We start from the raw sequence: 72,089 nt of genomic DNA on the forward strand, positions 1-72,089 counted from the left end.
TTAAAATTGGTGTTTCCATTAAGGGGAATTTATTTTTGTAATTCTAATTCGCACAATTTTGAGGTCAATAGAAATGTAGCTACGGAGCATTTCAGTTATTCTTTGCCACAGCTAACTCCAGCTAGCTATAAGCTAGCTAGCTACAATATTCTGGTTACATTAACTTTAGTTATGTTTGGAAAAATATTTACTTTTAGGAGTATTTTTACTATTGTGTACTTGAGTAACTTTGTAATGAAGTACTCTTACCGGAGTAAAATGTGTGTGTCTTCTACCCCCTGAGTGACTTCACTGAATGAAGAACAAGCTTGTTTTAGCTAAAAATTCACCTGACACAGCTGCAGTTTCTGGTTAAAGTTGCCTAAGTTTTCTATTGAAAGAAATTGATTTGGAAAAAAAAAAAATTCTTTTGTCTGATTTTGTAATTGTGTTATTTCTATAAGTTATTTTCATTTCGGTATTTAAAATACCAAAACTTGCACATAACTTTGTATCTTGGTCCATTGAATGATTGATGTTTTTTCGATCAGTCTTTTCTCGAGAACCAAATACTCTTTTGAACGGCTATTTTTTACTTTTAAGTAAAAATGTGTTGAAGTACTGCTACTCTACCCACCTCTGTTCTTTGCCATAATAATCTATTTAAACTGCTAACTTGCCCTTATTATGTAGTTTGTTTTTTTTCTTCCCAACAGTGAACTGGGTGCAACCATCAAACACAAAGTATCATAAGTTTATGAGATTCATGGTGGGTCCTAAAAACTAACGCGGTCATCCAGAAGTAAGCCCTTCTGTTCGGCTGTGTTTACAACATACTAAGTTTGCTGAAAATAAATCAGTTAAATGCTCTGGGTGGAGGGTGGGGGAGAAATCTAACCACCAAATAAACAGATGTGTTTCCATAGAAAAGTAAAAGCGGGAGTTTATTCCCAAGTTTATCAGTGCATTAAATTCAAAGCAAACAGAAATCTAAATCAGAGCGTCTAAGATGAAAGTTGCATTATTTTTTTTTACAATGCTGGATCAAAGAGGATTTTATTAGCTTTTTATTTATTTTATTTTATTTACTCTGTAGTCAACGAAACAAACAAATAAACAAGACATGTCTGTTTCAGATTAAACGCTTTGAATTTATTTCCAGGCCAAAGTTTCTGATCCAAAAAGAGCAACTTCTCTTTGCGTTAATATAAGTTCGTTTGAAGTTGCGAGAAGAACTAGCTTGTGTTGTCCAGTTAGTTCACCTTTATGTCTGCAGCGTTTGTGATACGGTTTATGGGCAGCGGCCCAGGGCGGTACTGAAAATGGGGGCACCTTCCTCAAATAATAGTCTAAGTAGTTTCTTTTCCACAAGTGAATTTTTTTTTTTTTTTTTGCCTAAATCATCTTTAGGCAAAAAATAACTTATAGACTATTGTTGATATGAGACGATATAAGAACATATAGCTTATCTCTCAGGTACAAATTGTCAAAATTCACTACTTCTTTCATGCGGGTGTCAACAGGGTGTTTTATCATCCCCAGAGGTTTGATGAGTTGCTTTACTTGCTAAGACGCTATTCGTACTATAATTGCCGCTGCTGTTTTGTGTCTTTTTATCACGCAATCAAGCGACTGCTACCTTCAGTTGTCGGCCTCCTTCAAAGCCCTAAAACAGCACAAATAAAACAGAAATGATAAATGATTGTTAGAAAAGATAAAGACACATATTTTTAACCTTTAACAACATCTGTTTGTTGTAGACCCAAATTCCAGAAAACAGCCTTCATGTCCTCTTGTTCCACTAAAACGACACAAAAGGCAATAATTTAAACATGTCCGAAGGCAAATTATAAGTTCTAGGAAAGTAATTTCTGAATTCTTAAAAAAAAAAAAAGAAAACCTGCAGATTTCAGAAAGTAACCTAAAAGCTTCAAACTATTCCTTGTACCTCCCAGCATAGAAACTTGTATATCTCAATAAATTAATCTATAAATTCTAGAAAAGTAATCTGTGAATTTCAGAAATTTAGATTTATGTTCAGTAAAAGCAAAGTGTACATTTCAGGAAGTAACTTGTATTTTCTGAGAAAGTAGCTTGTAAATTCCTAGAAAGTAACTCATACGTTTCGGGAAATCGCCTGGAAGTTCCAGGTCGGGCGCCTGTGAAAGTAACCTGTAAATACCAAGGGAGTAAATTCTCTAAAAGCAATCTGTTAAACTCAGAAAGTGGCTTGTAGTTTCCAGGAAAGCACTGCAAGTCTCAGAAAGTAAGTCATACTTTCTAACGAGTTCCTGTTAAGCTTCATATTAGTCTGTTGAATTCCAGTCCAAACCGTCGGACTAACAGTACAAAAGCAAAAAATCAGCAGTGCTCCCCACCGTTTTTATACGTTTATTTAGTTTCTTACTCTGCTGGTCATTCAAAGTTTAAAGAAAACCTTTGGTTTTCGAGGTCAGAGTGAAAGACGATGTAGCGCTTCTGTCCAAAATGTGACGCTGTCGACCCACAGTGCAGATATAATCCGTTGTTTCTTGGGGGATAAGAGAGACTGAGTAAGTCATGGAGCTCAGTGGGGGATTTTAAGGCTTTTCTGACCGACTGACCTTTCCTTTAGTGTCACTACGAGGCTGAGATTTGCTGCTTTGAGCTCAAAGCACGAAATGAATTCCCATGAAATTTGAGACAGATGTCTGTTTCCCCCTCCAGGACAAATAACAAGACAGCGTCGAAAAATTTCTAAACCTTTCATTTTAACACTGCAATACGGTAATACATCTCAGAACAGTGAAAATATTTTAGATGTCCCTTAGGCAGGGACCTCAAATACGGATAGATATGTTGGTAAATACTGGACGTCCCCTTTTCTGCAGCTAACAAAAAAATTATTAAATTTGCTTACTTTTCTGTTTTTTTTTCTTGTTCAGTTTGTCCTCTTCAGACTACTTCATGAGGATTTGTGAAGTTGAAGTTTCAGAGTCGAGATTGAAGAATCAACCCTCGTTTGAAAAGACGTTCTTGAATTCTCCTTCAGCTGTGAATTCAGTAGCTCTGAAAAGCATCCAAACCATCTTTGAATTTTCCTTTTTTTCTTTTCCATTTTGTTATTTGGGGCTGCACAGCGGTGCAGTTGGTAGAGTTGTTGCCTTGCAGCAAGAAGGTCCTGGGTTCGATTCCCAGCCCGGGGTCTTTCTGCATGGAGTTTGCATGTTCTCCCTGTGCATGGTGGGTTCTCTCCGGGTTCTCCGGCTTCCTCCCACAGTCCAAAAACATGACTGTCAGGTTAATTGGTCTCTCTAAATTCTCCCTAGGTGTGAGTGTGTGTGTGAATGGTTGTGTGTCTTGTATGTCTCTGTGTTGCCCTGCGACAGACTGGTGACCTGTCCAGGGTGAACCCGCCTCTCGCCAGGAACGTTAGCTGGAGATTGGAACCAGCAACCCTCCTGACCCCATTAAGGACAAAGGTGAACAGAAAATGTATGGATGGATTTTGTTATATTACAAGGGCAATTTTTAATGTATGTTTGGGAGACCGTGGAGTTAAAAGGGACATCACACCATTGAACGGAAATGCTGACCAGAAAATGACCACTGAAGAGTTCTGTCTTTTAGTTTGGAGAAAATTTTCAAAGCAGTTTTCTTTCCGCCTCTTTCTTTTTTGCTTCCTTTCTTTGTCTTTGTGTCTGGTTTTCTGTCTCTTTCTGTCCTTCTTTATTGTTTTTTGTCTCGTTTTCTTTCCGTCTGGTTTTTTTCTTTTTGTCTTCTTTTTCTTTCTTTTTTCTGTCTTTCTCTCTTGCTGTCTTCCTTCTCAGTGAAGCTAGATACAAAAGATGGATTATGAGAATGCCCCCATTCAGTCCACTGAATGTGCCGCCACTTAAAGCTGAAAAATAGGAAGAAAAAAAACAAAACTTGCTAATGTAAAGTCAGAAAATTCTCAAGAAAAAGTTCTGGGTGTGAATACTTTTCCAATGTGCTTCGTTTTGCAGGCGCTTCTCGTGTTTCTCCACCTTCTTGCAATGCAAACTGACAAAGCTACTTAGCTCGTGTGTGCCATCAGCCTAATCTGGATTTATTCCATGCCCGCTTTCCTCTTTCCCTCAGATTTGTCGTTTCAGATTTTCTTTTCTACATTTTGCGTGGAGAAAGCAGCAAAAATGACAGTTCCCAACGTTATCTCTCGGAGAGGCCTTGTTTACGGTCAGAGTTTGTATAAATAGCAGATAAAATGTAGATGGGAGCGCATTTACTTCTAGTCATAACCTAACTCTCACGGCTGAATCGACTCCCTCGTCCTTTAGGGATAAACTAAACGCAGGAGCGTCGTCTGTTTGCACCAACTGAGCTTCAAAAAAAGTGATATCATTACAGACCGTGGAACAGCTTGCTTTTTTTATTTTTATTTTCCAGGAACCGACACGGCCGGGGTTGTTCAACGTAAAGAATGCGTCCTCTCTCCGCTCAGCCCATCTGGTAAATTCACATGTGTCCATGAGAAAGAAAAAGGAAAGTGTCCGAGCGAGGGGGGGGGGGAATGCTTCCTTGAGGAGCTAGAGATTGATTTCAGTCTGTCAGTGATTTATCAGATTAAACCGAAACAGTGCAACCAGGAGGAGGCTCACTACATAATTAGAGGATGAACTTTAGCTTCACCTTCTGTGAGAGAGCTGCTGTCTTTTTGGCAGGATAAAAAGTCTACATCTCCCTTTAATTGGTGTAAATAAACAGGAACACACATAAAAAAAAAAGACTAAGCTTAATAATTTCAGAACTTTTTGCTTGTTTTTTGAATGCATTTTTTATTTTTATTTTCTTTGAAACATGCATGTGTAAAGAAAGTAATGGTGAAGGAAGAGCGAACATGGATGGCAGGGGTGTCCAAAGGGTGGTCCGGGGGCCATTTGTGACCCTTGGACTGATTTTTGTGGCTGTGATTCAAAAATGCTGAGAATTTGCCTCATCCATCACAGGTTGTTGAAGCAAATGGAGCCTTTTTTAAAAATTTATAATCAGAGTAAAACTGTTACCGACATAATTTATAATAATCGGAACTGACGGATGTGATTTCCTTACAATGTAAATTAAGTGCAACACAAACTGTCTTCTTTACAACCTGGACGAACAGAACCATGTTTGTCCAGAGACATTGCTGCAATCAAATCAGATTTTCATTCAATTCGGATAAATATTGTGAGCATTTTGAGAGAAATCCCGTTTTTATAGCTGCAAATAAATTCCAACTGTTCAACTGAGGCCCAAACAATTTGAAAGATGGATGCCTTTCTTTTACTACGGCGTATGTGTAAAATCCTTTTTAAGTTTTGGATCTACGATGAATATTATCCCTGTTCTACAAAATAGCATAAAAAGGGGGGGAAATAATCGCACTGCTTCATGTGCTTGATTTTAGTTCTTTCAACTTTCCCTTAAGTTGGTGATTTTGGTCCACAAGTGTGACATATGGTATCGGTTTGGTCGTCAGAAAGCAGGTGGTTTTTGCTATCGGCGCTGTGTATCGCCAACCTGAAGGTAAACGGTTTGTGTCCAGCATGTGTGGGGTCTGCAGAGACGTCAGTTCCTCTTTTTCCTGACCCCAGATCTGTTCAAGTCCTGGACGGAGGGCAGATAAACTCCCTCTTTCCAGACATGACTGCTCATTGCCGTCCGGCCCTTCCTGTTTCGTGGATGAGCCAAACCACACAGTCACAGATGAGCGCAGAGCAGACTGAGTAATGGCCGTGTAGAACATGACCAGCATTTCCTGTGACAGGTTGCTGTACTTCTTGAGTTGTCGTACTTCTCCAGGCTGTCGTCGTCGTCTTCTTCTTCTTTTTGTAGTTTGCTTCAGTGGCAACATCCGCATGTTGATCACATGACTCCCGAGGACTAAAGAAGTTTTTCATTTACAGTTTTGTGAAATAAACCAATTTGTCTAGTCCCACAAAACGCCTCATCCTCGCACCAACGTCCTTTTCATTTTTTTTCGAAATTGCAGAGCAAATTTATTTTCGGAATTTCAAATGGCGCAGTTATGTGGTGAATGGAAACGCAGCTGGCGATCCACGGTGGAAGGAGGGTTATTGAGAATGACGTGAGGAGGCAGAGTGGCAGGTACACGACAAAAGGACTACACTTCTGCCAGACATCTCAGAAAATTTGAGAACAATTGCAGTAATTTCTGGAAAAAAAAAAAAATTGGGAATTTCTTAAAGTCAAGAATAGTCTTGAAAAGTTTTCGACTTGTCAAACTCAGAAATGTTCAATTTCTTTCCTGAAAAATCTCTGAGATAACCATAAAAAATTTATTTACATCTGATTTGGGGGTGTTTTTAAAATTTACTCCTTTTCTTCTGTGTTCAATGGTCCTAATTCACCGTTGTACCGCGGTATTCTCAGCAACTCGAAAGGCAAAAATCTTTAAGAAACAAAGAGATGAAGAGATTTCGACTTGTTTTTGAGCTTCAGTTAAACGTAAGAAAAGGTCATTTTGGTTCTCTTACGTCATTAAAACCCTGCAGATTTGAGCTTCTTATTCGCTGCAGCTCTTCAGCGAAGACAACAACGGTTTCAGTAAACTTCACAAACTCTTCACTGCTTTAATCATGAAGTCAGACAATCCCTCATCATTATAACAAAAATCGCCTGAAGGTAGACGTCTGCCATGCTGTCTGCAGCCTTTCCTCGACTTTCCTCTCATTTTGCTCTCCTTTCACCCCGCCTCTAATTTTCCTACACAACCACAAGGTCCACTCTTTTCCTGTCATGACTCCCGGTAACAGTGGCATCTCATTTAGAGGCAGCAGGCCAGCTCTGCATCCATTAGCTGCAGCGGAGGGAGACGGAGAGGGAAGGACAGGGTGGCAAAAAAAAAAACCCAGCAGGAAGGGAGGGAGAATGACGGCTATTTAAGGGGGCTGGAGTTTAAAAAGCAATGAGTGTCTGACCTAAGCACTCCTGAGCCTTTAAAAGACATTTCCTCCCACACCAATTCTCCCTCTCTCTCTCTCTCTCTCTGCTTTTCTTTTCTTCTCCTTTTTTTTTTTCTTTGGCTCGCTCTCCCTGTCAGAATCGGAGCTGAGCCCCAGCCTGAGCTGTGAGCGCTGAGGGAAGATAAGGAGCTCTGGCTGAGGGAGGATTGACGGAGCTGTCTGCCACCTTGCTCGGAGCAACAACGGAAGACGGAGCGAAGCATCCTCCTTTCTTCTTCTTCTTCTTCTCCTCTTTTTCCCTCCAGCCAGCCGAGCTGAATTAGGAAGGAATCTGGAGGAGCTCCAAGTGTTGAATGCAGAAAATCTGATCTGATTTGATCTGATCACACCAAACACAGGTAAGAAGACACATTCATAATACATAAGAGCAAAAAAAAAAAAAAGCTTGCTATTGTTTCGGATGTTGCAGATGTGCAGAAGTGATCTTTGTTTTCCAGTTTTTGCTCCTGTTGTGTGCACAAGTTGTCAAGTTGGACTTCAGTTCCAGGAAAGATCAAATAAAATCAGCGCATGCCGCATCTGCTGAGATTTTGCAGCCTCATTATTCACCAAATCCAGTTTTTCTTTTTTTTCCCACCACAAAGCTGAAATGAAATGAAATAAAAAGTGGGCAGCAATCAGAGAGGGGGGCGTCCATTTTAGTTGAGCTTAATTGAAGTCCAAATGTGGTTGATCTGAGATTTTTTTAAACTTTTTATTTATTTATTTTTTTTGGTGGAAAGTTTGAGTCACATGTTCCAGTTCATGCTCAGCGGATGTGAATCGTAACCCTTCCTCCTTTTAAGTCCTGTCCATTAGCGTGGATTTCTGTCTCCCACTGAGGAGTCGGAGGGGCTTTTTGGTGTGAGCCTGGATCCCTGGGATGTGAGCTCACCCCAAACCCCCCAAACCCCTCAGATGGACAGCTGGGTTTCAGCTCCTCAACACATTCCAGACACCCAGGGGGCATCGGGGGGCCTGATCGTAACTCACCTTGTTTTTCCTGTTGAAGGTGTTTAGATTATTCTTCAGCTTCTGGTTAGGAGTGACTGCAACAGGCTGCAAAAAGGTGAATAAGGGTCTGCTTGTTTTTTTTTAAGTGTATCTGTTTCGTTTTAGAGGCACTCTTAACAGAGCGTTGTGTTATGTAATACCAGTCTCTGTTTCAGCACATGACCTTCAGCTCTTGAAGGATTTCTTCTGAAATTTTAGTGGAATCACGTTTTAGTCCAAGAAAATTATTTTCCACTTGCATGGTTTTCTATGATTCTTAAAAAGAGAAATCAGGAGTATTTCCAATTCAACTGAGTTGAGCCCCCTTTACTCTGATGCACTTAATGAAGTCGAGTGCAGTTTGCAAATGGACAGCTCTGTGAGGGTTGGTTAGAGCAGTGCTCCCCAACCTTTTTAGTACAGTACGATGCTTTTGTTTCTTACTCATTCTGCTGCATGTTGGCGGCGCAAGACGTAACCGACAGCATCCGGTTTAGGATTTTCAAAATAAAAGCTCGTCCAGACTCAATACATAGAACGGACATATTTAATTATTTCTTGCGCGGCCCGGTACCAATTGGTCCGCAGCCCGGTGGTTGGGGACCGCTGGGTTAGAGAACAGCAGTCATGAAACAGTTTGATGAAGGGAAACAGCAGACGGATCAGGGAGAAAGTGATCGTACACATTATTTTTGCCCCAGAGTCATGATGGCAAATTTTACTGGACGATAAATTATACCAGTAATTATTGCGATAAACAATAATATCGTTGTCTTGAGATGATTTTCAAGCAATACAGTCAGGGCCGTGATTAGAAGGATGAGGGCTCTGGGTACACAGCTGGTTTTTGTGCCAAACAAAAAAAAAAAAAAGCTATTCACTCATAAAAAAAACCCCAGTGCATTAATAAATAGGTCTATATGTCAGCAGGTTTAGAAAGTCCCATCTAAGATGGGCTGTAAGTTAAGAATTTTCAAATATTTGAGTATTGTATTCATTTGTCGAAATGTAACATTAAAAAAACAAACTTTATATGACAGTTTTGTATTAGGTACAATATAAAACATGCCTTCATTACAAAAACATTCCAAATCTTTGGAGCGCCCCAAAGCTAAACGCCCTGGACTACTGCCCCTGTTAGCCCTTTTGTAAAGTCTGGCCCAGAATATATTGATAGTGGCATAATACTGCAAGTGTGTGGTCTAATTTCAATTAAAAAAACAAAACAAAACACTGGAACCAAAAGGTATTTTAAATATCTAATAAAAAAACAATAAAAAATAAACAAAGAGACCAAAAAAGGCTAAAGAAAAAGCACACACAACCAAAACCATAAAGGAAATGGATTATGAAATCTGGAAACAAAAATATAAATTATCAGAATAAAAATGACCTAGCTCCTTTTTAATGTATCATGTGATAAATTGATGTATTGCTTATTGCTACAGGTTTGTCCCAGAGTCAAATTCTTGTCTGCAAGAAGAATAAATCTGCAGCCAACTGTGAACACACCATCCGTACTGTGAAACATAGTAGTAGCTGGAATATGCTCTGTGGATTATTTTTGCTCAGTTGGGACAGGGAAGCTAATTGTACGACCGTCGGAGCTAAACAAGCTCAAATTTTGAGGTGTCGTAGGATTCAAATGCAAACAGGATACAGGCAGGTGAACGGCGAAAATGAGGCCTGATAAGAAAAAGTAAAACACATCAGAGAGAAGGGAAAACGGCAGGAATCGCAGGAACAATGATGAATGAGCACAGTATCAGGTGGGGTGATAATTATCAACATGGGAACCAATGTGAGTACGATAAACGGAGCAAACCGCTGGTGAAGAGGACTGAGGAAACTAAGGGAGGAACGTGACCAGACTGGACGAAATTGAGCGCAAGGGAAACAGAAAAATATCACAGCACAGGAAAAACAAAAAACTGAACCTAATTAAACACTCGGAAAGTTTGAGTAGAACAATAAACCGTGTGGGGATCATTACACGCATCAAAGTCCCACACAGCACGACAAATACAGGGCGATTTGAGACTGGTAAAAAGAGCTGGTACTTGGGCGGAGGTTCACCTTCCCTTGGCAAAACGGCCATAAACATGCAGTTAGAGGTATCATCAAATGCTTCAAGTCAAAGCCAAGTTACTCGTTTGAGTGATCCGGAAAACTCCAGGCTGAAATTCGTTTCAGAAACTGCGGGTGAATCAAGAATGGCATTTTTTTTTTTTGTACATGATTTTAGATTAAAGTCGTTTGCGAAAAAGATTTGGCAACTTTTAGACGCGAGGTAAACACTGATCAAGAAGGATTTAAACTTGAGGTGTTGAACTCGTACAAAAAATAGTTTTTTAACATATTTGTTAAGATTGTCACCAGTAAGTCATAAAAAAGAACTTTTTTTATAACAGAAAAAACAACCAATCAGAGCCAGTGGGAGGGTCTCAGTGCTGTCAATCAAGCTTGTCTACATGCTGCCAAATGTGCTAATGGTGGAAACGCTACTTGCAAGTTTACCAGAACTGTTTATCCGCCGTCGTCAGTGGCCATGCTAACTAGCCTTAGCATTCATGGCAGGCTAGCTGTCAGAGAACAACGGGGTCAAGTGCGCATACGAAGGTGATTGACAGCGCTAAGACCCGCCTCCTGGCTCTGATTGGTTGTTTCTAGTTAGCACTGGGAGCAATGGATTGTGGGAAAGATTACGTGCTGATTTATCACGTAAAATCGCAGCAAAATCCAATGAAGTATGCGGTTGTGATGTGACAAAAGTGTGAAAAAGGCTCAAAAGGAATGAATCGTTTAGCAAAGTAGCTGCTACGATTGAAAAGGCGTTAGCCATCAAGTTTGTAGACAGTTTTCCAAAAACGGCTAAAAACTTCTCACCTCCTCTGGGGATGTTTGGCATTCAGGCGTGCCCGGTTGAAACTTATCAGGTAATCAGCTGCCGCATTGTTTTCTGTCGCTACATCAGCCGCAGCGACTGCTCCAGCTAAGCGGCGCGAGGTCGCTTCCAGCTGTGCCAGATGTTAAAAGGATGTGGATTTCCAAATGCATGGAAACTAAAGATATGCACACAAACAAACCCACAGAAAACCAAGCGGAGCACTTGTTTTCTGCTGGCCACCGGGTCCCCGACACTCAGTGTTTCCAACGAGGAGGGTGTTGGGCCGGGAGCGCCCCGCGGGGTGTGTGTCAGCGCTGCGTCACTCATCGGAACCGATTGTGCAGACGTGACCGAAGCAGACCGTGCGGTTTGTAATTTGAGATTAACCTACTCTTCTTTGTCTGGATACATGACGAGCACCTTCATGGAGTTTTTTTTTTTCTTTTTCTCTCCTTGACTTTGCAAAACAGATGTCGTCAGTCCACGGCCAAAATTCCCAATATTTTTTTTATTTTATTTTTTCCACGTGGGAAAGTTTTCCTGATCCTGCCAACGTGGGGGGAAAAAGGCACTGAAGCTACGGCGAATGGATTATAGCTTAATGCTCAAGTTATATTAGAGTTTCAGGTTTTTCTCCCTAAAATTGTCTTCCCATGTCTGAGAGTCACAGAAGACGTCCTTGGTTCACCCGGGTCCTGCTCTGAATGATGCATTCTGGGGATTTTTACTGTAACAAACCAAAGCCTGCACACACTGTCCAGAAACGTTACATAAACACAGTGTCTGCGTGTCTCTGAAAAGTGGCAGTCACTTCATAAAACAACCAAGCAGTTCCCTTAAATTTGGATTATAGCAATATCCTTGTGTGTGTGTCTACAAACTCTAAACATGGAGGATGTTTTAAAAATGTGTTAAGGCTGTAAGCTAAGAAGAATTGTTGTGAAAACCAGACAGCCGAAGAGGCTGCGATTACTCTCTGTCATGCTGTTCTAATTACGCTACAGGTTAAATGGATGGAAACAGGATTTCTACATATGTGTTGTGGTCAGTTTGGCTTTCCGCCTGGTGTGTATGCTACATGAGCTGCAGGAACTTCACCAAGGAGCCAGAGCCACAGTCATGGGAGAAATAAACTTCCCATGACTGACATAGGAAGAACTTCATAAGTGGTAAATGGAGCACAATAATGATGCGCTGGGAGGAAGTGAAGGAGATCCATCGTTTCACAGATTAACTGTCTCATATTAAACTGTCACACAACATGATGACAGTTTTAGCAAAGATGTAAAAATTATATATATATAGTAAATGTCTCATACTGCAGCTTTAATGGTAGAATAATGAGTGATGAATTTTACATGCACTAATTCTACTGACCCAATGTCCCTTAATCACACCAGGCGCCACGATGGACGTCAGAAGTGAGGGATGGGAGTATTGAGCAGAGCAACTTAAATTGTTTTCCAAAGCTGTTATTGCCAGTTTAGTCATGGCCCCTACGTGTTCCAGTCTAGCTAAGTTGTCTGTGAACGTAACAGACCGGGTTGAGGCTCATAGACGGCTATATTTACAAAAGTCGGAATTAACTAGCTAAGAAACCGAGCCAAACCTTCTCCCTCCTGACATGCTGATCAAATTGCAAGCTTTGCCTGAATCACACCATGGAGTTCTGGAGAGTGTGACCATGTGCAAAAGGTCAATACTTTTTTTTTATTAGCAAAAGCCCACCTCTGGTGTAATGGCTTTGTTAGCTTGAGATAGTTTTCTTAATTGGGGTCACACCTGCAGCTGTGTTACGGCATCACCTCAAAAACACTGCTTCCTTAAATGAACTTCCTCAAGGCTAGTTCATCTGATACAATTTCAAGATGCTTAGAGGTGCCACCTTCATCTGTTGGAGCATTCATATGTTAGCATAAAGAAACGACTCTTGAAACATGAGCTAAAAGACCATTTAGAGGAGAAGAAGAAGAAGCTAATACTCTAAAGGCAATATGAAAAGCCAGGCTAGCAAATACAAGCTTACAACATGTCTTATGATTATTGTTTAGCCACAATGTTTGCTAGCTAGCTGGCTTGCTTCGCTCTATCTAGCTAACTACCCATCTATCTTCATTGTAGCTAGCTCTGTTAGATTTAGTGGTTAGGGTTATCTAGCTTTGCTTTAGCTATCTATCTAGCTAACTCTGTAGGTCTGTCTATTACAAAGACAGCTATGTTTTTTAGAAAGTCAGCTAAGAACTACTTATGGATGGTTTTCTGACTTACAAAGTTAATATTTTGCTTGTTTATATATTATTTATTACCTCATTCCTATTACATAACTTTGCCTTCCACTTGGATACCTTCACAACTCGTATGAAAGCTCTTCAGAAGAAAATTTACTTCCATCATGTGTGCCACACCATAAATATTCAGCGGTGCACGCAAGACATTTGTGAATATTTTCCTCATCTTATATTTGGCCAAAAAAGCTAATAAAACATGTTTTTGGGTTATGCAAGCAAAGTCCAAAATCAGGAATGAACTGCATCCAAACTCATGGAATGGGAGCCCTCCTGGGGACTTTATGGGATCTGCTCTGTACCTTGAGGACCACAAATTATCTTTGTTGCGGTAACGTTTTTTTCTAGAAGCGGATCAAAAAAAATGTATACTCCAGAACCAAGTTTTTAGATTTGCAGCTTTCAGTTACATCCCGGCCCACTCACCAGATGTGTGAGAAATTGTAAAACTCCAATTCAGTTTTATATATATATATATATATATATATATATATATATATATATATTATATATATATATATCTGTTTTTAAATGTAAAGATTAGCAGAAATACTGGCAATGGTGTCAGGGAGGTGACACCAAAGGAGAGTACAGTACAAAAATAAGTTGACTGAGAAGAGGTTTTTATAGGCACCATGTTGCGATGGGAAAGGAAGTGGTTTCATTCTTTTCTTGTCACTGTGTGATCAGTTTACAAGACACAAGGTAAGTTCAAAGATCTCCAGGGCCTGAAATTCTTCTCCCTCTGCTGTATTGTCTTTCCTCGACAGTAAATCTTTTGGCGGTCCTTGCAGAAAAATTCAGCACAACCCATTTTCCTCACATTTTGGAAGAAATAGATTCATATTTGATTGTGAGATTAAGGGGTCAGGGGAAACTCTGGTACTGGGATGAGCTTTTTATTGGTAAACTAATACAGAGATGTGCAGATTTATTTGAAATTTATGAGGCTTTTTTTTCATTTCATTGTTTAAATATTTATAGCTTATGGATTTTTACTTGGTCTAAATCCGCATTTCCTTCTGAAATGTAAAGCCTAGGGGATGGCATGGTTTTGGCTTTTTGGGGTTTCTTGTAAAAAGGATGTGGATAAGACTTAATTTATTTTTTTATTTTTTTATTCATGAGGAACTGTTTGGACTTTTTGTATCCCTGTGGTATACTAATGTCCTTTTAAATTTAGAAGAGGCAAGACATACAAGTTTACTGTCATGGCAATGGAGATGCAACAAACGTTCAGTAAAATCGTCTGAAGATGTTTTTCTTTGTTGAAGTTCCCGATTGTACTCACACGAATCGATCTCAACCCAGGTGCATATCATGATTCTTTTTACTTTTATTTATTTATTCATTTATTTTATAAAAGTGCAGGTAATGGTCCTCTGTCTACAAGGTTTTGTTTTTTTTTAGCTCTTCTGAACAGATGCTATTAATAAGAGAAAAGACATGACATGATCCTTAAGCTCTGCCAATATGCAGCTTGCTGTAAACGGGTAACATGTCTTCCAGACAAAACAGCAGACTGTAAGAACCGGTCTCAATGACATTTGCAGGCAGATTGAGGATAAAATGCTTCACATGGCATCATCGTCGGTTGTCATGTAACCTAAAAAAAAAAAAACTGAGGGAAGCTGTTTCCAGTCACGAGGAAGAGGTCATTCATCACATCAGGCTTCTCTATCCATTTTCAGTCATCTGTCATCACTCAACTGCTGAAGAGACTCATTACAAGGTTTTCCCACGCTGCGGCAGGAGCTTGTTGCTCCAAATCAGGGTGTTGTCGTTGTCCAGGTGTTAGAAGATGCAAAAAAAAAAAACTTGTGGGTGCATCAGTGAATGGAGTGAACTAGGATTTTGTTTTATTAATTTTTTAATTTTTTTATTTATTTTTCCCCTCCTGTAATTGTAAGTTCTGCTGAATCAAAACAGCTGAGATTTCTCCACACTAGCGTGAAATCCATAAAAGACGCTGACGTGCCAGCACAGCTGTGGATTCTTTTGTCTTGAGACATTTTTAGGGATGCGTAGCATTTTCCAGAAAAAAAAAACCCAAAACCTTTTTCTTGAAAGGTATTTTTTATTATGTGTTTGTGGTTTGTTTTGACATTGATCGCCCCAAATATCGTTCACTGTAGTCTGTAGATGAACACAACCTGTGTAGACATAGTAGAAATCTAATGATTCACTCTGAACAACATCTGTGAGAAGAAATTACCATGTGGACAATCCAGATAAAAATCTTTTCCTTCCTAACTTATTTGTCTGTCACTTGTTGCAAAATTAAATCTCATTAAAACGTAGCTCGGCGTCTTGAGTTGCTTTACATACTGTCATACTGTTTGAACGTCTTTCATTTTCTTTTTTGCTTTGACTTCTGAAAATTAGCCGGCGACAATTCAGAAATGTTGTTTAGAGATATGTTTGTCAAGCTGAACATAATTTTTTTCAAGCATTTGTCAGTGAAAACGACTTGCTCCTTCAGTGTAGTTTTTGAAAATGGCAAAAGAGGGAGACTTTTGTCTTTTGGAAAGATTTCAATTCTGCTTTTTTCAATTGCTTCGGTGTATTTCTCTGATCAGAATTGAAATTGTCATCAGTGCTACTTCAACCTCTGCTATTCGACAATAGACTGGTACCACGTCAATCAGCTTACTCATTAATAAATGCTGAATAGTCATTCCCTATATAACAAAAAGGCAATAATTTATAATTGTAGTGTGCCTGTAGGATTAGCAAAGCCGTTCATTCAGTCCTTGTTGGTCACGCTTCCAGATATTGAGTCAACATGAACAGCCGCCTCGATGAGTTTGATGCATCTCTGTTCGCAGTGGGGGATAGTTGATTAAAGCGCAGGCAAATTCTCATTAGCTTCATAGCGTCAAACTCAATAGCTGAGTGTCTAGAACCTCTGTACAAAGCAAAGCGCAGAACAAGGGGCTGGTTTTTTACCAGACTATTGTTTCTATTATTCTCTACTGTGCAGTTATAATGCTTTTATTGTACTGACAAATTAACTTAATTGCACTTTCCCTTTGGTCTTTTCAGACTGTCCTCGTGGATTGCCCCTCAAGCCAGAGGTCCATACAGATATTCTTTTTCATCCGTACCTTGCCTACCTTGCCCATCTATCATGGGCTCACAAAGTCTTCTGGGCTGCCTTCTTCTGTTTACTTTGATGAGTTTATCAACTGCTGGGCTTGTCAGGAAAGTCCTCCGCCATCGACGACAGACTCTTTCTCCCCATACAGAACACAATGCCACCCTTCCCAGTGTAGGCCACCCAATGGTTTTCAGCCATGTTTATAACATCAACGTTCCTGCAAGTTCCCTGTGCTCGGTGGACCTGGAGGCATCAGAGGGCACACAAGTCCATCCCAAAGACGTAACGCCGGTCCCTCCAGGCCATCATGTCACCGAACATACGCTTAATGGGGAAAACCAGATTGTGTTCACCCATCGCATTAACATACCTCGGCAGGCCTGCGGTTGCACGGATGACTTTCCAGGCCTGAAGGACCTCGTGAGCCGCCTGGAGATGCTTGAAGGAGAGGTTTCAGCTTTGAGGGATCAATGCAGCAGTGAGCAGCTCACAGGTAGGAGTGTCACCCAGCAAAGAAATAGACTCCTGTATTTGTTGAAACTTCACACTGAAAACAGCTTTTCAAATATATCACGTAATCCCCTAGGTCTCCCCCAGTATGAAATACATCTGTTTGATTCATCTGTTTGGAGTGGTTTAGGTTTTATTGTGGGAGTGTAACTCTGTCTCTAAAGTACAGCCCAGCATCTCATGAATTACATTTTAATAAACCTTGTGGTGAAATGTTGTGCCAATGTGATGAGATACTCTGCAAATCATTGATTTCTTCATCCTTTTTTTCTGTATAGGTGAGTTGGGAACAAAACCATACTGCAATGGCCATGGAAACTACAGCGCTGAAACATGTGGTTGCATATGTGATCCTGGCTGGAGGGGACCCAACTGCACTGAGGCCGAGTGTCCTGGGAGATGCCAGGACCGTGGTCGCTGTGTGGACGGAAAATGTGTTTGCTATAAGGGCTTCGACGGACAAGATTGTGCCCTCGAGATCTGCCCTGAGGTGTGTGGAGCCCACGGCCACTGTGTGGGAGGTGTTTGTGTCTGTTCCGACGGTTTCTTTGGCGAAGACTGCTCTCAGAGCCGGTGCTTGAACAACTGCCTGGGCCGCGGTCGCTGTGAGGAGGGAGACTGCGTGTGTGACGAACCTTGGACTGGCTTTGACTGCTCCGAACTCATCTGTCCCAAAGACTGCTACGACCGCGGACGCTGCGTGAACGGCACCTGCCACTGCGATGAGGGCTTCAGCGGAGAGGACTGCGGAGAACACTCTTGCCCCAACAACTGCCGCGGCAATGGGTTTTGTGTTGACGGCAAATGTATTTGCACTGCCGGGTACAGTGGTGAAGATTGCTCTCAGCTCACCTGCCTGAATGACTGTAATGGCAGAGGAATGTGCTTCAATGGACTTTGCATCTGTGACTCTGGGTATCAAGGTGAGGACTGCAGCCAGCTTGCGTGTCTGAATAACTGCAACAACAGAGGTCAGTGCATCAATGGACGGTGTTCTTGTGATGTCGGGTTCCTTGGAGACGACTGCGGCGAGCTTTCCTGTCCGAACAACTGCCGGCTGAAGGGGCGCTGTGTCAACGGCCAGTGTGTCTGCGACGAAGGCTTTGCAGGTGAAGACTGTAGCGTGCGCATCTGCCCATCAAACTGCTATGGCCGTGGGGAGTGCATCAAAGGACGCTGCGTGTGCCATGTAGGCTTCGTCGGCGACGACTGCAGTCAACTGAGTTGCCCGAACAATTGCAGAGACCGCGGCCGTTGTGTCGATGGGCAATGCGTTTGCGACGAAGGGTTTAGCGGGGAAGACTGTGGCAAGAAAGCTTGTCCCAACGACTGCCTGGCACGCGGCCACTGTCTAGACGGCAAGTGCTTCTGTCAGGAGGGCTACACTGGAGATGACTGCTCTGTGCTGGCTTGTCCGGACAACTGCAACAACAGGGGGCGTTGCGTCAACGGGAGGTGTTTGTGTGAGAGTGGATATGAAGGGGAGAGCTGTGCAGACCTGAGCTGTATCAACAACTGCCATGATAAGGGCCGCTGTGTGAACGGCCAGTGCTTCTGCGATGAGGGGTACATCAGAGAGGACTGCTCCGAAGGTAAGAAGCTCCTAATGTTAACACACACACAGAGAAGGATTCTGCTGTTTTACTTTTTGAGGGTTTCCATGTGTCAACTTGAAGAGAATATAAAATCATATTCAGGGTGATGTGACTTCCTTCTATTCTTGGTCACTACCCACTAAACTATTTTTGGTGAATGTAAAATAGGGTCTTGGTTTGTCGTTTTTGTCACACCACGTCTAGATTGTAGGTCTGCCACATAATGGATATTCGCCAACACACAGAGCATGAGAAACCATCTGAAAACAAAACCACAACATCCTTTCTTTTTTTAAAAAAAGAAAATTTCTATTCCAGTGTCTCCTCCTAAGACCCTGACTGTCGGGGACGTCAGCACCGAGACCGTGGACCTGTCCTGGAACAACGAGATGCTGGTCACAGAGTACCTCGTCACATACGTCCCCACCAGTCCCGGGGGTCTCCTCATGGAGTTCACCGTTCCTGGAGATAAAACTGCTGCCACTGTTAAAGAGCTCGAACCTGGCATCGAATACCTGATCAGCGTCTACGCGGTGCTGAGCAACAAGAGGAGCATTCCTGTCAGCGCACGAGTTGTTACAGGTCCATCACAATTTCTGCTGCGCTAACTATCTAAAACTCACATTTGGGGTAAAAAAAATAAAAATAAAAAGGACTTCACTGTTTCCCTCAATTTTGGCAGATCTCCCACAACCAGAAGGCTTAAGATTCAAGTCAGTGAGAGAAACCTCTGTCGAAGTTGTCTGGGACCAGCTGGACATTTCCTTTGACAGCTGGGAGATTTATTTCCGCAACACGGTTAGTGTGCCCGCCGCTTCTCTTAAGACTGCCCTTCCTGTTTAATAACCGTCACGGAAAAAGTGAGAGGCGATAAGCTGTGCCAGCTTTTTCAAAACTTCAGCATAAAAGATTTATGTCAGCGCTAACCATTAAATTTGCTTTGACATGAAAAAAAATTTAAATAATAATAACCCTCACTTAGGGCAAATCTGTATGTCAGCTAAACCCGCTGCAAGGAATCTGAGCTAGACATGCTTTGAAGGAAAATGACTGCGCCGGCTGATAAGTCAGAGCTTTTGATTTTCTATCCTCTGTTGACTTGTATTCCCTTTTAAATAGGCTGTCCTTTTACTGACCTTTAAGTTTCTTCTGCTCCTTCGCCGTTAGATGCCTGCTTAGATTGAAGTTGTAGAAATCGGCATCAGCACCTTTTCACTTTGAATGATTAGTGAAAACTGATGTAGATCCACATAAAAAGAGCAGGTTGTTTGCAACCTTATGTTGCTGCGACACAAGATAACACAGATGCAAAAATTAGTGTAAGGGTAAAAAATGCTTGTGTCGTGTTCCCATGTGTGCTTGTCTTTAATTCCTTTTTGTGCTTCCCCGTCAAGCATCTCTATAAGTTATGAGTCCTTTGTACTCATCACATGAGAAACTGATATGAACTATTCAGTGGCTGCTGCAGTAATGAATTTAGGCTCATATTTGGTCTCTTTGCAGGATATTTTTTGGTTTATCCCATTGTTTCGCCTTTCTCTGCAGAAAGAAGAAAACGGAAAAGTGGTGAGCACTCTTCCGCCCTCCCAAACCGACTTCCTCCAGTCCGGGCTTGGACCGGGACAGGAGTATGAAGTCTCCATCAGCATCGTAAAGAACAACACCAGAGGGCCCCAAACATCCAAAACTGTCACTACCAGTAGGTTTCTTTAAGTCCTCATCAGTTAAAGCGTTTAATCATTCACTTTAGTGTTATAAAGAGCTCTCTGGCACTTTGTGAAAGTATTAAGTTACCAGCCGTCTTTAAAGGCTGACGAAAAGTAAACTGATGTTGAGTGAAATTCCATAATAATGAGAAGAATTACAACAGGAAATCTGTGTTGGTTCTGATTAGTTCACAAGGCTGCATCATACCTGTAATTTTTCTCCTTTTTAGCCCCAATCATCTGTTAAGTGACTTTTTTATTGCTCCAATACCCAATACTAGATGTTATGAAATCCCTCCAAGACCCTTACGCAATGGTTGCATCCTGCCAGACCAAACATCTTCAGATGTGTGTCTGGCAAAGACATTTATGGTTTTGAAGGTCTGCGGTGAGGGGGAGCCCCCTGGATTCCTGGACCCCCACATTTCATAACCGATGTCATTTATTTGGGTAGGTTGAAACTTGACACAGATCCCAGAAAATGACTGATAAAAGAGAGCTCAAAGCTTTCGGAACGTAAACCTCCCAGAGGTTTTTTAAAACGTGGATCTAAAAAGAACAGAGGTTATCTCTACATATTACCACAGGAGATTTAGCAGGTAGTAAATATGAGGCTGGAGTGAAAGGGAATGACATTACATAACAGCATATCCCTTTTGGATCAGAGGTTTTCCTTCGTCTGCCAGAAGTCGAGTTAGGTCTAATTTCTGTTGACTTTTCTTGATTGTCGCTTTGGGAAGCGTAGCAGTGCATTTTGATGTATTGCACTGGAAAAGTTTGACAGAAACGGCAAAATTCAAAACGGCTTCCACAGTTTTGCACAAAAGATTTTACGCTTGTGTGACGTGATTTCGAAGAGTTAATGTGCTGGAGGTGGAGATGGAAACTTATTTGCCGAATAAGTTCTGAAGTATCAATCATTTGCCTTGGATGGCTGATCAGATTACAGCCATGGTTTATGTCAACATCTGACAAGATTCTGGTTGGTGTAACATTGTTGATTCTCTCCAACCCAGTAGATTGAAACACGCCTAATTCACATTTTCTCACTTTTTTTTTTGTGACATTTTAAAAGTTTGCTCAAAATTCGCATGACAATTGGATGGAAAGATGCTTGGAACGTCATTAAACATTTTTAAGATATTTTTTCTTTCGATTTTGTTTCTTTAAATACTTTGTTTCTATTTCAAATTGCCAAAACTTTCATTTCTCCATCCTGACTCCCTGCCACAGAGATTGATAGTCCCCGTCAAGTGGAGGCGAAGGATGTCACGGACTCCTCGGCGCTGATCAGCTGGTATCTGCCGGTGGCGCCGGTGGACAGGGTCACCATGTTTTACATGCCCAGCTCCGACCCCTCAGACGAAACCACGGTGGACGTTTCCCCACCGGACAAACAGTACAACACCGACAATCTGAGGCCGGACACAGAGTACACTGTGTCGATCATCTCAAGGCGTGGAGAGGCAACCAGTGACCCTGTCACCACCACGTTTACTACAGGTGAGAGTTTGGTAAAAAAAAATAAAAAATGCTTGATAGCAATCATATCCCATATGGTCATTTGACCCCTTAGCTGTCATGAGGACACCAGTGTCTTCATGGACACATTGACTAAAAACATGTAAGTGTTTTGGGAGTGACAGTTAAGGAGTGTTAAAGCAAGCTCTATGTTTCAGAAACAAACTTCTTCTGTGCATTTTGTCCATTTTTGGAGCCAAATCAAAAAGGTAGTGATCTTACCATTTCAGCACTGCATGAAAGACAACAAGAGCAAGATTTTATTTAACCGACGACTGAAGCTGGAAGTGTCAAGTTAGGTATAGGGTATACAGCCCATTCGTGGTTCAGCATTCACCTAAAGCAGGGGTCCCCAAAGTCGGCCCTTGAGGGCCAGCCTCCTGCATGTTTTAGTTCTCTCGCTGGTTTAATGCACCTGAATCAGATGACGGCTCGTTAGAAGGCCTAAGAAGAACATTGACCTGCTGAAAAGGTTGTTGGTGCCACCAGGGAGAGAACTAAAACATGCAGGATGCCCTTGAGGGCATACACATACACTGTTTCCCAGATGGGAAACAGTGTATGTTTCTGTGGAAACATACACTTTCCACAGAAAGTGTATGTTTCTGTGGAAAATGAGTCCAAATTATTTGTGGAAAATCCGTCTTTTCGAAGACTACATGTAGTGGAAATGTAAAATATTGGAGGAAAAAAAAAATCCTCACTTGTGGAAGCTGAAATGCACATGGGCACAATGCTCTTTGACACCCAACTAACTGGCGATTGCAAACCACCCAATCCAGGAACGCCATTTATTTTCCTCAGCACTGATTGGCTGTACTCCCCAAGTGAAGAGGTAAGGAATACAGTTGATATTAACTTGTGTGGTAAGACTGAGACGGTTTCCACTGTGTGTACTATTGAGGTACTGTTAGAGACTGAACTGAGAGTTCTAGGCATCTTCAGAGGCGGTCTTGAGTATTTTAGCCTTTCAGAGACCGCTGTGGTCCCTTAGAAAGACAACACAACCATTGGCCCTCTGTAAGAACAAATTGTGCATACCCATGGCAACACATGCAGTAATACTGAAGAAACAAGAGCTACAACAATAAATGATAGAAGATTTTCAAATAAAGTTGGATATTTCATCCATGGTCGAGGCTTATAACAGGCTCCAAAGAGTAAATACTCCCTGAATTATGAGCGCTCATGAGCAATGAACCGCTCTGCCTTCAGGAAACGTCGCAGCAACAGAGACTAACCAGATGGGAAATGATTTGAGCCGATGAGGACATGGTGCAGGAGTTCATCACGTGCATCCTCCTATTCTTCTTGGTCTATTTTTTTGACAACCAGATCTTCATCGCCTTAGTTGTCACTTCTCACTCATCTCGATTTGTGACTGTGATCTGTAAACTGCAGCATTTTTCTAATCTACTCGTTTCGTCTCTGATTGCCACATTTTGCAGCAGCTCAGAAACCTAACGCCTGTAGCAGTGTCTGGTTATTGCTCTGCATTTCCTCCAAAACGGCAGACAGGAAGTTAGCTGACATCCAGTTGCAAACACCTTTTAAAGTAGGTGCAAAAAAAAAGAAGAAAAAACAGAGATAGTCTGGTGAAAGTCCTGCTGGAACATTAATTTCATACTTTATTGATGGGTGCATTGAGAGCGAAGTGCCATAATAAATGCAAGAATAAAAAGCAATTCAACCAAATGGACTGAATTAGGATAAGAGTATTTAAACTAAATGAAAGACTAAATGGAAACTAAAACACAGAAACAGGAAAACTAAACTATCACCAAGAACAAAATAACTCTACTGTTCCTCAGTGGGTGGAGATCTGAGTCATTAAGTTACTTGGGACAAAATATCCTCATTGGAACATTATATTAATAATTTCCACATGTTTGGTTAAACAGCTGTGCAACTTACAAATGACAGATATTAGTGTTAGACCATAGGTCGCATTAAAAAACATTTGCCGTCTTAGACCGTCTTTCTTTAAAGTGACGGAAAACTCTGAAGGCCGTCCCTCCTTTGACAGACTGCAATTCACACACCTGACCACGTGGTGGCGATGTGCAGACATTTTTAACTTTACTCAGAGTACATCGCAGAGGTAACTAAATAGAGAAAAATAATAGTAATAATCAGAGCATTACATTTGACCTGGTCACAGAACTCCATTCATTTTGCCGTCGGTAGGAATCTGGATTTTACTCTCAGTTTGGTGTACCAGCTACTGCTTAAAAAAAAAAAAAAAAAAAAGAAGCATAGAACATTCCAAAACTCAAAAAGTAAGATATCTATTGCACACTATAATCCAACCGGAACACATTTTACTCATTTTCCAGTCGGAAGCTGCTCTACTTTTCTAATTACGTCCATGTTTTTTGCTCCCTCAGCTCTGGATCCCCCTACAGACGCGCAGGCTGTGTCTCAGACCGATGACAGCATCACTCTGGAGTGGACCAACAGTCAAGCTGATGTCAGCAGTTATCGAGTGAAATACAGCCCCATCTCTGGTTCCGCTCACGGCGAGAAAGTCTTCCCACGCGGATCAGGACACACCACACGGGCTACCATCACTGGTCAGTATGGGAAAACGCAGAACTTGCACTGCGAAAACATACAAAAATCTTACCAAAGCTTTTGGGCCTAGTTTCTAGTGTAAAAATATTAGTATACTTGAATAATGCAGAACTAGAAAGAAAAGAAAGACAGAGAAAAAGAGTACATTTTCACCAAACAACTCAGAAACTTTTTAGATTAATCTCAGGAATTTTCTAGAAGGAAAAAAGGAAATTCCACAACTTGACAAGTTGAAAATTGGCTTGAAATCAACTTTTAAAATTAATCTCAGAAATTTTTGAGAAGTTTGTGTGTGTCTAATGTAGCAAATTTTTCACTCTTGGAATTTTTGAGTTTTCAAACTGTGAATTTGAGGGGGGTTTTCCTTGACAATGTCTGAGATTAGTCTAGCAAATTATTGACCTTAAAAACTCAGAAAAGTAATTAATTAATTTTGAGATTAATCTCAAAATTCAGAGTTTTTCTGGTGAAGATGTACTCCTCCTTTATTTTTCTATTTTCAATCACCCAAATATGCTGCCGTACTTTTTCAGCAAAAGATAAGAACTTGTTTTAAGTCAGTAATTTCATAATATTGGTGAAATAATTTACTAGTTCCACTGGCAGATTTTCTCAGCTATCACAAGACATCTTTCCTATTTTAGAAGTGAAATAATCTACACTAGAAATTAGACAACAACAAAAAGAAACTGTTTCTGCAGTGTGTGCAGAGTTCCTTTACTCTCACCATATGGTCATTTAGCCTCCATGTTGTTTCCGTTCCAGGCCTGAAGCCGGGTACGGAGTACGGAGTGGGAGTGACAGCTGTGAAGAATGAAAGAGAAAGCCTCCCTGCCACTACGAACGCAGCAACTGGTGAGAGAAGACGCCACACAGCTGTCCAGACACACTTCATCCATAAATCCACAGAACGTTCTGCCGTCACAAGCGCAGATCAAACTTTCGCTAGCACCAGCAACTCAGATTAGGTCTCGAGAACATCGGCAAACGTCAAGAGGTGATGGGTTGTGTTTCTTACGCGAGCTGCTGTGGTTGCCCTCTGTCAGACCTCGACCCCCCCAGAGACTTCAGAGCGGTCCGCCCCACGGAGACGTCTCTCACCGTCGCCTGGCAGAAACCCCAGGCCAAGGTCGGCGGCTACAGGCTGGCGTACATGTCCAGAGACGGCCAGGCGGAGCAGGTGGAGATCCCAGCCTCTGAGAGCAGCTACGTGCTGCCCAACCTGCTTCCCGGTACGAGCTACACGCTGACGCTGGCGGCAGAGCGGGGACACAGGAGGAGCAAACCCGTCTCCCTGACGGCGTCCACAGGTGGGTCGCCCCAGAGCTCGAAAAGGAATTTTACAGCTGGATGTTTTCTAAATGCTCATCTTTTCAATGCTTCATTTTGCTTTTCGAGCAGGTTCGTTTCGGTTGGTGGTTTAGATTTATATGCGGCCTGTTGAAAATTGGGGAAAAGTGCAGCGAAAAATGACCCGTAATAACCTCCATAAGATATTTGGTCTTTTCAGAAAAATGTAACAACGGAAGACCATATAAAACTGGTGAAGATTGTAATTTTATTAAGGAGCACTAAGGCCAGACTAAGAGAATTTGTTTTGATTATGAGAACAAAAGTCACGATATTAATAAAGATGGAGGAGAATGTTGCAAAATTATAAAGATAAAGAATGTTTTTATTACTAAAAGGCTTTGAGCTTTTGAGATCTGATGTGACCAACTTGGCAGGGCCGTGTTTTATTTTGTGTTTTTTGTTTTTCATTTGTGCAATCATTTCAAAGTCCTGCTACTGGTATTAATCTGATGCTGATGTGTTAAAAGATGAAACATTTTGACTTTTCTCCTACAACTTTTTTCTCATAGTATTGTGACCTTATTCTTGTAAAAAACAAATAAAAATTCTCAGCCTGGTCCTAAAACTCTTCCGTACAAATTAGACCCTGTGGTGCCTCACAAAACGTACCTGACACTCTTTTTCTCCTCAGTTCATTATTGTGAGATTTCCAAAAAAAAAGTGTTTTGTTTGTGGAAAAACGTTTAAGGGGTAAACATATAATTTTATGCAATATTGAGAAAACTGTTGAAGTCTGAAACCGTAAAAATGTATCTACCACGTCTAAGCTAAGCATACATTTATACTGTCGGGTAGATAGAGCGATGAACATTTGAGTAAATCCTCTGGAAGCACTGGAGATAAGATGTCATTCTGTCTGGATTTGTGCCTTTTTGTTTTTTTTTCCTTGTAGCCACTTTGACTTTTTATTTAGCTGCCTCAGACGACCATGAACAGAGGACCCCTACAGGCTCGGAGGTCAATGTCACTAGCTCTGTAACTTTAGACCCGCCAGAGTCACCGATTTCCGAGACGGAGGCCGAGGATGAGCGTGGAACGCTGACCGCCTCGGGCGTTGCGTCCGACGGACTTGACCGCTCTTGGGAGCCAAAAACTCCCGCCGCCTCCGACAGCGTTGCCGTACGATATAAGGACGCTCAGATATCGCGGGACGGGAGCGAGGTCCAGCTCCCTGGAGATTCCCGTGGGGCCAGAGTCGGCGGCCCGGAGCCGACAGCAGAATATCAAACCGAGTTGTTTGGAATAAAGAGTAGCCAGGGACCTGCGCTACATGAAGCTACAGTTACAGTTACAGGTACAAGGGTTTGTTTCAGTGAACGATTTTCCACAGTTTCTCAAAGCAGACCCCGTGTGTCACAGACCAGCCGTGTGACCTCGATGACTCTCGCATGGCTTTATACGAACAGAACACACCGCTTCCACTCTCACTTATCTTTCTAAAAAGGTCAAAGAACTCATCCTTCTTTTCATCTGCCAGAGCTTCCCTACCAAACCAGGATGTTGCTTCCTGAGATTTTTTTTTTTTGCTCTTCTAAATTGCAACTGTTTTACTTCCAGGGCGCTTCGTGCCACTACTGTACATTGCGAAAGTATTCACACCTCCTGATTTTTCTCTCTCTTTTTTTTCTTTTTTTGTTAAGGACTCCACAAATCTGGCCGACAATGAAAAGCCATAAGGTGTGCTAATCATGCAGAAGAACCAATTCTGGTTAGTCCAAAAATAATGTTTATTTAGAATAGTAGAGGCTAAAACATTACTTAAATAAAACTGGGCATCAGCAGCATGACTGGAACATTGACGTTCACAGACTCTCTCCATCCAATCAGACTGATGGAGCAATTTGACACAAGAGTGGGGAGGAATTGTCACTAAATGTGCAGACACTGTAGAAGCAGCTTCTCCGTTGCTTTAATGCCGCTAAAGCGTTGACTTGTGACCAGGGCCGGATGTAGAAGGACGCGGGCCCCTGGGGCTGGAGCCCTTTTTACCATAAGTGTATTTTACACTTACAAATAAATCACAGTGCACTGGTAGGTAGACCAACATTGGTGGGTACAAATAACTGCATTGTTGGTTTCAAAAGTCTGGCAGATGGCCACATGTTAAAGGAGGTTCTATAGATTCATAATTATTATATAAAATTTTTTGATATAATTACTTTTAGTCACTAATATTGTTTATATTAATACAAATCCAATAATATCAAGACACCTCACTTGATTTTCTAGGAGTTTACTTGCAAAATATGTATTTGTAAAAAAAGAAATAAACTTTTGGGGTCCCCAAAAACTGGTTTAAAAATAATTGCGAATAAAATTAAAGGGACATTATTATGTAAAATAAACTTTTTGGAGCTTGACGTCTAGTTATAATAATTGTCGGAGCAGCGGTTTCCACGCTTCCCAGCCTCCACCGCGGAGAGCGTGACTCCTCCACTCGGCAACCGCTGAGCTCGTCACACGAGCTACTTCTCCGTGCAACGTTAGTAAAAATATTGTTAAAGGTTTAATAGAGGAGCCATGTTGGGATGACTTCCTGAAGGCGGGATTTCAGAAAGAGCAGGAGTTTCTTAAAGAGACAGAGGCCCGATTTCAAAGAGTTAAATCACGAAGTCAAATGTCTCTTACGTTATGAGATATATCTAGATGTGTGTGTATGATTATATGTAGCATATTTGAAACAACTGAAGCTAACATAGCTACTTGATTGTGATGTAAAACGGCACTATGTGCCTGGATGATACACAATACTGCCCCTTTTTATACAACAACTGTATGGTGATTGATCTGCATAAAATCCCACCGACACAAACTGAGTTTTGAGACTGGAATGTAAAATATGTGAAAGGGTTCAGGGGTGTGTGAATACTTTTCCAGTTTACTATTCTTCCTGCTACTTGATTCACTTCTTTACTTCCATTCCCGCAATCTAATAATTGTCTTGCAGCCGGAAGAAAAGGTGGCAAATGTCACTCCCAAGTCCATCCGTCCGACTGCTTCTTTAGTTTTAGTGTAGAGCAGCAGGAAGTCGAACGGTTGTGCATGGCTTTGCTAGTTGAAGAGAGCTGCGTACTTCCACTGCGGTGGGCTACTCAGCTCCTTCAAGAGGTTAATGTCAAGTGTCATTAACGGCTTAGATCGAACTTGGAGAAAAGTCTGTGCAGGATTGTTTATTTAAGCCCTTCTTTGTTTTGCTTTTTTCTCCAAGGTTTTTATTTAAGTTATCAACAAACCTATTGCAGGAAATTCACAAATTTAACCAGCTTTCATCCACTGTAGCACCCGCAGACGTTCTCGCGCTGAGCATCAAAGAAGCCTCAACGGCCCCAGAGCCCGCCAAGGAGGAAGAGAACCTCGAACGTGTCGACAAGGTTCAAAATGAATCGCCTTCAGAAAACGATGCAATGGTTTCTGGGGCCGAGATCGAAAGCTCAGGCATGGAGCTGATGAGCGGCCTCGCGGTCAACGTTACCGCCACAAGCGTGAGCCTGACGTGGTCGGCGCCCGACGACGCGTTCGACAGCTTTTTGGTGGAGACGGTTGCCGTGTCAGCTGCAGCGGCGCAGCCTCAAGTGAACGAATTGCCCGGGAGTTTTAGGAAGGCCGAAATAGCGGGGCTGTTGCCCTCGACGATGTATGAAATAACACTGCAAGGGCTGATGGAAGGGAGGCAATCTGTACCGCTCAGAGTTTTTACTGCAACAGGTATACCGAGCAAAATATCTCTCGCCGCCGGCATCATCCCAACCCCATCATCCTCATTTCATTGTTTGTTGTCTCATCCTGGGTGAACGGCTGCTTTCCTGCCACACATGGTTCATATTTCTGTTTCACAGGTTTTCTTTGCCTTACTACTGAATAGACACTGACCAGCAGTGGGACCAAAAAATTGGAGGTTTTGGTTCAAGTCCAAACCCTTTTGGAAAATAAATGCTGAATTTGCCCTGAAATACACTGGGGGGGAAAACAGCATCAAAGTATATTTTCTGAAAACATCAGGCGCCCAGATAGTTATACTCTGCTGCAGTCCTGACTTAAATTTCCTTGCCTCGTCTTCATTACAAAAGTTCTGGTTCAGAAGGTCGGACACGCAGTTCTGAAGATGTTTAGTGAGTTCTGATTGTGGCAAAGCTAACATGTAATTTGAATGGCAAAGAAGGATTCAAGTAAATGAGGGCAAATCGGAGCGGTAGAAAAGAAAGCATGAGTCCAAGGATTTTAACCCCTCTGCTCAGTCCAATATCTGTGGGTAAAATCCACTAACTGGCTGACTTTCACACAGAAATATAAACGTTTCCCAAAATCCACTGGCACTTGGCAGAAAAACATATTACTGAAAGAATTAGTTTTTTACCCACTAAAAACAGTTCTGGTGCAAAATCAGATCCAGTTCCAGGACCAGCAGGAACCCAGAATGAATGAATGAATGAATGAATGAATGAATGAAACAATTTGGTTTCCCACAGACTGAACCACGTCATTATTCTGTTATTACCAAACTTTATTTCTTTTAGTTTTTCCTCCTCCTGCTGATGTATTTTGAACTTATGTAGATGACATTTAAAGAACACTTATCATATATTTAGTCTCATTATTAATGTTACCAGACTATATTTTAAAGGCTACTTGAAACAGCGGTGGGTGTTTCCTAATGCTGTCTATTATACAAAAATCTTAATAAATAATTACATTTTTCATTCAGTTAAAATCAACTATTGTGAATCCATGTTTATGTGATGGATTGGCTGACATTTAGTACACACTTCATACATTCAAACAAACAGTAGGGAGGTTGTGTTAGTCTGATTTTTTTTATTTTAAATAACATCAGCATTCAGTAGTTTTAATTTACTATTTTTTTTTTGTCTCAAGCTAAACCTAAAAATAAAAGTAAATTGGATGTTTTAAACGAGTAACATATTGATCTCCTTAAGCTTCATGCCCCCCTTGTCGGCTGCTGCTGTTTCAGGATCTGGTTTAGCACTCAAAGTGAGTTTGGTGGAAAGAATTGTGAAGGTGTTGCCTTTTCTAACATTTATGGCAAGTTGCTTTTACTTTTAGAACCAGAACAGGTAAAACGATAAATGGCTTTTGAAATTTGAACAAATGGTCCCCAAAATTGGCTTGAGACTTTTGCTTTTGATTGAGGTGACAAGCTATAAAAAAACAAAAAAAAATAAAACCTCAGAGATCTATGTATAGTTTGTGTATATTTACAGTCATGTGAAAACATTAGGACACCCTCATTTGTCACAAGAGTATCTGAAATCAAGTTTAATGGTACTGGGGGGGAAAATTGCGGATTCCATCAAAGCAACTAAACCTTTATATATTATACTTATTTATAAAATGACATCACCATAGAGGAATAACTCTTGACCTTTGAAGACCAAGTGAACACCGTGGTGGGATCCAAAGACATGTCTGAGGCCATCAGAAAGAAGAGTAGAAGCTGAAAGAGCTTTCAAAACAATCTGAACTCACCTATTTCACTGTCCTGAATTTCAAAACAGCAACCAGCATGCTCAGGTCTAAGCTAATTTCACACAAAGAGTAGACTGAAAGATGGTAAAAGTTTACAAAAACTTTAAACTGTCCTCACAGGACCTACTTTGGGATCTTCCGTAATGTTCTTTTCGATAGATGAGTCTAAAGTCGCATTGTTTGGACACCAGAACACAAGACATGTTTGGTATAAACCTACAACTTCGTGTCTACTGCGAAGCACGGAGGTGGAAATGTCATGGTTGCTGCAGATGGACTTGATCTTCAGTCTCCAAAGAATCTAAATTAAAATAAAGTTTAATTGGATCCTGTAACACGACAACGACCCAGAGCCAACCTGGTGAAACCCACCTCAAAACAGAAATTCTTGGGCTGAGTCAAAGCCCTTGTTTTTAGTTCCTAGAACTTCTTGATGCTTGAAATGGGCTGTTCAGACTGGTAGATGGCTACAAGAACCGACTCACTAAAGTTGTTTAGGGTTAACAAGCTAACACGAGCTGTTAGTAAGGGTTAGACTAGTCAATCTTATTAGTATCTTTTGTTCAATATGTAAAACAAGGCTAAGTTTCATTGCTTAACTTTCTTTTTCCAAAGATAACATATGTTCTTTTGGAAAAAATTTAAATATTCAAAGGCTGGTCCTAATTTTTTCACTTGACTGTACCTGTCGTATAGTGGAACTTGAAAAAAAACAATGATCTTTCCTACAACCCGCCTGACCCCAGTTTGATTTGTCTATCTACCAGCGGGGCTGGAGCCAGCACTAGGGAACCTGGTCCTGTCTGACATTACATGGGACAGCTTCACAGCATCCTGGAGCCCCACAGGGGGAGACTTTGACAGCTTTGTCATTGAGGTAATAAACATGGAGGATCTCGCAGAGAGACAGAACCTCACTCTGTCCGGAGACGCGTCGAGCCTGGTCATCTCCGGATTAAGTCCCAATACCAACTACATGGTTGGCTTGTACGGGATGCATCAGGGCTCCTACCTCGAGCCCCTGTACCGTGAAGCCACAACAGGTACCCGCAACTTTCCGTGTTGCAGTTAAAGCTTTCCATTACATCCTTTCTACTTCAGTCAAGGTTTTTTTGTTTGTTTTGTTTTTTAAAAAAGCACCGAAACGCATAACTTGTATGTCCAACGCACAATGGAGCGTGAACTCTTGGCTGCATGAACCGAGTCGATCGCAATAACCTAGTTTGTGTTTTTTGGTTTAACGTTCTGACGCCGTGGCCTCAGTGCATTGAACTGCTGCATCCTAACCAGCATTACCCGTTTCACCCCTCAAGTCACTGTTTCTGTTTCATTGAGGAAAGGGAAGGAGAAGGCTACTGGGCAAAAGAACCGCATCGTTGAGCAGAGCAAACATTTTGTCCTTACTCCCATCCCGATTTCCAAAGTGCATGAAGCCTCTCCTTCTTCCCCCACACCATCATACTTGCATCGTGGTTAGGTCTGTCGCTGATGTGCTACAGTGATTGCAAAAGCAAAAACCAGTAACTCATTCTCCCCAACCTCCCTCCCGCTCATTTTACCCCTTCAACCCAACCCACCCGACTCCGTTACCATTTCAATCCATCCGTCAAACCTTCATTCAGTGTGTCATTGATTAACCTTGAGCAGTCATTTGCCCATGTGCTCCGGAGCTCACGGCATGTGCGAGTATTCACCTCAACTGAACTCTGTCAGTCTGTGGGAATGATGAAAGTGAGGTAGTTTTTTTTTTTTTTTTTGCTTTTGAACATCAAAAATAAATATCCTCATTTCCTTTTGAACCACTAGGAGGCAAATGATTAAATCTTCTTTCTGTTAAGGTAAAAAAAAAAAAAAAAACTAAAGATGTTAACCATATTCTGCCACCTTGTTTAACACCAAGTGCATGTTTGCACTAAGTTGTTTATCTGCATCGCCGCATGTAAAATATAAACATTATTAGTAGGTGAAACATTTGTTTCGCATGTTGTGACAATATGTCCATAACAAAAGTGAAGTGCTGCATGATCAAGTAGTGCTCCGCAGGCATGAACCCTTCATTAACCACACTGACAGCATTAAAAACAAATACTTTGGTTAGACTTTTACAACAGTAGATTTCAGCGATGTGAGCACAGGCTTTCTGAAACACTTATCCTGAAATTAATTGACGCTTGTAAGTATTAATCCTTTTCGAAACAGCTAGTAAGTGTACTTTGTGTTCAATCCAAGCTGCAATTTAACTACTGGTGCAGGATGTTCAGTTAGTACCTATGCAGATACATGCATGTAACTTTTACTTAGCTGCTCCCACTGTCAGGTATTGCTTTTGGTTAATGGTGAGCGTTCTGTACATCTTTTTTTTAAATTTATTATTCTTTTAGCAATAAGTCAATGGAAGCATTTGCTAACAACACTTGAGATGTGTTTCTGATGTACTCGTTTTAAAGAATGATTGACACATTTCTAACTGTGGTTTCTTTCTTCAGTTATTAGACCAGTGGTTGGCAAACTGTATGTCTCAAACTTAACGTCCGAAAGCTTTACGATCCACTGGAACAGAACTGAAAGGCAGTTTGATGGTTTTGTTCTGGAGATAATTGGCTCAGACTGGCTCATGGAGCTGCAGGAGTACAACATTTCTCAAAATGTTTCGGCCCATGACGTCACAGGGCTCAGGCCCAGCACTGATTACATAGCCTACCTCTATGGGATGTACAAGGGATCTCGAACACGACCTGTCAGTATTGTTGCATCAACAGGTATTTGGACTTCAAGTACTTTAAAATGTCACAGAAAGTTAGGAAATTGGGGTTTTCTTTTGTTTTAGTGTCAAAGTGATAGACAACTTTTGGAAAAATCAAGTTTCCCTGACTGTCATGTGAAAACTAGGAACACCCATAAACAATAACTTCATACTTGATTAATCAATTTTACCACCTTTGATCTGCCATTAAAACTGAATAATTTTAGTGAGAAATTAAAAATAGTTTCTTCCCATCTGGGAAGAGTTGTAAGGCCATTCCTATCCAATCTTTAGTTTATCGTCTGACAGTGACAAGGAAGGTTTACACCTGAGGATAATTTAAAAGTTCAAAATATGTTCTAGATTACCTAGAAGTGAAAGTCTCATCAAATACTGAACAAACTAATCTGTTTCAAAGAGGCGTAAGGCATGTCAAGCAACTCCAAAACTAGCTCTTGCTAGTAAAGGTGTTCCTACAAGTGATTGAATTATGGTACGTGCTTAGTTTTTTCTTGGGTATATTGACGATCATGGGAAACTGTGACTGTATTTTCCAAAAGTTGCTTCTATTGTATTTTATTAAGTTCAGTAGAAAACTGAAGTAGTTGAGTAGATCTTTAGGCATGACATTTTAAGAAAGAGGTCAGCACAAGCCTGTAACGTCATTGAATGTCTACTATTTTTTTTTCTCCCCTATAGCTGAGGAGCCCGATTTGTCCAACCTAGTTGTTTCCAACGTTACCTCAGACAGATTCTCTCTGTCATGGCGAATGAGAGAGAAGGCCTTTGATACGTTTGTAGTCGAAGTCAGAGAGTCTGCTTTGCCGTCGCAGGCGATGGGGCGCACTCTGCCCGGAGATGTTCACTCCACAGTAATGGCGGGGCTCAAAGCGAATACGAGCTACGATATAAAGCTTTACGCCAGTAAAGGCGGCAGGCAGAACACACAGCCTCTCCTGGCTGTAGCTACTACAGGTATTCCAGTAACACAGCCCTGTATTGGACGGTATATGTGCTCCGGACAAAGTAACTCAAAACACATTCTTCTCTTGTTCAGAGGACGTCCCGCAGTTGGGGCCGATAGTTGCTTCGTCTGCTAACCCCCATTACCTCAGCTTGTACTGGAACACATTGTCTGGCCACTTTGATGGCTTTGTTGTCCAGGTTAGTGACTCGGAGCAGCAGTCTGACACGTTGGAGTTCAGGCTGCCCGGGGAAGCCCGTAACATTACAATCCCTAACCTGATGGATGACACGGGCTATGATATCGTAGTGTACGGTATTTCTCATGGCCGTCGCACTCCGTCTATGTTCGTCCATGCTGTCACAGGTACTACGTATTTTACTGATATTCATTTCTTTAAGAAATTTTCTAAAGTTTGATTGAATCCAAAAATGCACTCAAAGCCAAATGGGCATGCATCACCAGCAGCAGTATATTTCTTCTTATATGTAGATGCTGTCTTTAGGTGTCACTTGCCACCTTCATGAAGGCTGGCACAGCATTGTTGTATAGTTGAACTAAAAACCGTGAACACTTGAGACCCCCCTCTATGCATTAACACACACAGTGGAAAACATCTCAGTGCTACCAAAGAAGCTAATATTTACAGTCTTTTGGGGTGCCACCAATCAGATCCAAGAAAGTTAAATGGTTCTTCTAGATTGGGTGCTTTGGAGTTACCAGTGAATAGCATGTCACATAGGATTGCTCCTAAGCTTGTCAGCTGCATTTTCATTCAAATATTTTAGGTATCATCTACAAACAAAAACAAGTCTAGGCAAGGATTTCTGCGATTAACTTGTACAGGCAGGGTTCCGCTGTGATTACTTATGTTTTGTCTTTTCACTTCAGACTAAAAATCAAGTGTAGAAACCAAGATGTTCAAAGTTTCTGCTGTAAATTTTATATTTTCAAAGCTAAAACGGAACGATGAACACCATAGTTATTATGGCGCATAGTTGCAACTGGACAATCACGAGATAACTTGACATAAAGTACCTCGTTTCATCAACTTGACGCTTCCCTAAAAGAAAATAGGCATATTGTCACCTTCCTGAAGTAATAACCTATGTCATTTTTTGGCCAAAAAGAGGTGACTATTTTTGCCAACATCACTTTTGGCAAAAACTGACTTATTCCATTATTTTAGGAAGGTAATAATATTAAGTTACGACAGAAAGCAGTCCACACCAAACAAATGCATGAAAGTCGAATGCATTTGATTACCAAGAAACTGAAGACCCACTGATGCACTGGTTTTTAATCAGTAGTATGCTTAATGGCTTCATGTTTACAATGATAGGGCAGCAGTAGAGAGGCGGTAAATGTTATATGCTATAAAATAATGTGGTTATGGCAAAACCATTTTTGTGCACAATCTACATTGTTGAGTTCATTTTGCCCACTTTTATACTTAGCTTCTTCTAATTTCATGTCTAGATAAACAGCTTTTTGTATTCCTTTAAAACTTAACAATAGGATGCATGTCACATTTTATTTTAGGATGTTGACTGATAGATACTGAAAATATTGCACTTTCAATGCATCTTTAACCCTTATTTTTAAAGATACTATGGCACACACTTGAAAGAACTGACTATGTATTTGCTTTTGCAACCACTGCATACATCATACTCCCTAAATGAAATGTCATATCCCCTCCAATCAATCCCCTTCCCCCCACACTCCACTTCCTTCCCAGCTCCTTTACCTAAAGTGGAAAACTTGACCATATCCAACGTAACCCCCTACGGTTTCAGAGCGTCCTGGGAAGTGAGGCAGCAGCCGCCGCAGCAGGAGGAGGAGTTATCCCCCTCTGGTGGCGGTTTTAGCCACTTTCACATAGTGGTGACAGACTCAGGCTGGCTGCTGGAGCCTCAGGAGTTCACCGTGCCAGGAGACCAGAGTCACCTGGACATCTGGGGCCTCATCACCGGCATTGGCTATGAGGTCAAGCTAACCGGCGTGTCTGAGTCGGGGCTTCTCTCTCGGCCCCTGACTACGGTGGCTGTGACAGGTACCGCTTACAGTGCGCTGAGAGGCCCTTCGATTTACTAAACCCTTCTGGGTTTTTTGTTTTGTTTCAGCTGCCATATAAACTTTTCTCTCAAGATCCAATTAGGAAGTTTCACTATTGCAACATGATGTATTCACCTTGATCACGATGAAAATTTTCTGACCGAAGAATAAATTCCAAGTGTTCACATTGGGTGCTGGTGGATTATAGCCAGGTTGTAGGTACAGGTTTAAAGGCAGTAAGAAGAAAAAGGAGCTAAAGGCAAATAAAAAACAATAATAGATAAAAAGAAAAATAGAGGACTCAAGTTATTGAAACCGTATTTAAATGCTTGTGAACGGGCTTTTCATCAGGTCATCAAATGGCTTACATGTCATGCTTTCACAATGTTGTAACCCCCCCTGAAAAGACAGAAGGCCTTTCTGTCTTTGAACATGGCTGGATTTCTCAATGGGACAACGATGGAGTCCACAACACCTGTCTGGTGAAGAACTTTCCCTGCCTAGGAGAATAACATCCTGCATATCCTGGGATTTAAATCCCAGTGAAAATGTTTCGGGATGGATGGGAAACCAATGATGTCCTTCATGAAACCATCTTCACTACATGAAGTAACTATCCCTGGCAGCAGACTACTGGAAGCACTTGCTTCAACCCAGTTAAAACTAACTTTCCAAATTTAAAGGGGCAGTAGTCGTTATCTAGCCACATGGTGCCATTTCGCAGCTCAATCAAGCCATTGTGTTACCTTCAGTTGTTATAAAAATGCTATCTTGTCAAAAGTGACTCTAAAGAAATTTGACTTCATAATTTAATGCCTTGAAATTGGGCCTCTGTCTCTTTAAGAAACTTCTGCTCTCCCTGAAACTTAGCCGTCAGGAAGTCATCACAACATGGCTCCTCTATTAACCCTTTAACGACGTTTTTACCAGCATTTCACTGATAAGTAGCTCATAAAATGAGCTCAGCAGACACACAGTAGCACCAGGTATTTGCTAATTGCTGATGGTTAGTCTGAAACATCACTCCAGGTATGTTTTTGATTTTGCATTATGTTACATTATATGTAATATAATGCAAAGATCAAAAAAGTATGTCACTTTTAATCGATTGCTTGTCTTACTTGCTTAGTTTCGCTCAATGTTGAAGTCCAACATCCGACCTGGTTACAATCCATCAGTGTGAAATGTGAACGCCTGTAACTCTTTCCCATGTTTGAAGTTTTCAGTCAGGGATGCACCATGTGTTTTATGGTGAAGCTTCACCTTCAACCTTCTTCTTTTTAACTCCATCTCTCATTTATAGTGGACCTATTTCTCCTCTTTTCCTTTATTTCAAGCCTTCTCTCGGTATCCAGCTGCATCGGCATAAAGAAGAGACATGGAACGCCTTTGGGTTTCTACTTTCCTTCAAAATATGAGCCAGCATATTTGCTTGGTTTCATATTTTGCCATGTGTTTTCCTTCACGTTGTAAATTTGCAGATGCTACCTTGCTGTTGACCTCTGCTGCCGCTTTGTAGCTCAGGTCCCAAAGCACTTTTTTTCTAAAAAATGTAGGAAAACACTGATAAATCAACAGACTCTCTGAGCATGAATTTGTCTGTTGATTTAAGCCTTTTAAAAGGTTAAATGAATAGTTTTATAGTCTGATGTGCGCTGAATGAATCCAGTTTGCATGGGGGACTCGTCTCGACCGACACTCTGACGTCAAAAAACAACTACAAGAAAATCCTCCCATCATCATCTTCTTCTTCTTGTATGTGCTTCCTGAGTCGTCTTCGGACTGATTTACACTAACGGATACTTGAGCAGGCTGGATTATAAACCTTCTACCTTCTACTTTCCCTGATATCTGACCTCTTCCACAATCACCACTGTTGCCGAAAACCCATTGCTGCCCGTTCCTGTTTCCTTGTCTAACCAGAGGCAGAGCCGGAAGTGGATCAGATCTTCGTTTCGGACATCACGGCCGACGGCTTCCGCCTGTCATGGACGGCCGACGAAGACCAGTTTGACAGATTTCTGATCAAAATAAGAGACAGTAAAAGATTAGCTCATCCGCAGGAGCACAACGTCCACGGCAGTGAGCGAACAAAGGTCATAACTGGGCTCATGAGTGGGACTGAGTATGAATTTGAGCTCTATGGCCTCTCGTTGGACCAGCGATCCCAGCCTATAACGGGGGTTGTTCAAACAGGTATATGAAAGAAATGTTTTTTTAAAAGCTGCTGTGTCACATTTTCAGACTAACTCTCCTTTCTTTTCGAGCGTTGCTTTAGCGCGATGATACGACAGTTCCACTAATCATCTTTGATCCTCTGGTTCAGGCCGATCTTGTCGTATGGAATCCGGTCGAATGGTTTCCTGACATTTTCCTCACAGGAATTCACCATCTGTGCGTTCACTTTTGCGCTCCGCTAGGTCTGAGCGCGCCGAGAGGACTGCGTTTCACCGAGGTGACGGACTCCACGGCTGTAGTTCACTGGTCCATTCCACGTTTTCCGGTGGATAACTACAGGATCACCTACGTGCCCTTTGAAGGAGGTAAAACTGATGTCAGGGTTGTAGTTTTCTGACGGTTGCAGTTCACTGCAGTGGTAGTTAGTTGTGTTTTTGTATAAATGTACAGCAAAAATCACATGAACTAGTCAGAAGCAGAATACAGTAGTTTTTTGTCGTGTGCAGAAACGACTTGAAACTTTCTAGATATTCGTTTTTTGTGTTTGCATTTTTTATATGCAGTAAGTTTGACAATTCAACTCAACTTTAGACTACGTAGCTGTAGAGATAAGTGGTTCTTTTGCAGAACAGCACCAGAACCCAACAGTGTTCTCCGGAGATGTGGCTCACCAATGACTTGATCATTTTTAGCATTTACAGACTTGGTCACATGACCTGTTTGCGGCAGGTTTTCCCAAATAGTTTATGATCTTTAGTTTTGTATCTTTTACTGATAGATGTTTTTAATGTTTTTTTTTAACATGTTTACTTTGCACCATTCAAGTTTTGCTTGACTGGTACAACACAGATCCAAGCCATGATGCTTTATCGTCATATGCCATACATTGTATGAAGTTCTTGCATATTGTAAGTTTTGCGGAGGACATATTTCTCCTAGAAACGTTTTCCGGCACCTGTCAGAGTAGATGCTTTCTTCAAACAAAAGAGTCAAAAGATTTACTCATTTTTGATGTAGTTACTGTATGTGTTAGGTCATTATTTTTCTCCACAAATAGTCAGTGCTTAGTACAAAAAGTGAGACTTTTTTGGTCAGTTATTTCTTTGTTTTATAATGCTTCATGACAAAAAAAATGCTACAGCTTTGGAAAACCTCTTCATCTCACTTTAAATGAAATGACATTTTTAAGAAAAATGCATTGGCAGAGTCAATTGTGCAGTCAAAGCTCTCTGCCAATGACTTGATCATTTTAGATTTTTTTAAAATAATATTTGTACAGATTGTCATGTAGTTCGATGCAGACATGATGGTCACCCCCAGCTTGCTTGGAATACATCTTTTAATCCTATGACATATTGTCAGTTTCAGATTAGGATTGGTAAATTGGATCTCATCCAACCTGCCCACTTTGCACTACGTGACGTGTTTTAGTTGCCAAGAGTTGCTCTTCTAAAGCTCGACCTCTGTAATCTCCAGCTCCAGACTTTTTAAAGTCAGCCGCAGCACATATTAGTGCTGGAAATGCAAGTAATAAAAGCAGTGTGATCTGTCACCATGGCACCGCCGTTTGTTTGTTCGTTCCCTCTCTTTCCCAGGAAGCCCATTGATCGTGACGGCGGACGGCGGCGTGTCTGAGATGGTGCTGATCAATATGTTTCCCGGAAAGACGTACCAAGTGACGCTGAGTTCCCTGAAGGGTCTGGAGGAGAGTGAGCCCAGCACCGGCACGGTTACCACAGGTTGGATTTCATCTGTTCCTAGGGTTTTCTCATCTTGTTGTCGAGACATTAGTAAATGAACAAAAAAAAAAGCATGTTTTTCTTGTGCGTGTTCTCCAGCTTTGGACAGTCCGCGAGGTCTGACTGTCATCAATGTCACGGACACGTCGGCTCTGCTGCTGTGGCAGCCATCTGTAGCCACTGTCGACGGCTACGTCATCACCTACAGCGCCGACGCAGGTGATTTTCTCACTCAGAAGTCAACTGAAAACCTTCCTGATTGTCACAGCATTTCCATCTCTCTGGCTGGACTGTGCCATTTGGTTTTCTCCCCAGTGTCCCCAGTGGTGGAGCATGTTTCTGGGAACATAGTGGAGTTCCAGATGAACACCTTGGTTCCAGGAACTCTCTACAGGGTTGGGGTTTATGGTGTGAAAGAGGCTCAGAGGAGTGCGTCCACTGTTACTGAGTTCTCCACGGGTGGGTCAGGAAACACTGAGGAAGAAATATTTACTGACGTTTTGTGCATGGCAGCTTCCCAGAACGATTATTCTAAACTTTACTGTGATTTTTTTTTTTTTTTTAGACGTGGATCCTCCTCGCGACCTGATGGCTGTTAACGTTCAAACTGACAGCGCCACTCTGACATGGCAACCCCCTACCGCTGCCGTCTCTGGCTATGTGCTGACCTTCTTCTCTTCTGACGATGCAATCAGAGTATGTACACTTTTAAATCGCTTACTTTACTGCTTCAGTTTTCCCGCTAGAAATGTGCATCGGATGTTTTAGCCAAATGATGTGCAGGCATAATTTCAATAAACACAGTTTCATCTGACAAGAACAGAATGATTGATCTAGAATCCATGCAGAGTTTGGTAGTAACTAGTTACATCTACTTGGGTAATGAATACTTTTACTACGCTTTACTTTATACTTTTACTTGAGTAAAATAAAGTATCGCTACTCTTAGTTGAGTCAAATTTCTGGGCTCTACCCCACTGTAAGTATCGTCACTTAATAGAAAAGGAGTTTGCTTTAACCAAAAATTCACCAGGGACAAACACACACCTGCAGGTTTTGTTACAGTTTCACAAGTTTTATATCGAAAGAAACTGATTTAGAAAATGTTCATTTTGTCTGATTTTGCTATTTTGCAGCTACGTTATTTACATGAATAACTTTCATTTGACTTCTTAAAAATACCAACATTTCCACATAACTTTCTATTTTCACAAATCTGATGATGTGATTTTTGAATATTAAATGATTGATGTTTTGATCAGTTCCTCAGTTCTTCGGAAGTCTTTTTTATCAAAAACTGCTTTACTTGAGTAATTTCTTGAAGTAGAGGAATTTTTGGGTACTTTGCCCATGTCTACCTCTAAGAAAACAAGTGCCATCATCATTACTTTGCGTAAGAAAAGTACCACATGTGAGAAAACTTCTGCAAGTAAGACTGCACCCAAATCAACTAGTAATCAAACCATCAAGGACTTCGGCGAGAGAGTTGCTATCCAATATAGCCCAGCAAATTCCATGTTTTGACCAAGGGACTGAGTTCACCCCAGTGCAGAGCTTGGTCAGAAATGGCAGGAGGAATGTTTTAAGTGGTTTTGTAAGAAAGGCACCTCTGGATGATTGCCTGGTATCATTAAGGGCAACAAATGAGCAAATTATTTCCAAGAAAAACACCAAGCTCAGACTGACATCTTGCTGGATTGGACTCCAAAGGATTGCTTGGGACATTGAGAAAAAGGACTGTCCTGATGAAGAAAAGGCAAGACGCTCACAGCTCCTGTGCCAAGCTGACAGTGAAGCCTCTGGAGGCCATTCAAGTGTGGACCAAGAGATTTCACAATTCCCCCAAAAATCACAAACCAAGAATGAATGATGAATGGTGTCAAATCTTCCAAAAGCAACTTTTCCCAATGATTAAGCAGCAGTTGATGAGCAATGCTTTTTCCATCAAGACAAAGGAATGTGTCATGAGGCATAACTAAGGGCGCCTTCACACCAGAGGAGTTTGGACCAACTTAAACAAGCCAGAGTTGTTGTTATCAGATGGTCGGACAACTCATCCAACCTCTGGTGTGACCCAAAAAATAAAACTCTGGACCCCAAAAAACATTGGTCTTTGATTGAATAATCCGCACAGCAAAAGCTATTGAAAGAGCACTTTACATCACACTATATGTTACCCAGTCTTCAATCTGGTTTTAGAAAATATCACAGCAGCTTTGAAGGCTGTGAATGACTTTTACCTAATCTCTTGAGAGGAAGCAATTCACCAACTAGTGAAGAAACCTAAATTAGAACAGGCCTTTTTCTTGCAGCTGTTTCTTTTTTTAATTATTATTTCTTTTAAACTAAGCCAATAATGGTGCTCTTTGATTTGTAGTGAATCTCAAAAGATCTTACACAACAGTGTTTTTAATGTGAGAGGTTGGACTGGTCTCCTCTGTCCACTAGCAAACTAAACCACTGGTACATTTACAAAGTAATTGATGGAGTTCTACCAGCTAAGCTACATCAGGGACATGTAGACTACAGGTTGCTACTCTCTTCGCTTATAGAACATCTAACTTCTCAAGGCCTGGACTTACCTGGTGAACACCTGCGCCTTGTTTTACATTTTTCGTCATACAAAGGATCTGTACCCTTGGCTTTTGAGAGACGACTGCTAATTTTAACCAATCGCTAACATTTGGCTGTGACTTATGTAATGCACCAGCCGGACCGAGAAGAAAGCTACTCTATGAAGATTACTGGAAATTACATGCGCTGCAAACAACCATCAGCCACTGCAAAGAGAGAAATACTGAGTCAAACAAGACAGCTGCTAATGAGTGGGGCAAAGACATCTTTGCCAGCAGTAATATGTCTTAAAGATTCCTCTTACTCTGACTTTAATTGCTCGATATTTGGTAGAATGGCCAACATGGACTGAATGGCCATTGGCAAACTACAACCATAGGCAGACTCCAATTCTAAGACGGTGTAGGAAAATCAACGTCATTGATTTTCCTTCTGTTCGATGATCGGCCCGGTTGAAATTCTACTGGAGAAATCCAAGTCGATGCGAGAAAGCCCAGATGAAGCAGTGAAGGGTGAGGAGAATCAAGGAGAATTGAGAAGGCCGAAGCCGGGCTCGTCTGGATTGAACTGAAGAATTCTTTTCAAATCAATTAAAAATCAATTGCCTAAAAAGCGCCTAAAATCAATTAAGTCAAGCAGCCGGTCTCTCTGAACATCTTTAAAGGGTTTTTAAAAGTCTTGGAAATAAGTACATCTTGTAGATGCTTCTAGAACTTTTGTTATTGTATCCATCATATAAGAGCCTTTGTTAGTGAAATTGCGGTGAAATATAAAAAGAGAAACTGAACCAAGACATGTCTTATCGTCCATGTGAAAACGATTAAACCATTGCTGCTCGCTGCCTTGACTCCTGCTTACATTGGGCAGCTATTTCTGATAGCTCCCCAAGCTAGCATCTGTTGAAACTTCATGACAACGTTTTGAAGGGTGTGAGCCACTCTAAAAAGCATAGCGTGAAAAGAAACCAAGCCAAACAAAGGTGGTCCTTCCTCCCCACAAAACTCTCCCGGTGTGAAACTGGCCTAGGTGGAAACCTTTCAGGTTTAACAGCCAGGAAAACTCCACATCTGAAAACATTTGGCCACAACTGCAGCAACAACCTTCTGTTAATTTAGAATTTATTTATTTTTGCCACTGCAGGAGGTAATGCTAAGCCCCACAGCGTCGTCTTACAGCATGTCTCAGCTCACTGGCTCGACAGAGTACAGTGTCCGCCTTCAGGCCATCTCCGGAGGTCAGAGGAGTCGCTACATAACCACCACCTTTTCCACCAGTAAAGGTAAGAAAACCTCTCGGTATTTGCATCCATCGCTAAAAGTCACCTTTCAATGTGATTTTTGTCGGCACCGAAGGCTCTGATTACTGGTTACGCAACATTCCAGATGGGTTTCTAATGCTAATTCCAGCAAAAGCAGATTACCCGTGCCTATTTTTCCTTTTCCCCAAACTGCTCGGATGGAAAAACCTTCTCTTTTTTTTAACCTTCTTTGCTTTCTTTCTTTCCAAACGTCATTCCCACTCATGACCCTGAATGTTGTGGGATGTATTTCTTGAAGATAAAGTGCTTCTATCTTCCTCTGATGTATTTCAAACATGTGGCGTTCCAGCTGGACAGATGCACGCTCGCCCCCGGGACTGCGCTCAGATTCTGTCGAATGGGGAGACCACCTCTGGTCTGTACACCGTCTACATAGGAGGAGAGGAGAGCCAACCCATTCAGGTTTACTGTGACATGACCACAGATGGCGGAGGATGGTTGGTGAGGAACCACTTTCACACCACAAGATCACACAGAATAGGCTAGCCGCTATGCGGCACCTGTTTTCCTGATGATGTATGATAGACAGACCTGGAGAGACCTTAGCTGTTGTTGTGGCACTCCTCAGGTTTTCCTCAGGCGCCAGAACGGAAAGCTGGAATTCTTCAGGAACTGGAAGAGCTACACAGCCGGCTTCGGGAACATGAGTGATGAGTTCTGGCTGGGTAAGAGAATTCCCCTTCTGGCATCCGTCACTCTCCTCCCTCCCCCACACACCTTCTGACACACGCTCTTTTTAAACTTGGCCCATAGGTCTCTCCAACCTCCAGAAAATCACGTCTCTGGGACATTACGAGCTGAGGGTGGACTTGCGAGATAACGGAGAGTCAGCCTACGCGCAGTATGACAAGTTCACGCTTGCCGAGCCGAGAACACGATACAAAGTCTACTTAGGAGCTTATAGTGGAACAGCAGGTACGCAACAGTCCAAAGTTAATCTGAAGTTTGAATCCTTGTCATTTACGGTGGGTGGCTGAAATATACCCTCCATTTGAGCTTCTCCACATTGGGATCTTATCAGATGCACAAACAGGAGTGGCACATGGTTTCCATTGGATTTTTTTTTCCCCAAAGCAAAGAAAGCTGAAAAAGCATGTGACACATTTTTATTGAGTGGACACTCAGGAGATGATAAATGGAAAAACTTTACCACAGATTCTCAACTGGATGCAGATCTGGACTTTGACTGGGTCATTGTATGTTAAAAATACGCTTTGATTGAGGGAGTATTTAAAGCTGCTGTTGTTAAATTGGTTCGCCCCTTGATGACAATTTGTGAACTGTAGAACTTTGAGCCACCAGCACCATCAGCTACACAAGGCAAAATGTCCTACTACCTATCTGCTTTTTGTTTAAAGATCAGCTGTGCCACTTTTTAAGCTTTTCATTGCTGAACTTCAAAATGCTTTGATTCTGACTAAACAAGCTAGGGGTAAAATTCAATCTAGAAGAAAAATACTTTGGAATTGCATAAAAGCTACAGGATAACTCTGATAATTTGAAGTCAGAGCAAAACCTCGTCCTAAAACTTATTTTTCCAGTGCCATTAAGTACTGGAAACTTAAATGGCCTAATGTCTTCCAAAGCACTGAAAGGATCTTTCAGCTTCAAATCTTTTGTACTTCCCTTTGGAACTGAGACAGGCAGATGATTGTAGAGAGGTCCAATCATCCTTTAAAAATCCCCACTACTCTAAATTGTGTGGCTAGTTTTAAAAGTACTAACTCTCTGACAGTGGTGTGTTTTTTGCATTTCGTGGTTCTATTGGTATCAATATTCAATGACCCTCAGCAAATTTTCGGGTATTTTGGTGCAGAAGGCAACAAGAGTGAAAGTCAGCTTTTGTCTTAACCCCAAAAGAAAACGGCGCTTCCTGCAGGTCAGGGGTCAGTCTCTGCCAGGAGTATCTTGGAGTCTTGTTTACTAGTGAAGGCAGGGTGGACTGGAAGGTAGAAAAGACGTATATAGGGCTTCGTCTGGACACCGATCTGGGTACAAACTGCTTACATGAACCTCCTCAGTGAAGAGGGTTTCTGGACTTTTCTCCTAGACCTGTTACCCCCATGGCCCAATCCTGGAAAAGAGGAACACGATGGCAATATACATAGATAGACAGATCCTAGATATGCTTCTTCCCATTTAGAGAGAGACATATTGTTCTTAGAGTTTATAAAAGAGCCTGGGTACTTCATTTGTCAAAGTCTGGGGTTGTTGTGAGGAAACATTTCTACGTTTTAACTTTTTTTTTTGTTTGTTTTATGCGGCAGAAGGTCATATTTACAGTAGAAAGAGCATCAGATGCAGAAAAGTGGTGGGCACGTTTGCACCAACATATTAGTGCTATTTGCCTTGTGAATTAGATGCTTACACATAGTCAATATTGAGCCCAAAATACATGTAAAAATAAACACCATGAGTTGGTGAATCAGGGCCTCTGAGTCATGCAAAGGCACCTTTGTAAGAAGAGTCAAGTATTTCCAAGCTTGTTGAACTCTTCCATTGATAAAAACTATTTGAAGCAAGTCAGTCCTTTGGAGTTGACTGTGTGGAACTCGTTATTATCGTCTTTTACTTGATGTGCTACCAGGCGACTCCATGTCCTACCATCAGGGCCGGCCCTTCTCCACCTACGACAACGATAACGACATTGCTGTGACCAACTGCGCCTTGTCCTACAAAGGCGCCTTCTGGTATAAAAACTGCCATCGTGTGAACCTCATGGGGAAATACGGTGACAGCAGTCATAGTAAGGTATGTATTATCTTTTTTTTTTTTTTTTTTTACTTTTTGAAAAGCCGAGTTCACTTGAAAAAGCTGTTTGGGCTTTTATGCTTATTTTAGTATTTCTGTAACTTTATTCCCTGATTAATAGAGTCCTGTCAATGGACCTATATTTCTCATGATCTTAGTGTTTCTTTTCTCTTAGGAATTTTAAGTTAATGAACTATGATGTTAGAAAGTTACTATTTTAAACAGTACGTTTCACAGTGTCTCACTTAAATGAGATGAAATTAACACCTAACGTTCCAGGTCAGTCAGGGTTGCTAAATGACAGATTTATGAGTGAGAAAAGTTGGTGTTTTCTTCTGTTTGTTTTCATTTGCACAGAGTATTATGTATATTTCCTCAATATTTGGGAGACGTACCTTTTAAAATATGAGTTTGTTTTCTTAAATGTCATGAAGAAATGCCCAAATTACATCAAGTTTATTGGGAGCTCACAAATTCATAACATCATCATTTTAGACTTTTTCAAATTACTTAAAAGCGGAGTAATATTAGTATGTCATTTTTTGACTATAAAGAAAAATGTGTAGCTGATATAAGAATTCCTCTTTCTCATTATTTCGGCTTTTTTAGGCCAGGTAATCCTCCTCGCCTCCCCAAAAAGTCAAATTTACTTTGATTTAATGCAAAACAGCGAGAAAAAAAAAAGATTTGTGTCTCTCTACGGAGCGCATTTAATGACGTGTTAGCAGCTGTATTTCTGGGTTTTTTCTTTCTCCACAGGGGATAAACTGGTTCCATTGGAAGGGCCACGAACACTCGATCGAATTTGCAGAAATGAAGATTAGGCCAGCCAACTTCAATAACCTGGAGAGCAGAAAAAAGTGATCGTAAACTCCTGAGACTCGCCTCTCCAGTCCCTTCCACTCCCGCACCTTATAGACTCCGAAGAGCGCCCCCTGGCTTTTAGAATCACTTTCACTAAAAATAAAACCACACACACACGCAAACCAGCACAGTGTGACTTACTGGAGTCCAGTTCTGACTTTTACAAAACAGTCTGGTAAAATCACATCAGCGACCCAGATTGGCAGTTAGATCTCCTGGTCGTGTGATTTCCTCCCGAACAAAGTCGTTGTTGATCTGTTGTCTTTTTAAGAGTCCTGTAAATGAACAATAACGCCCCCTGCTGTATCCCAGTGACATTGTATATTGAATTCATTTTCAAATAAGCAACAAAAAAAAAAGTCATTTTGATAAGCATAAATTAAGTGTTTATTGTGAAACCACTCACCAATGTGCTTGATGTTCATATTTAAAATTTGATTTGCTTTTTTTTTTTTTTTTCTTTGATTGGAAAGAAAGTAGCATCCGGTGCTCTGTATACAAATAAAATGGTTTGATACGTGGGAGTGAGCTCTTATTTTTCCTGTTAAGCTGCGTCTCCTCCAGCAGATGGCAGTGTTTGCTCTGTGTTCAAAAACTTCCCAATGGGCCAGACGTAGAAGAGGATTTTTTACACACCAGCAACAGGAAAGTAGTATTCCTTATTCGGGTCGATAAGAGGGCTTAGGGCATTAAAAAGCGCTGGAATTTAATGTTAATTTAATCATTAATGTATTATTGATCTGTGCAGTTTGGTGGTACTGTTTCCCACTTTGAAAATCCAGGTCACATAAATTTAGATGCTTCAAAAGGAATGATTAATCACTGCAGAGGACATTTGAATACATGAATTTGCATTAAGACGTTTTCTTCTATTTGGTATTAGAAATGCGCAAAACTCGAGTTTAGACAATTTTCTCATATCAGAGGCTTATTTGCTGTCAATTGTATGTCAATTGCTACATGTGTCAGTACTTGCGTTTCAGCTGACTATGTAATTGTGCAAATTGGAGCTACAAAAATACATTTGCTTAATGGAAACACAATTTTGGGGGGGCTGACTCACTTTTTTCAATTAAAAGTTTACTCATGATGGCGGGGCTTTTCGGCTGTATCAAAATTAATGTATTTTGTAAAACTGCAATGGAAATTTTTTTTCCGCATCACAAGAGTCACATGATCAACAACCGGATGTTGGTACTGGCAGAAAAGACGAAGAGGAAGACAACAGGAAGTGGTAGGTAGGATGATGCTCAGCATGTTTTTTTAATGACCAATGGTGTGAACAAACTTATTCACTTGTGATCCTTGTAGCTTGTCTTATTTAATGGAAACACCAGAATTTAAAAATATATATTTTTGTTTTTATTATTAGTGGAATATCAACAGTGTTTTGCACACATTTGTAGTGAAAATGCAGCTACAGATGAAGCTTCAGCCTCGGTGAATAAGGTTAAAAGAGCAACAGGTTCTCATCCCCGTTCCAAAGTTTGAAGTTTATCTTTTCTCTTTTGCAACATGAACCTGTTTTAGCAAACCACTCAAGGTTTTTGCTAAATCGATGCATTTTCTGCTGATTTCATCGAATCCACCCCGCAGTAAATTGGAGCAATGTGCAGATTTGGTGTTGGCCAATCTGTTCAAATCAGTCTTTTGTGACACATTTTGGCTAAAAGTGATTGATTTGTGTCCTACTTCCATTTAAAAGTAGGTTGTCTCAGGTTTTCAGCTGTGGCCAGGTGTTAAAAGAGTTTAAAATACCATAATGAGCTATGGTTCTGTTTGGGGGTTTTTTCTCCAGCATGTTTCAGTTCAGAAGCTTTTCCATATTTTTTTTATATCATAGCCACAAACTATTGTGTGTTTTACTGAGCTATGAGATTGACAGCATATAGGGAAAATATGGTTTTTGCAAATAAAAATCTAAAACATGAAGCAAGTTTCTAAGTTCAGCCCCCCTGAGTCAATACTTTATGAAAACATGATTTGCTTGGGTCCGTCCTGCTGCAGACCACACAGCTGGTTGTCTTCAGGGGATATAAGGAGCCTGACGGTCAACCTCTGTATTAGAGTGCATTCATGTCAGCTTTAATCAAACTCTAATTCTTTGGTCTTGAAGGTCTGGTTTGTTTGGGAAGGTGTTTGGGGGCCAGAAGCTAAGTCTGGCCCCCCTAAAAACCCAGGTCCAGGTTTGATTGAAGGGAGCTCGGACGGCCATGTTTTGGCAGGTTTGCAGTTGAACTGCAACTCCTTGTTTTTTTAGGTTATATTGGAAGAGTGGCCTTCATTTGTATTGACAGGAAAGCGTGTAATGAGAGAAGGGAAGACATGCAGCAAAGGTCGCCAGGCTGGGAATCGAACCTGCGATGGCCTCGTCGAGGACTAATGCCTCCATATGTGGCTTGTGCTTAACCCCTGCGCCACCACAGCACCCAAAGCTGCACAAAATGTTGACTCCAGTATGCATTATTTTCCCTCTCCACCTACTTTTGGTCCGTCACATAAAATCCCAATAAAATCTACTGCATTTTGTGGCTGTGACGTGACGGAACGTGAATTAGTTCGAGGGATTCCAAAGGTTTTGCGAGACTTTGCAACCCTCATTTCAGCCCATCTGGTGAAACAGCGACTGCTTAGTCACCAGCGGAGGAGTAACAGCTTCTGCTTAGCGGAGCTAGTTATCAGCCTTTTCGCATGTTCGCAGAAACCCAGGAGGTTCAGCTGTCAGCTGGTTTTGGTTTTCGGAACATTGTGTTTGAACACGACAAAGAGGAATGATGAGACATTGGATGTCTGCCGGCTCAGAGCTGGGGAATTTTCCATATTAATTTCAAGATGTAGAAATAACTTCTGACCTGGATTTCTCCCAGTGCATTCCGCTCCGGTCTCATTTCATCCAGAGATGTTTCTAAATGCAGGCAGTGCGAGTCAAGTGTCCTTCTAATAAAGCTCAGCTGTAATGGCAATCAGAGCACTCAAGTAAATTCTGTACATCTTTTCAGGAACGGCGATACTTATTTTTCACGGTCAGGAGTCTGTTTACACCAACTCGCCTGGAGGATGGTATGATGAGACATAATCTGTGTCTTTCATGGCTTGTAAGACGTAAAAAATGTTCTTGTGTTTATTTCTTTAACATCTGCTCTTATGAGACATCTTTAACTTGACTTTTAATTGGCTCTACAGAGTATTGTTTGATGTTTCTTTCTTGCAGAAACAGCATTTCGGGTTACAGTGTCTTGCAGGGAGCAGATTCCTCCTCTGTGATTTCCATAGGGAACGTAGAGTTTTGACATCACTGTCAGATTTCGACTCAGAATACCTGTCGGGCTTTGTGACTTGTGTGTTTTGGCCCAAAAACGTCTTGCGGTTCCAACCCCCAAAAAGTGATGTTTCCTCTCTCTCTGCATCACATCTGAAGCTGTAAGTAATCGGAGTCTTCAGTCAGTTCATGAGACTGGTGGATAAAACGCGAATATGTGAGGGATTATGTGGCCTCTGGGAAAAACTGGCAGCATAGCTGAGCGTCTCCAGGTCCATAATTAACTCATTGGTAAGGACTATATAAATGCCAGCTTGTTGGCTTAAGTATTTACCTTAAAGGAGCAGTATAGTGTGTTTTCCAGCCGGGTAGTGCCATTTTATAGGACTGTGTGCTATAAAACGTCAACTTTTTTTTACATTCAATTGTTGTAAAAATGCTCCATATATGAACATTTGAAATGGGGCCTCTGTCTCTTTAAAAATCCCTGCTCATTCTGAAACTCCACCTTTAGGAAGTCATCTCAACATGGCTTCTCTATTAAACTTTGAGCAACGTTTTCACTAGCGCTAATTGCTGCTGGCTAGTCTGAAGGAGCTGGAAGCTTGTAAACAGCAGGTCAGAGGAGGAGCTTTGTCCACGAATGGACGGCTCTGTCCCTCCAAGTGTTTTGCACAGCTGACTGGTTGCCACGGGAGATTAAAGAATTTCCCAAACATGCACGAAAGAATCAAGTAGGTTTTTGATGAGGGAATAATATTGTAAAATGATGTGAAGATCAAAAAAGTCAATTCTACATTATACTTCCCCTTAAAATGGTTTGCATGGTTTCAGTTTCTATAGGCAACAAATATGTATAAAAGGTGAAAGGTGGCTTTCATGTTTATATTTTTCATTGTTATTGTTTAAAAAAGTAATCCTTATTAGGATGTTTGACCAAATCTAGACCTAGCTGCACTCAAAGTCTAGGCTTTCTAGTAGCAGAAAAGCAGCATCCATGTCACGATAGTGGATGCTACAAGTTCCTTTAGTGTTAGGGATTAAAACCAGGGTAGAATGGAATTAGCCTAAATTTAGAGATATATTAAATCTAAATTTAGTAGTTAATTCACCTTTCAACTCTGTTTTTACATTCTTGAGATTCCCCTGTCTTGCAGGGATGATCTTGGAATCCATAGAAAAGGTATTTACTTGACAAAAGCTTCTCCTGGATGCCACTGAATATCAGCTGAAATTTTCTTGAGCAAAAAAAAAAAAAAAAACATCTTTGTTTTTGTTTCTTGTGCAATGTTGCATTGGTAGGTAAACTCCAGTTCCTGAGATGAATGGAGCTGGACTTGACTCTGGTTCTGTTTCGGCTGGTGCTGAGGTCTCTTCTGGAGGAAAGGTCTGTCAACTTCCTGCTTCCGCCAACCTGGAAGATCCAGGCTCCCAAACAGAGAAGACTTATGTATGTTGATGGTAAGATTCCAGCATTAATCAAAGGACATTATCAGTTAGATAAAGGATATATGAGGGTAGTTCAGACTCTAACCACCGGGGTTCACCTTGACACACTCCTTGTCAGCTGTGTAGGTACTCCGTCACTACGGTGAGATTAAACAATGTCATTACTGGGTGATTGTTGCAAAATTGAAATCATATTTGACTTGTTCCTGTGGCAGTGACATACATGACTTTTGAGAGCTGTGGTGTCCATTTTGTCAGAATTTTCTGAAATCTGAAAGTGCTAAAAGAATCTGTGGCAGACTGAATGGTTGAACCATTGGTAAGACTCTAGTTTGAATTTGCAGGTAGCAGGTGTGGGGACCCTATTTATGGCATCATGTTTTAAAAAGGTAATGATACCAAAACCTAAAACACGACAGTGTGACACGGGTATTAGCATTTTCTGAGCTTACTATAAAACGTTTTAAGAATTACAGCTACTTAAGTAGAGTTTAAGAGTCACAGCTTTGTATTTACTAGAAATGTTTGATGCGCTTGCAGTCAAACCAGGTAGTAAAAAAATCCACTGAGACCTGACATTGAGAGGACCGTGCACAGAAAGCTGAGTCTGGTGCCAGCTTTAAGGGCAAGGCCCTCAGGAAGTGTGCATACTTCCTGCTGGGTAATGTATACATCTCCTGCAAGGCTGCAGTTCAACAGCCCCTTACCTCGGTACATGTGAACCTAAATTAGCAAACAGTTCTCTGAAGTGTCATCGAGTTGCAGCACATTGTGAGATTCTTTCTATTTGTACAGGGTTATATCACTGTTTGCTCAAAGCGCTGCCTCATATTGACACTGTCAACTCTCTCTCTCTCTCTCTGTCTCGCTGATGCAATGACAGAGAGTTTGGTTTATACACAATTATACGCAATCGACGCGCCTTTAGGTTACACGCTGTGACACGTGACGATTCCATGATTCTGATGTCGTGCTTATATGTTTTCTTGGAGCAACAGGAATGAAGGGCCCCTACCACCATCAGGTCAAATGGAAGCCAAAATAATAATGTGATTTCTGCGTCTGCCAGTTGAGCAAAGGTTACTGTGTTGCCCAAGAAAACCTGTTTGCATTAGTCACGCCATGTGGCCAGAGAGAAACACACCAAATAGCCATTAATCATGATTTTCAAGGAAAGTTTTTCCCAAGAGTCTGAGCTATATTTGAATTGGCTCTACTCTCAGTGGAGGGTCCCTGGCAGTGTGCGAATATGTATCTAAATCATCTCCCCTGGCCCTGTCAGTGCACCCGAAAAATATTTTTCCACTCCTCTATTGGAGCTCAGCTCTTTTTTTAGTCGCATGTTTTCCCCCTCCTCCCCTCTATGTTTGTTACATACGCTCAGTGAACACCTAGTGCATGTTCGTTTGTTCAACGAGGGCAGCTGCAGATTTGAATTATTAAAGTGAATCCTATTTAATGTTTCCCCATCTTCGCTTCTCGGAAATAAGAAAGCAGCAGGGAGCGTTCCCAAGTGTTTGATATAAAGCCTTTTTTTTTTTTTTTTTTTTAAAGCACAAAAGCATCACATGAGCAGAGCTCCGTAATCTTAAACAAACGTTAGCAGAACGCTGCATATTGCTGCGCGTACATCTGAGCTTCAGTGTGCTGCAATCAAGCAGCAGGATAAAGCAGAGTCCTGCAGAGAGAAAGCCTAGACTGGAATAATTATCGCAGCTTTATCCTGAGGAGTGACATTGTGTAACTGACCTGAATAAAATTGTCTCGTGAAATTTGTTGGCTTACTGCAGAAATACCCTTTTTTTTTTGTTTGTTTTTTAGAACTGAAATGTGTTACAAAAATCGCCAACGCGGATTCTCTTGTTTTTTGACAGCTACTACTTCATAAGTAAAATGATCAATTTTAATATTGTGAGCAACGTTTACATAATGCTGGTGAAAGGTACTGGTGCGTGTGTAATTGACTGCATCGTGTGTCACGGTTTGCGCAGTCAGTGGCGGCTACTTTCTTGTCGCAGGAGACTACGTTCATTCTGAAGCTAGCTACTGCTAACTGATTTGAAAATGAGAAGGAGGCTACTCACTTGAGTTAGCTTTGAAGAGACTAGCATGCCTATGTCACCCACTGGACTGCTTTCTTCGTCCGCTAGCCATTAGAACGGACAGGCTGGTGTTAGCATTGAATTTTCTAGCGTTAGCTTTGGATAGACTAGCAACTAGCTATCCAAGTCACTCTCAAGACATAATTTCTTCTTTAAAGAAAACTTTGTCAAGACAAATGTTGGACATACAATGTCTGTCGACGTATTGAGTTGTTCTTTATAAACAAAAATTTTGAAAAGTTTTATATAGAATTGTACAATCTACCCCTTTCGAGTAGCATGTAAGCATAAATGTACCTTTTGCATACATACATCTTTAAACACAAAACAGGCTATGTGTATATATGAAAATTACACAAAAACAAATATTATCTTTGTAATGGTACAGCACTCTGAGTATTATATTTTATTGTTTTCTTAAAAGTAAAAAATTTGCCTTCTCTCTTTGGCTTCTTTAGGCAGATCGTTGCAGAAACACAACATTCCATTTGTTTAGTTCTGACTTTTATTTTTACTTTCATCCTCTCAAATCATAAATGCTATCGTTTTTAATAAATCTTTTTTTTTTTGCAAATGAGCTTGTAATATACTGTTATGTACTTTAAACATATGTCCCACTTTCTTCTGACCTTTCACAAAAGGTTAGAGCAATTTTTCCCTGAGGAGGTCAATGTGTTCCTTGGTGTTTAATAGATAGCACTTGGAAATCCTTTCTTGGAACAAATTTGGCAGTAAAATTTTATTGCTGACTCATCTAGAGGATTTTGGCAGCCTGGAATAAATTATGTTTTTTTTTCTTTCTTTCTTTCCTTCTTTTCTTTCCACATAGAACAAAATCTTCAGAGGCTGACTGCTCTCAGATTAATCACCCACTGAAAAGTATATTTAGCTATTTTAGACCCCCAGAAAAAATGGGTTATCTTATCAAAATAACATCAGTGCAATATTTCACAAAATCTATCCCGTACATTGCTAAATACTTTTATGAAGCTGTGTAATTCCTACGGGCTCAGCACCGGAGCCACCAAAATAAAAATGAGTCTTGACTACTTGAGTAGTAGGTGACCTTCCACATACATGTGATCCCGCTGTGAACTCCACAGTGTGAAGAGCCCCTCTAATGGATCCATGTTTTCCAGATCACCAACAGAATTTGCTCAGGTCCGATCAAACTCATAAAAATGTATTCTGTCGGCAAGTTTGTCAAAGTAACGGCGACCGAGACCAACTGCCTGACCCCATCGTGATTGAAAGTGACAGACAACAATAAAGTGGATTATTCAATAAAAGGTCACGCAAGTGTCAATCCCTGGTCCAAATGAAGGGATCTTGTAATCCTTTGCAGCACCAGTGCATTGTCAGCCCCCGTGTGCTTTACATGCGTTAGGAGAAAGGAAATTTAATTAGAACTCTGTAGATGCACGTAAAGTTGGACCAGCGCCTAAGAGGATTGTGTTCAGAGTGTGTCTGTTGAACGTCACACATGACCTGCTCAAGCTGCTCTCGTCCTACATACTATACGACACAGATCGCAACTCTGACCTCTTGACCTTATCAGGTTACCATCTGGACCTTTAGGCATGCGGGGTTGTAAGGTCTCAAAGCGAATTCGCTATAATTCCATTTATATAAGAATTTTTACAAACTGTGCCTGTCGACAGAACTTAAATAGTTGCAGTAATTCTGTTACAAAACTTCATTGGAATAAGGGCATCTTATATTGCATTGCCTCCACTTTCCACTTAAAGAAACCGGCTAACATTTCTAATTAAAGTAAAGTCTCTCAGAAGTATGAAGAAATATGAATAATTAGTGACAGGTCGACTCATTTCCACCCAAAAATCTTCACACTTGCCGAACAAAGCAAAAAAAAAAAAAAGAAACAAATCCACCACAAATTAGGTCAAGTGACGTAGTGAGACGTAACCTTTGACATGAAAACAGCATGAAGATGCGTGGTTAGCAGCTTTCCGCGCCTCATGGACGTGTTTAAACCATACAATTAGGAAGTTACAAACAGGAAGTTATGGCTTCCCAGGCTTTCCTCCTTGAACACTAAGGAATACGATTTTGAAATACTTTAAATTTTGACAGTGAGAAAGAAAAGTGTCAGTTTACTGGGGATTGTTTCACCGGCGGGACCGTTCAGAAAAAAAAAACAGAGTTGCCGCAGCTTTCAGATCTGTGGAAGAGAAGTGACTAATTGAGATCTGACAAGGTAACACAAACCTGTTTAGGATTGTTCACATCCGACCAGGGTTGGTCAATTCAGATGGCAGAAATATGGTTGTGTTCTCTTTCCATTGCAAATATGCACAAAACTTTGTTACAAAACACAATTTTGCAACGGCAGTGTTTCCATTCAACAAGAAACGCAATTAAAATGACACTTAAACAAGTTGGTTCACGTGATAAGTCGTCATAAAACATCCTCCAGCGACTTCCTGTCGTTGTCTTCTTTGTGGTTTCCGCCAGCAGCGACATCCAGTCGTTGAAAAATGTTTCCAACTGTGGTTTTGCTAAATAAACACATTTTGATTTTTTTAAAAAAACAACTGTTTTGATCAAAAAACAAGTTGGGTTTTTTTTTATTTAAAATTGACATATCTCCATTTAGTAAATTTATTTTCGAAGTGTCAAATTGTGCCATTACATGGAAACATAGCTGCTGACTTGACTTGAAAATGCTGGCTTTCGTCTGCATAAAACGTAAGATGGTGCCTCAAGTGGAGACAATTAGACAGGTATCAGTGATTGAAGGTGAGCGCAGTGAGATACGCAAAACTATTCATAGTAACAATTCAAGGCGTGACGTAAGAAAAACACGAGTTAAACAACTTAAAAGACAAAAATACCCCAGGTGTCTGCTGAATTGTTGTAAAATCCCCACCGGAAGCACACAGATTAGTATTTGTGTTTTTCATTCAAATTCACTCTGGTTTAGTTGGATTTGCATACAAGGGCTTTATACTTCCTCTGTGTGATAGCTACTTTGTTCCTTAAAGGCTTTGTAAAACATTTCAAATCAGTTCAGAGAATCCCTTTATGGGATTTAGTGTACCTGCTCATATTCCCCCCTCTTCTCTTCTCTTCTGGTTTGAAACCCGCAGCAGGGTGACATAACGCCGCGCACGGCGCTGAAGATTACGACTCACTCTCCACAGCGCTGGGTTTATTTTGAGGTTCGAGTGGATAAAACAGGATTAGCATCACAATGAATCTACGAGTATTCAGAGGCAGAGACCAGTGACTTTGTGACCTTTGGCATCTGAAACGTTTTTTAATCCCTCCTCCATCTGTGTTATGATGGCTAAACATAGATCTGATGAGCTGTCGTTCCAGCAAGGTGCCCATTTTTTAAAAATAATTTAATCAGAGTTATTGGGGTCTACTAAAAACATCAAAAAGTCCTGCAACGTTTCGATGTGTTTTGGGTCAAATGGCTGGAAAAGTTCTTGCGCTGGCTAAAGTGGGTTTTTGACTGTATGCAAATGTGTGTATTTCGCAAAACTGCAATGGAAATGTTTTTGTTTTGTTTTTTTTCACAAAACACGAATCACGCGCCCAACAAACGGATGTTACCGCTGGTGGAAAAGACGAAGAAGACGACAGGAAGTGGTAGGAGGATGATGGTACGACATGGTTTTTTTGTTGTTGTTTTTTTTAATGACTTGTCACGTGGACAAACTTATTTATGAGTGATTTTAGTTGCGTTTCTTATTTAGCGGAATGGAGAAATTGTGTTCTGTTGACATTTATGGAATACCGGCAAGGTTTTGCACACAGTTGAGTGCGACTCTGTTGCACTTCCTGGTACCTTTGCTACATTGTTTTGGGTCGTTGAGCCCTGATACTGAAGGAAGTGAAGGTTAATCAGTGACTGGTGGTGGTTCTTTGTGGGAAAGCATACAACCAATCTCCCTTAAGGTTCGCTATTATTTTCTATTGAATTGTGTTCCTACATGCTATGTTGCACGTAGCATTAGTTCCCCAAAAGCTACATTAGTGAGATTGCTAGCATGCTAATGCTTTTGAACTTTTGGGTTGGACTTCAAACGGAAGTAACAACAAATGAAAGGATTTTACTCAGAAATTGCTTCATTTAATTGCATTATACAGCGCTTTGTCAACATATGTTGTTTTTGTGTGCCATATTGTTATGTGACAATTCCCTATCATGGGGAAATATTCATTTCTGAGGCACGTTGGTTTTGATCCTCAAAATCAAACCAAATGAAATCTCTGCAGCCATCTTTACTGCAGAGGTTTGAATCCTTATGTTATAATTCTGTCTTCTAGACGTGCTTTAAGCATTTCTTTACCGGTAATGCAGAAGCCTGCAAATTTCCCTCAGGATGCGCCAGTCCTCTGCAGTGGATAGAAGGGATGTACAGAGAAACTGGGTCAGAGCTTCTGGGAAGCATTAATTTGTGAGTGAGTCCATCCCATAACTTATGAGATATATGATCTAAAAGCACAAATATCCACTTCAGTAAAATTTCTGATCATATCAGCCTCATTTTGGCTGCTAAAAACCAAGGTGTGCAAAATAAATTTTAAATTTAGTTTGATTTAGTCACTTTACATCCACAAACTGCAATGTATTTTAATGGGATATTTGTTTATTTAAGGATACCCCTTTAGTTTCTACTCTGGTAGACATTACAATAAAGTCACACTTTTACAAACATTACAAAAAAAGACAATAAAATGACATCAAGACACAATCAAAACTCAAAATTCTAATTGACCGCCTCAAGACTTTTAATATTTTGTGTACTGTATCTGACATACACTAAAGATTTTATTTTAGCATAAAAGGCTTTGGACTAAACTGTTCCTCCTGTTAGCCACTCTAGCACCAAGTACAGCTAGTCAATCAACCATAACTTGATATCCTGTTATGTTATGTTTTTAACAAACAAATGGCTTCTACCGCGATAATTATGTGAAAATAAATTAATTATATGCCAACTTCAGATGATGACATGAACTTGTCAGTTCCTCTGTCCATTGCAGTAGTTGATATATTGTGAAAATCCGGTAGAAATGATGCACTAATGGAGTCATGTTTACATTGAAACAACTTGCTGTGAGGCTTTGTTTGTGAGACTTGCAGTCACGTGGGTCGGTTGTGGGCGGAGCTTGGTAAGGTCCATTGAGAGGAGGAAACAAAACCAGATTATGTTTTGGTCATACAAGGTTAGGAGTCCTTTACTGCTCACTTTCTTACGTCACTGTATATGTCCTTTATTTCCTCATTTTGAACGTCCAAATAAGGTTATTTTCACGTATTTTGAACACTTTGTCATTTTTGCTCAGTTTTTTGCATCATAGTCAATTTTTTAAAGTTTGTCCGTCACGCTGTACTATGAGTCATTTTTCCCCTCATTTTTAAGATCACAGGAGTTTGATTTTCGAGTCATTTGCAGCATGTCACCCCTTCTCTCCACCATGTTTCCACCATATTTCCTAACAGTTTACTGCTCTCTAAAGGCCACCAGTGCCAAATAAATAAAAAGTCTTTAAAACTCACAATAAAATGTGGCACAAAAATATTAACCAAAGTCATTTTTGGATTTTATTTCGGAATATCATTTAAAATTTTAATCTAAAAGAAATTAGAAACCATATATCATTTCCCTTCATCTTTGAAGTTGTGTACTACTTTGATCCATCACACAAAATCCCAATATACATCAAAGTTGTGTCTGTAGCGTAGTAAAACGTGAAAAGGTTTGCTGAATACTTTTGAGAGGCGCTGTATGACGGCGAGGAGGGTAGTAAAACTTTCCACTGCTGTCTGTGTGATGGACTGGACAGCCCTTGAATGTATGTTACGTAGATCAGTGGAGAAACGGCTCTGACGAAAAACAAAATGTACGCCCAAAGACAACATAACAACAACATCCACTCAAATATCTTCTACCTATTTCTATTAGCAGCGTTGCAGACAGAAACAAAAAGAGTCAATATCTGCCAAAGCGTTTCAGAAATTTCCAAGGAAAAAAAAATAATAATCAGAATTTTTATTATCAATCTCAGAAATCTTCTGGAACAAAACTTGGAATTTTCAAAAGAATAAAAATAAAAATAAAAAATTCTGCACAAAACTCAAAGCAAAAAATGGAAACTAGTCTGAAGTGCAACAATACGAATAATATATTGTCACCTTTCTAAAGTAATGGCCTTGTTTGACAAAAGGCATACTTGCAAAATTAATTAATAAAAATTAAAAAAAACCCACCCAGAAGATTGCCAGAAGATGATTTAGGCAAACAAGGAAAGACAAATACTTTTGGGAAAGAATGACTTTGGCCTTTGAGAAATGATATTACGTTCCTAGAATCATCAAGAATCATCACAGTGTTTGCTAATTTAGATTATTAAAGGAATAGTTCTGGATTTTATTTATGAGAGACAGTAAAAATGGTTAAGTTTAATCTTTGAAAGCCTTCATTTCTTTTAATTAAGAAGATTTTCCACTTACAGTTAATAAAGACACATTTAAAATCAAAATATTACATCAGACTAACAAAAAAAAAAAACACATTTCAATGCAGAAATGTGAACTTAATGAAGATTATGTTTATTACCTGTTGAAATGTGGTCAGTTCTCAAAAAGCACGTTGAATTTGACAAGTGGAATGCATATTATTGTTTATTGAATATGTACTGCATGTTCTAGGAGAACAAATCTTCTTAAATGACGCAGCCTGAGAGTGAATTTGACTCATTGTCATCACCTACTTCATCAGTTGGCTGCACTTGTTGTCACATCTTTTTGTAACTCACTGAAAACCCTTTAAATCTCTCACCATGTGCTACAAAAATTCTCAAAAAAACAACCATGACTGGTGTTATAGTTTGCAGATGATTTATCTCTTTCTGCTCAAGCGGCCTGAAGGTCGACATTTGAACGAAATGTCTCAATGGCTGTTATAAGGATTAAAATTGGAAGTGCTGTAATAAATTTGACAAACCTCTCATAAATCCAAAAGAAAAAAAAAACGAAAACTGCCATTCCCTCGAGACGCGGTTGTACTTTCTGCCTGTTATTTATTGCTAAACGTTAGCAGGCGAACGTGCCTTGTTGATAAAAACACGTCGTGTTGGTAGACATTTTAAGCTCGCCTGCAAAATTCTTGTTGGACGGCTGTAACAAATGCAGGTTCCCACAACCTCCTCCAATTTCTGACACGTGCGACTTTGACAGTAATAACTCGGTCAGATGAACACTTGTTGGCATCTTGCTGCAAATTCAACTCTGTGCCGTTTCTAAGGCACCAGGTGTTTTCACTGAGGCTTTTTCTTTAATACATGCAGCCGTAATGGAGTCATAAATTATTCGGCTCGGAGCGGAGCAGCACTCTGACTTTCATTCACACACTTTTAACTAACCAGAGTTGATGTAATTGCAGCTTGTTGATCCCTAGCTTGTTAATATTTGAGAGACTCCGCGTCGAACGTCAGAGATTTTTCTAAATCGACCCAACCGAGAGTCTTCCAGCACGGCGTGGAAAGCGCTTCAGATTCTCTCCGTAACTCCCGACTGCGGCCCAGTGGAACGAGAAATCCAATAAAAATCCGGTTCTGGGGAAACTTTGTTGACACAATCAACACTTTGGGTTTTTTCTAGAGGAATCCATGTTAATCTAAAAGAGTTTTATTTCTCTTTCTTCCAAGTAAAGAGGAGATTTCCTTGTGGGCCTTTAAAGTGGAAAACACACACACACACACACACAAATCCCTCTGGTAATGAATCTAAAATACACTCAGTGTGGAGCAAGTCTTAAACTAATGAAATTGAATAATAAATTCTCACATTTGTTGCAATAAAGAGGCTTTAAAATGTAACTACTGACTTCCTGAAGGATTACCTTCACTTGAAGTCTTCCTTTGAACCTCGTGTATTTTATTGACATTTGCATGTAACTCTCCCCCCTCCCCCAAAAAATTTAAAACACAAATAAAACAATTTTTTTTAACCTGTATATTCCTATTCTTCTAAAAATGAATATGCAGTAAGTTGTTTAAAAAAGTCAGAACAACTAACAATTTGCCCCAAGCCTTGTGCGGTACGGGGGAATCCTGGAAGAAATCATGAGGGCTGGAATAAACTGTACATAGAGTCAGAGCTACCATGGAATATAAAAGTATACAAGCTCAAGGTTTGATATGTAGCCATTTTGGCTTTCTGCTTTCTGACCTTATCTGTACGACCAAAATCAAGATCATGCTTTGAAAAAACATCTGACATACTGTCGAGCATGATTGTTATACGTTGCTTCCATTCAGTTGAGAGCGGAGAGTCTCCAAAATTGTAGTTCAACTTAGTTGGATTTAGCTCTGAACTATGGGAAGGTTGATGCACACTCTGTTCTTTATAAAGTACGGTTTGGATTGTACTGACTTCAGCGATGGCGGCTCTAGCTGGAATCACAATGTCATGGTCAGATTCATTAGTGATCACCACTGGCAGAGAAGCAGGCTGTACAGGAGGTAAATCAAAAAGGCTAGATTTTACCATTAAACCACCAGGTAGAGAAAAGGAGGTTGGATGCTGAATAATTACTTCTTTTTCACCTTGCAGTAATGGGCATATAAGAAGAGCATCCAACACAGCAGTTCTCTGAGCAGGAACAACCTGGGGGATAGATGACTGCATTTTTAGAATGCCATGATAGTCATCAGTTGTTAGTTTGTGCCTTATCTCCAAAATTTTATGCACTGCTCTATATCCAAAAGGCACAGGATGGAACTCAGACTGTGACTGACAGCACTGGTTATACACAACATCCAAAGTGTTGGTGCCAATCAGAACAGGGGGTTGAGATGATCGCAGGTCTGGAACAACCAAGGCCAAGGTGTTTATGTCCATCTCTTCTCCTGTGAACTCAGAGGGAAATGTCAAACAGAGTTCCACATATCCAATATAAGGCACCCTCTGACCATTTGCACCTTCTACCTCCAAAAGATCATTTATGGGTTTTATTTTATGATCCGATAGATGGGTGTTATAGAAGGAATGTGAAATTGTGGTGACTTGGGAACCTGTGTCTAAGAGGCAATGAAAATTGATCCCTTTAATCTTCACCTCGCCAGTACTCCTTGTGCCCACTAACCCTTTAGGTAATGGAAAATAAGAAGATGAGTCTTGAATGGGGGGACATTCATTGGTTGCAGCTCCCACTTGTCCCTCAGTAAGAACTGCTTCTAGTTTGATGATTTACTTTTCTCCCAGGACTGCTGTTTGTGTTTAAGCTGGCGACGTTTTCTTCAACCAAGCTGGAATTTGGCTGACTGGAACAGTTGGGAGCAATGTGACCATCCTGTCCACACTTAAAGCAGAACCAGGGCTTTGGCCTACTAGTTTGGCCAGATTTTAGTTTCTGTTTTTTCAGCTGATTTTCTGGTTTAACAGAATTAGAGTCCTTAGACAGCAAAGCTGACATTTGACTCTGCAGCTTCAGCATTTGCTCAAGTCTTCAATAGCACCCGAGTCTGATGGATGGCCACATGAACATGCACTAGTAGTGTGAGCTTGTACATTGACACGATGCTTGACTGATGGAATATGTTTTTTCATTAACATCTCTTTTGCCAACTGCCTATCTTCTTCTGTTCTAAGTGTTAATAAAAGCTCAGAGAAAGGAGGTGGTTGATCTTTTTTCTTTTCTAGTCGCAGTTTGTTTATCATACTATTATCCCAGCAACCTCTACAAAATTGTTTTAACAAATATTTGTCCATTTCAGTGGCTGGAATCCCACCACGCTTCACCACTGTGCTGAGAGCCAATTGGAGTCTCTGCAGATAAGAAGAAGGTTGTTCTCCATGGTCCTGAAGTGTGTTTAAAAATTTAGCAAACAATTCTTCTCCATCCTCAACAGTAGCATATGCAGAATCGAGTACCTGCAAAAATGTGGCAGGCAGGGCATCAGGCCCCAAACCCTTCACTAGGTCAGCAGCTGGAGGGAGTAAACCTTCCAAAATGCGCCTTGTAACATGTAAGGGTGCAAGACTTGGATCTGCATTTAAAAGTTCTATTTGAGACCTCCAGGATTCATAATCTGCCTCATGCTGAGGTTTTGGAAGTCTTCCTGAAAAGGTACGTAGTCTAAATGAAGACAGAGGTTGAAGATTTACATCATCTCTGCGCACAATGTGTTCCACAACAACCCTTTGGACCTCAGAAGGATTCAGATCATTCCCCGAAAGGAAAATTCTCGGCCCCACATTTGTAGTTGGATTTGGTTGAGTTTGTGGTCCTTGCTGGTAGGTGGTGGACTGATCTGATTGATTTGAGGGAAGAGTAGGTGGCGGAGTCTGACTAGACTCTCTTTCAGTGTTAAGTACTTCAACAATATCCTCCTCCTCATCATCCCCTTCATCATCTTTATCAGGCTTCCTCCAGTAGCTGCTATTCCTAAATGAGCACTTATTTGTTCAAAAACTCCTTTCAAAACATCATCAAATGATTGTCCACTCTGCTGGGAAATGCGTTTCAGTTCATGAAGGTAATCGGGAGGTAAGGTTGTGTCCACTGTGGCTGTGGCAGGGCACTCTCTTGAAAGTAATTTAACAACAAATATAACATCTTCTGTAACCTGAGATGGATAAACGTATGGCAAAAGCGATTTTAGCTTTTCCAAATCTGCAGAATTACTGAATTCAACGGCCAGGTTTTTATAAAATGGATTCTCACGTGCAGTAACAGTAAAAACCTTAATTCCACCATAACCACGTAAATAATTGATGATCTCATCATCTGCTTGAGTGTTCGTTACACCACTAATGATGACAGAATTTGCAACATTGACACCAATTTGGTCAAAGAAATCCATATTTCAATACAAACCACAAAACACATCCACCAAAACATTCACAGTATCAGGCTCCTGGCTAGCTCGCCAACAATGTAACATTTATGGGCTAGCAGGTTAAATGCAGATGCTGATGGTCTGTCTCGTCGACCTCATGCTGAACAGGTGGCTGATCCTTTATCCGTTAAGGAGAAAGAAAGAATATTGAAGTTTACTGAACAACATCTGGAACATCCATCCTGTATTTCCATTGACCAGCACTCAGTCCAAGCAATATGTGACAGACAACTGGTGTACAGCTCACCCAACCTGGACCAGGTTGTTGCTCTTGTGCAAACCCTCTCCATTAACACTGACAGTTTACCAGACAGTTTTGTTAATGATGTACAGTTCTCTTCACTTGTTGTGCCATCTTTCTCTGAAGGTGAAATTGCTGATAAACAAAGAGCCGATCCAGTCATTCAGCACATCATCGCTCAAATGGAACGAGGGGAAAACCCACCGCCATTTCTGAGGGAACAGCTCCCCGATCTGCCACTACTTCTGCGAGAGCTTACACGCTTGGAGCTCCATAATAATGTTCTCGTCAGGAGAAGGAATATTGGAGGTGAGCTTACTTACCAACTTGTACTTCCAGAGGAATGGCGGGCTGAGGTCCTCAACCAGCTGCATGACCAGATGGGCCATTTGGGCACAGAAAGAACTCTGGACCTCATCAGATCACGGTTCTTCTGGCCACGAATGGCAAGTGATGTTTGTAGCAAACTCAAGAACTGTGAAAGATGCATTCGAAGAAAAGCACAACCTGAGAAAGCTGCACCACTTGTTAATATTAAAACTTCAAGACCACTCGAACTTGTCTGCATGGACTTTCTTTCAATAGAACCAGACCGGAGCAACACAAAAAATATTCTAGTGATAACCGATCATTTCACAAAATATGCTGTTGCAGTGCCAACCCCAAACCAAAGAGCTAAAACTGTAGCAAAAGTGTTATGGGAGAATTTTCTTGTCCATTATGGAATGCCAGAGCGTCTCCATAGTGACCAAGGGACTGATTTTGAATCACACACAATCAAAGAGCTCTGTCAGATCACAGGAATCAAAAAGATTAGGACCACACCTTATCATCCCCGTGGAAATCCTGTGGAGCGATTCAACCGAACCCTTTTAAACATGTTAGGGTACTCTGCAAGAAGAAGATAAAATTCACTGGAAAGATTTTGTGAAGCCATTGGTACACGCTTACAACTGTACCCGAAATGATGTCACTGGATACTCCCCATATGAACTGATGTTTGGTCGGCAACCCCGCCTTCCTGTTGACTTAGCTTTTGGATTGCCTGTGTCTGAACAACCATCTACATCTCATTCACAGTATGTTGAAAAGCTCAAGTCACACCTCAAAGAAAGTTATAAAATTGCAACTGAAAACTCTGAGAAAGTCATGTGGAAGAACAAACTCAGATTTGACAAGCAAGTCACAGCTGCAGAACTCTCAGTTGGAGATAGAGTTCTGGTTAGAAACGTCAAACTACGAGGCAAGCACAAGCTCGCAGACCGGTGGGAATCAGACGTGTATATTATTCAGAAGAAAGCCGGCACTCTTCCAGTATACACCGTTAAACCAGAAGGCAAAGATCGTCCCATCAGGACTCTCCACCGTGATCTGCTGTTGCCTTGTGGCTACCTGTCCCCAGCCTCTAAACCAGAACAGAGGAAGAAAACAGCGATTGCACTGTGACTTCAGAAAATGTAGATCTTTTAGACCCTGAAAATGAAGAACTGTTCTTACCTGATTTATCTGATTACTCCAGCTCCTATGTCACCAGAGTTACAACTGAGGTTGACTTACCTGCTCCTGCATCTACCATCGCTCCTATACCTGTGGATTCGCCTGGCCAGCATCCCCAGAGCTCTTTAGAAGAGAAGGTTGGTGAGGAAAAGGAAGTGGAGTCTGGACCTGAACCTATTGCTGAACTCGACCTGGAACGAACGGCTGAAGATGAAACAGATTCTGCTGACTCAGAGCCTCTTGGGGACAACTCCTCCTCTCAATCAGGACCTGTCTCTCCTCACCCAGAATCTGCATCCTATCCAGGACAATCCAGCATGTTAAGTGATTCTTCTGCTGTAAAACTCTCCAGCCCAGATCCTGAACCATCTGTCAGACGCTCTACCAGAACACGTCACCCACCAACTCGTCTGCAGTATTCAACACTTGGGCATCCACTTCTGCAGAGCATCCAAACCTTGTTTCAAGGACTCAGTACAGTCTTTACATCTGCTCTGGAACTGGATGAAACCTCTGTGACCTCTACATCATGTGACAGTGTGGTGTGTCACCAGCCGGTTGCATGTACGAGGCCGCACATGAGTTTAGGGGGGGAACCTGTAACCTGTAATTAGTAATGGACTTTTATTTTGCGGCCCACTTCCTGTTTGCCCCAAACTCCGCTAGCTTATTTAAAGCCACGCCTCCAGCGCGCAGTTTAAAGATCCTCACCTGTTTCCACTGTGGCTGTGGCTTGTTGTTGGCGTCTTCTTCATGGAGTCATCAAAATCTTTAAGCCCACTGATTTGATTGCCTGGTGAGTTTATTATCTGAAAGCAGTGTTGCTTTTACATGTGAAACTTTGGTTTGATTGCTCATTGGAGCGTTGTTTTATTAGAATTATTGGCGGTGTTACCTGGATGTCGCCGGGGTTCTGGCGCAGCTGATTGTGGCTGGGAGTGCCCACTCTCTTGATAAGGTAATCTGTTGCTGAATTTTGTGTATGTTCTGACACGTTTATATTGATGCTGAGGCAATGAAGTTTTAAAATAAAATTTATCAGAACAGAATGTAGCTACACTTAAATATGATATTGCGCAATAAACTTAGGTATTTACTTATGTTTTTTCTTTCCCTCACTCTGCTTGAGTATTTGAGAAGTAATTTATTATTTTCCTTGATTGATATTTTGGAAGTGCACTTTGACTTTAACTTTAACTTTAACTTTGACTTTGACTTTGACTTGATTAACTTGAATCATGATATTTTTTGTTTTACTTTATTTAAATTATGGTTAATTTAACCTAATTATTGAAATGTTTGTCTAATTATTAGAAATCTAATTGTTACGTTTAATTTGCACAAACTAAATGCTAAAATTGAATTATTTTTTTTTTGGTATTATGTTTGTACATAATTGTTATTTTGATAAAATGCTTAATGGATTTTCTGACCTTTTAGGTTGGGTTTTTTTTTCCGGTTGGATCAGATCCTCATCAGGATTTGAAGATGGCGAGCTAAGGAAAAGAACTCTGAACTTAATGATTTTGCAATTAATTTATTCTGGGTCAATTGTCTTGTCTCATTGTGTTGTTGTAATTGTTGTTTTATTCAAATCACTTAATATATATTCACCAAAACTAAAAACACTGCCTCCTGTTTTCTCCACACCTCGGGCTCCTAAAAGAACACTCTTCTGATGCTGCTTTGGTAGCCGCAGTTAGCTGCCTAGCCCATAACTGTTACACTCTGCTGGTTTAAAGGTGTTTTATTAATAAACTGGTTTTGATAAATCAACCAGATTCTATCTATCGTTCCACCAACAAGATGCTTCGTCAGGGTGACAAATTTTTGAATTTTAATAAACGATGTGTTTCTCAAATTTGCAGCCATTCCAGACTTTGATGGCTCAGTTCAAGTAAATGGGTCTCATTTCATTTGAAATTGGCCCGAAAGTGCAGTGGCTGAGGTGGTTTGCAACAGAGAGAGTTGAGGTCAGACGCTCACACAGCTCCATAATCAGATCCACGGAGGAAGCAGTGCCTTTGTGTGTGTTTGTGTGTGTGTCTCCGAGTGAGTCATATACACAGTTGTTCCCCCTGGGGACAGTCTGACGTTCCCAAGATTGTCTTCCAGTCGAAGCTAAAGTCTTTATGTAAAGGTTACTTACCTCGTACTGGGAAGAGCAAAATGGAACGTGACTCTTTGTACTTTTCAGTATTTACTGCTCAATTGTTCTCCAGGCCGATCCTGATAACCCAGCAATGCGATTTCCTGGAATGTTGCGCTTTGAGCGCCTGCGGATTCACACGGTTCTGATCAGGCCCGATCATTGAACGCGCAAAACCGGGGTCTTGGGGGAGCTCTCTGTGTTTGCAGCGAGGCATGAAACGTCGCCGGGCGAGCGAAGGGGAGCACAAGGGGGATTATTCGGATTGATTGGGGGCCAGAAGTGAAGCTCGCGGCTGAAAATTCCCGCTCTTTTCAGAAGCTTGACGATCATTCGGCGTGTGATGATTATGTATGTCAGCGATTGGGATGGATTTGTTAATCTTTCGCAGGGCCAGGGTTGATCGGTGGACTTCGGCCTCCGATTATTTCCCTCTTTCCAAGAGTGGCTCATCAATGCATTAGATAGGAAGTGTTAATATTTCACAGAGTGCAGTGCAATGCAGCAGCACTCTGCTCTCTCCATTGGGGCTTTAAAGATAAGCCGTCTGAACTCGTTGCCTTATCTTGCGGCCTCATCTTTACAGCTCTGTAACTGGCGTGGCTGCATTACAGTCTGAAGACTTGACCTAATAGAGGAGGAATTCGTTTTCTAAAGAAGCAGAGGCACAAAAAAATGAGAAGAATCAAAACTATTTTAATCCTCTTGACAAGTCTGGATGTGGTGGCTTGCTTTGTGGGAAGTAAGAAGGTGGTAGAAAAACCGAGTCCAACTCTCACACATAGATAGAAGCCCCTTTTCTAATATAACGTCAGAGAATCAGCTGATGAAAGCAAATGGGAGAAAGAAAAACATTTATGAAATACTGTTTGAAATGCAACTTTCATTTGTTGATTAATCTTAGTGAAACAAAGCGATTCTCTGGCCTCAGAAGACCCCCAGGAGGTAGGGTTTGCTCGTGGCAAAGTCCAAGTTTTTGCTCTTACACAACACGCGTTGCTCCATGCAACAGACAGGCTGTTAAGTGAACAAGCGCTGCCTGTGAGGGGCATTTAAGGTCGAAGAAGTGGAGTTTACAAAATAAAGCAGCAGAATTTCTCGAGGCGTTTCATGGCAAAAAGAGAAAAAAAAAAGACTTCCAAGTTTGACTTCCTAGAGCTGTCAGGCCTTTACATTTGCTTTTTTTAAATGCAGAGGGGCACCGTGGATCGAACGAAGGAAAAAGTAAGGATTGAAGAAAGGAAATAGAAGAAGGAATGGAAAAGGAAGGATGAAAATACAAGACAAGGTTAAGATGTTTAGGTATGAGGGATAAAGAAAGGAAAGAATGAGTCACTGGCACATTGAACAGAGAAAAGGGTACGAGAAAGGAAAAAGGGATGGAAGGGAGGTAAAGAAGCAAAGAAGGAATGGAGAGAAGGAAGGACATATAGGAGCTGTTCAGTTAGCGAAACCACAAAAAAAGCTAATAAACCGGCGACCAACCAGTCCTGTTGGGAACCAAAGCTCCTTAACTTTTTCTTTTTCTTGAATATATTTGCTTTTTCTTGAGGCAGAACAAATGAGGTATAACTCTGTCGTTATACAGTGTGTCTGCGAATAAAGTTTTTTTTTTTTTAAAACATCCCCTCCCCAGTCCCTCCACACCCAACAGACTTCTTGTGGCTTTGATGTCACACAGTGATGTGACATCAATAGATGATCATCAATATAATCATCTACATTGATGATTAGTATTCTCAGATTCCACAGAGAAATTCATTTGCAGTTTCAGGTTTTAACCAGATAGCAAAGATGGAAGGAAAGGATTTATTGTTGGCCAAAGCGGATATTTTGGAGCGGAGCAGCTTCAGAAGACTGTAGATAAACTGAGGACAAAAACTGAACGGCTAAACAGTTGTACAAATAACGCCAGCTGACAAGCTGAGAATGAGATCCTTGTCAACGCGAATGAATTTTACAAAAATCAGATCAGGACACTTATTTTGCAGCTGGACGAAGCAAAATTGACAATTTATGACGTGGAACGCGACTTTGATACCATTTCAAGGAAAAATGCGCAACTAGAAGAAACAGAGCGTACAATGAGAAAGAATTTTGAGGAGACATTAAAAGAAAAATCAAAACACTGTAACTGGCTTCAAAAGGAAAAGGAAGAACTAAACTAAGAAATTGTGGCTTTGAAGCTGAAGAGTGACAGATTAAAATCCAGGGTGGCAGGAAACTCTAAGGAGGTTCCCCAAAGTAAAGAAACTGCAGAGAAAAACCAAAAAGAAACAAGAGAAGAAACCGCAGGAGAGACACAATCGCCAACCATATTGCAAAGAGTTGGGCGAATTTTTATCCAGATGAATAAGTCGAGAACGTTGA

The 72,089-nt window shown here is 41.0% G+C and overlaps 1 protein-coding gene across 6 annotated transcripts; it reads left to right on the forward strand.

Annotated features, from left to right (window-relative positions):
• The first annotated feature begins 6,884 nt into the window (after positions 1-6,884).
• tnca (tenascin Ca) lies at positions 6,885-48,665 on the forward strand. 6 transcript variants are annotated; one of them, XM_044144827.1, is made up of 29 exons: positions 6,885-7,303; positions 16,155-16,702; positions 16,998-18,311; positions 18,633-18,896; positions 18,997-19,112; positions 19,860-20,013; positions 21,254-21,523; positions 23,929-24,114; positions 24,881-24,970; positions 25,162-25,425; positions 26,361-26,762; positions 28,748-29,173; positions 31,720-31,995; positions 33,439-33,711; positions 34,395-34,670; positions 34,753-35,025; positions 36,401-36,715; positions 38,641-38,913; positions 39,138-39,260; positions 40,491-40,634; positions 40,734-40,853; positions 40,950-41,093; positions 41,200-41,330; positions 44,349-44,487; positions 44,816-44,967; positions 45,095-45,191; positions 45,280-45,441; positions 47,114-47,277; positions 48,037-48,665. In XM_044144827.1, exons 2-29 carry the CDS (start codon positions 16,240-16,242, stop codon positions 48,139-48,141), a joined length of 7,116 nt encoding a protein of 2,371 aa, XP_044000762.1. In that variant the 5' UTR covers positions 6,885-7,303; positions 16,155-16,239; the 3' UTR covers positions 48,142-48,665. The 6 variants fall into 6 exon arrangements, with proteins under 6 accessions (XP_044000762.1, XP_044000763.1, XP_044000764.1 ...); XM_044144828.1 differs by lacking the exon at positions 26,361-26,762 and having other exon boundaries at positions 6,890-7,303; XM_044144829.1 differs by lacking the exons at positions 26,361-26,762; positions 28,748-29,173 and having other exon boundaries at positions 6,896-7,303.
• The last annotated feature ends 23,424 nt before the right edge of the window (positions 48,666-72,089 follow it).

The sequence above is a fragment of the Gambusia affinis genome, linkage group LG17, assembly GCF_019740435.1.
Source record: "Gambusia affinis linkage group LG17, SWU_Gaff_1.0, whole genome shotgun sequence".
Taxonomy (NCBI): domain Eukaryota; kingdom Metazoa; phylum Chordata; class Actinopteri; order Cyprinodontiformes; family Poeciliidae; genus Gambusia; species Gambusia affinis.

Coding starts and splice junctions, on each gene's coding strand:
- tnca (XM_044144827.1), top strand. CDS start 16,240: ATGGGCTCACAAAGTCTTCTGGGCTGCCTTCTTCTGTTTACTTTGATG. Junction 34,671..34,752: donor CCTGGCTGTAGCTACTACAG/GTATTCCAGTAA, acceptor TCTCTTGTTCAG/AGGACGTCCCGCAGTTGGGG. Junction 41,094..41,199: donor TGTTACTGAGTTCTCCACGG/GTGGGTCAGGAA, acceptor TTTTTTTTTTAG/ACGTGGATCCTCCTCGCGAC.